The sequence below is a fragment of the Gossypium hirsutum genome, chromosome D05 (assembly GCF_007990345.1).
Source record: "Gossypium hirsutum isolate 1008001.06 chromosome D05, Gossypium_hirsutum_v2.1, whole genome shotgun sequence".
Classification (NCBI taxonomy): domain Eukaryota; kingdom Viridiplantae; phylum Streptophyta; class Magnoliopsida; order Malvales; family Malvaceae; genus Gossypium; species Gossypium hirsutum.
In genome coordinates this window covers 48,110,133-48,182,221 of record NC_053441.1, presented here as the reverse complement: position 1 = coordinate 48,182,221, position 72,089 = coordinate 48,110,133, and the positions used below count along the sequence as shown (strand labels likewise).

Sequence of the window (72,089 nt, the reverse complement as noted above, 5' to 3'; positions counted from 1 at the left end):
TGCCCAAAACAATCTAGGTACATGACATTTCAACTCAAACACATATATATACATACAAAATAGATAATATGGCATGTCCCAAGCTGAGTTATTAAATTGGATGTTTGACCACTCTACTTACATCTTGCGCACAAAAACAAACATAATCTTACGCTGAGTATTGAATACTCAGTGATGCTAATATAATTAAGATTCCAATATATTGCATTAAGAATAAACTAAGCATATATAACAAGTATCAATTACTTTGATAATTACTACTTTAACTTAGCATAACATTTTCCAACTTTTTTATTCATTTCACATTTTAATATCAATTTCAATGCTTATTCATTCTGATCATTATTATTCGACAATAGACATTAGGATGGATACTTGGATCTATTTTATTTTCTCATCTCGGGTTGCCTGACAATGATGATTTTTAGAATTTGTATATTCCACCATCCCAGGTTGCCCGACAATGATGGCTTTTACTATTTTTCTACACTGTTTATTTTGTCATCTTGAATTGCCCAACAACAATGGCTAGTAAATCACCATATCAATGACCCTATGGCATGCCAATGCCAACTATACCCAATCTATGTCTAACATCATTTAACAGGGCATTAAAATCATAATCACCTTTGTAACACATATCATTAAAATATCAATGTCTCAATATTTATATACATAGCAAACACAAGTTTGAATATTTATCACATATTCCAAATATCACTAATTGAATCCATTATTCAAAGTTTATAGGGAAAGATATCATTATCTCGATGCATAGTCATATTGATTATAATAATTAATTGGTTTATGAAAGCAAATTGAAATTGAATTATAGAAGCACAAACCAGATGTAACGCCCCAAAATTTCTAATATCGTTATTGTGATAATATAACACAAATATTTGTCAGCTTTAGTGGTTATGTGTTTTGGGAGTGTTTGGGAGGTCCCAAGTTCAAGCCTTCGCTTGGGAAAATTTTGGTATTTTGAATGAATCAGGCCTTACTCTTGTTCAGTAGGCTTTTATTTGATTGTTGGGTAAATAACATTAGAATGGGCCTGCGAGTTTGGTGGTTAAATGGTGTGATATTATGGTGGAGGTCCTGTGTTCAAATCCCTATGCAGGCAAGGGTATTTTTTTTGTTTAGATTTCAGGATAGAATTGAGTAATAGGGGGATTCTGAGTAGTGGATGCGTAGTGGCAATTAGGGGAGAAGATTAAGGGATTTTGGGGGTTATCAGAATTTTATTTTATTTTTTTCCCATAACTGAATTTTGACTCTCTTTTCTAAAAAAAATTTTGTCGTCTATTCTTCTCCCTCTCTTCTTGTCGAAATTCTCTGAGTTTTTCCATCTTTCTCTTCTTTTCCTTCTTTTTTATTTTTCCATAATCCATTTATTTTCCTTTGTTTTCGCACGCGGTTAGTGCTCGCTTAGTTTCGGTAAGTGTTTCTCTTCGTTTCTGTCATGAATCTCTTAATGACTGAAGTGGTAATGTTTTTTCTCTGTGATTTGGGCGTAGGGGGAGGCTCGGACTAGTGAATTCAGTGTTCTCATCTTAACAATAGTTAAACGGAGAGTTATCGTTAGTGGTAAGTTGGGTTTTTGTTCGTTCCTGCTTGCCAATTCACTTGTAAATCCATTAAATTGATGTTGAGTGTCTTAATTATAGCCTTTAGAGTGCTGAGGGACTGTTTTAGCATTAAACAAAACTAGGAGTATACCCGAAACGCAAAAAAAAAGAGATTCGGTAAAAAGCCAAAATTGCTTGATGTTTGGACAACAGCAATACGCTAAATTTGAAAAATCGCCATAAATTGTGGAAATCAAATTAGAGGATGAATAAAATATGGAATTAAATATTATTGAGTCTAGTTTCTCATAGAAGAAATGGTGTAAGTAATGGAATTTTAAATCGTGATATATAATAGGTTTTGTGATACAAGGTCAGAATGAATTCGAGTTCCCCTGTTCTGACTTTGGAAAATCATCAAAAATTGGAGAATAATAATTAGGGGATAAAATTTTCATGTTTAAATTATTAATGAGTATATTTTCAATAGAAGCAAATTGAAACATAATCCAAATTTTTTACTAAGAGATAATTAATTTTTAGCAAAGAAGGGATGAAGCTGTCAGACAGAAGAACAGGGGTAAGTTTGAAGATTTTATGATAGAAAGCTAAACCAAAAATTATGAAAATTTTATGGCAGAAAGCTGTTTGAGTTTAGTTTCAAAGACATTAAGCGAATCTTAATTCGGAATTCTGTAGCTCAAGATATAAATAATTTAGTAACAGAGACTCAAGTAGACAGCTTTGAAGGAACATATAAGTAAATAGTGAAAATATATATGAATAATTAACTAGCACGGGTTACATTAAAAATTGATCACGTGGCCAAGGCCAATTTGGGCTGAGTGCGCCACATAGGCGTGTAAGTCTATTTTTCTGAAAAGTTCTGCAAGGTTGCACAGGTCGCCCAAGTCGACTGTGGACCTACGGTAAGGTTTACTTAGACCCTTATATGTGTGATTTGTCTGTCTAATTTCTATACCGAGCATGACTTATGATATCTAATTGTATGTACTATTAATTGCATAATGGCATGACATATTTTGTATGTCAGATTGCATCGGGATGGGTTGATGATATTTGGAAGAAGTGTCTAAAAGGCTATTAAGCCTGTTATCTGGCAGCTCGGCTGCAACCTTCTAATTATGTGTCGTATTTCAATACAGCGTGGTGTGTAGGGATGGGTGGGTTGATTTAATCCCCACATAGTGTGTACGGTTGGACGGAGATGGTGTGTAGATGCTGGTGGGTAGGATTCTTATTTACTGTATCTGCATTCTGTATCTAATGTGGGTGTGACACCCCTAATTTGACCCTAGTCGAAAGTGGTTTTGGAACCCCAAAATCGAGTCACAAAAATAATCAAATGTTATATTCTGTGCTTATTGAATGTGGAATTTGTATGTGCGAATATTTCGTGCCTTGATTTTATCAAGGCGGTGTTAATTTATAAGAAAGGACCCATGTGATAAGACTTGAAAATGTGATAGGTGAAATTTAAAGTGGCCAAATAATGCATGAGTTATTGACATGAGGGACTTGCATGTCAAATGGACCACTTTTAATTAGTGGCCGGCCATAATGATAGTTGATAGATATTATATGCATTTTATTTTAGCATGATAATAGTTAATGGCTTTATATTATGGAAGAAGGAATAATTAAAAGAAGGAAAGAGTGATAGAAACAAGGTATGTCCATCTTTCTTTTCCCCATTGCCGTAACTAGTGAAAGAAAAAAAAAGGAGAAGAAGAAGCCAAGGCATTCGGCCATGGTTAGTTCATAAATCAAAGGTATGTTAATGTGATTGTTAGAATTGTGTGACCCAAATTCTAAGAGATTGCTTGCAAGTCAAGTTAAACAAAAATATATTTTCTTTTTAGAAGATTTAGTATTTATTAGTATAATATATTTAGCATTTATTAGTATAGTTTATTTGACTTACTAATTTAGCCTATAAATAGGCTCCTTTACAATCTTAGAATTAAGAGACACCCATTAGATTAGAACTCATAACACATTCAGAGAATTTTGTGTTTACGTTTGAGGGTTCTTTGTTTTTCGGGTTTTCGGGGTTTAGTTTTTATCTCCATCTTTTGTACTCTTCATTATTTTGCCATTATAGTAAAATTATCTTTGCCCGTGGTTTTTTATCCTCTTTTGAGGGGTTTTCCACGTTAAATTTGTGTGTTCATCTTCTCAATTTCTTCTACTATTTTTACTTGTTCGTTGCTTATTCGGGACGATCCTAACAAGTGGTATCAGAGCTAGTTTAACTTTCATAGATCAGCCCGGTCAGAGATGGTAGCAACAAGGTTTGAAATTGAGAAGTTCGATGGTGAGACAAATTTCAATCTGTGGCAAGTTCGGATGATGGCAATTCTAGTTCAAAATGGCTTGAAAAAGGTTGTTACAGGGAAAAAGCCTGAGAATCTAAATCAAACAGAATGGGAAGAGCTTGATGAAAAGGCCTTGTCTGCAATCCAGTTGTGCCTCGCGAATACAGTATTGTAGGAGGTATTGATGGAGAAGACCTCATTCGCCTTGTGGAAAAGGTTAGAAACTCTTTATGCGACTAAGTCTCTGGCTAACCGTTTAGTGTTGAAACAACGTCTATTTACGTTTCGCATGAACGAAGGTGAGCTTCTTAAAGATCACATCAGTCAATTCATTACTATTTTAAATGATTTAAAGAACGTTGAGGTTCATATTGACGATGAAGATCAAGCTATGCTATTATTGTACTCTTTACCCTCTTCATACAAGTCTTTCAGGGAGACCCTGATTTATGGCAGAGACAAACTCTCGTTCGAAGATGTGAAGGGTCATTTGTTGAGTAGAGACAAACTCGACAATGAGTTTGATTTGAATAGCAAAGCAGATAGACAAGCTTCCGTTTTGGTAGCATCAAAGAAACGAGACAAAAGGTGTCGCTATTGCAAAAAGTTAGGTCACATCAAAGCAGATTGTTATAAACTGCGAAATAAAAGAGCTGCTGAGAGTAATGAGGAAGATGTAGCTGGTGCTAATTTGGTCGATGAAGGCGGTGATGATTTCTTGTTAGTGTCAACGAGCGATAATTCCAAGCTTACGTCTGAGTGGATCCTAGATTCAGGATGTTCTTTCCACATGTGTCCTAATAGAGAATAGTTCTCCACATACAGTTCAGTTGAAGGTGGAGCTGTACACATGGGAAACGATTCATATAGTAAAATAATCGGTATTGGTACTGTTAAAATTAGGATACACGATGGGACGATTAGGACACTCTCAGATGTCAGGTATGTACCTGATTTACGAAAGAATCTCATCTCCTTGAGTATTTTAGACTTGAAAGGATGCAGAATCAACATCAAGTCGAGCGACATTAAAGTATCTCGTGGAGCTCTCGTTTTGTTAAAAGGTAAAAGAACCGACAGTCTTTATATTCTGGAAGGTTCTATAGTGACCGGTGAAATCGGACGTCCCTCATCCGTTACGGAGTCAAAGTCTACTCATTTGAAGCGGAGGCAACTTGGTCATGGGAGGGAAAAAGGTATGACCGTTTTGTTGAAGAGAGGTTCTCTTTTGGATGCAGGTTTTGAAAAGTTAGGGCACTGTATTCGTGAAAATCAGACCCGGGTTAGTTTTGATTTGAGAGTGCACAAGTCGAAGGCTAGAAGTCTTCCAGCTTCTAAGCATAGATTCGACTCAGTTAATTCCCTGCATAGTTCAAGATAGGCCCGTGGCGGGTTTTGGCAAAGATGGCATTGAAAGAATTCGTGTCAAGGTGGAGATTGTTAGAATTGTGTGACCCAAATTCTAAGAGATTGCTTGCAAGTCAAGTTAAACAAAAATATATTTTCTTTCTAGAAGATTTAGTATTTATTAGTATAATATATTTAGCATTTATTAGTATAGTTTATTTGACTTACTAATTTAGCCTATAAATAGGCTCCTTTACAATCTTAGAATTAAGAGACACCCATTAGATTAGAACTCATAACACATTCAGAGAATTTTGTGTTTACGTTTGAGGGTTCTTTGTTTTTTGGGTTTTCGGGGTTTAGTTTTTATCTCCATCTTTTGTACTCTTCATTCTTTTGCCATTATAGTAAAATTATCTTTGCCCGTGGTTTTTTATCCTCTTTTGAGGGGTTTTTCCACGTTAAATTTGTGTGTTCATCTTCTCAATTTCTTCTACTATTTTTACTTGTTCGTTGCTTATTCGGGACGATCCTAACAGTGATTTTTATGTAATTGTTCATGAATTTAAACCATAGTGCATGTGTGAAAATTTGATGTTTTAATTTAGACTTATGACGGTGAATTTCATGTGATTGACTTAGTTGAGAACCTAAGAAAATATGATAGGGGAATATGTAAGGATCAAATGATAACAAAGTGAGGAAACTTGGGTTTGCATGTCAAATCACCCAAACCTCAAGTAGTGGCCGGCCAAGCAAGGATGGTTCTTCCATTAAGTTGAATTTTTAATGATGCTTTTATTAGTAAATGATTAAAATAGATCAAAAAAAAAAGAAAGGGGGAATAAAATAAGAAAGCAAGAGAAAGTCTTCATCTTCTTTCTTTTCTTGAAGTGCCGTGAGCTAGGGAAGGAGTGGAGACTTCATTGTTTTTGGGTTCTAGCCGAAACTAAAGAAAGAAAAAGGGGAAAGTGTTTTGGGAATGTTCGGTCTTTTGGAGGCCAATTTCTAAGGTAATTTCATTGTAATTTTGTTAAATTTTGATGAATACGAGCTTCACTTCTTTATCTAGCCGAAACCCATTTGCTAATTTTGGTCTAAGTGGCGTATTAAGTTCGGTTCATGTGTTTTTGGGCTAGGGATTTGTTTTTAAAGTTAAAAGTTGCTGGATAAGTGTTGGATGGACTTGATAATGTTAAAATTATTGAGTGTGTAAAGTTATAAGTTTAGTTTATGATTGGGAGCTTAAATTTAGCTCAAATTTAACTCAATTTCTTATATTAAGCATTTCGGCTATGGTGTGGATTGCATAAAATTTGAAGTATTTGATGTTTGAGGGTTCTAAATAGTTAATTATTAAGTGAGGCTTAGTAATTTTGTGTTAAAGATGAATTTCATTACTAAAAGTGGTATTCGGCTATGTGGGATTGTGTTAAATTTTGGATGTTGTTTTTTTTAATTTTAAATTGACTATTAGGTAAGCTTTAAGGTTGTTAAATGGTAAAAAGAGACTTGAGAGTGATGTTTAGGTAGCTTTCGGCCTTATAGTGAATTATGATTGTTAAAGGATGGACTTAAGTTGTGTATATGGGATTTAACCTTGCCGATTATGTGTTAACAAGGTGAAAATGGTTATGTTGCGTTAATAGAGTGCCGAATGTGAATTTGGTGTTAAGCTATATTTGAATACTTGGTTGAATGATTTTTGATATACCCGAAATAAGGTGCATGAATTATGGATTAGTAATGATTTGAATTTGTTTAAATCTAGCTCAAGAACAAAGGACACCAACTTCGGATAGGGGAAAAGAGAAAGTAGTTGAATAGCCGATTTGTACTAAGTCGATCAAATTCAAGGTAAGTTCTTAAGTATTAAAGCCTATAATGTGATTGAGTATGATATGTTAAGCACATATTAAAAGAATCATAACTCTATTGTAAATTTTTATGCATATAGCCTAATGGCTATTATGAAGTATAGGTAAGTTATTGATATGATATGTTGCCAAATGGATATGATATTATGAAGTGCTAAAAGGATATGTCAGAAGAGTAAAATTGTGATAAACCTGCTCAGGACAGCAGCAGTAACATGAATTTAGAAAATCACCATAAATTTTTGGAGTTGAATGGGAGGCTGGATAAATTATGAAATTAAAGCTTAATGAGTCTAGTTTCAAATGAAATCAAATACAACACATTTTGAATTCTGTAAAATGAGATATTTGATTCGTAGTGAAGAGTGGTCAGATTAGTCAAACAGTGAAACAGGGGAAACTTTAAGAAAAATCTGGTATTGATTGGCCAAACCTAAAATTCTGGAAATTTTATGGATGGAAGATATACGAGTCTATATTCAGGAAAAATTAACGGAAAGTGATTTGGAGTTTTGTAGCTCCAGTTATAAATAATTTAGTGACTATTGCTCAGGAAAAACAGCTTGTGCTGAATTTGAGATTGTGTTGTAAACCTTGATAAACTTGTTTTAGTTGCTCATAAGCTATTGATTAAACCCATACGTGAATTCTAAATTGTGATATTGGAAAATGATAGATGTAGATTCAGTCAAGACAGTTTGTATACGTGAAAGTATATGTGGTATGTGAAGTATATTTGGATAATTGTGATGTGAATACATGAAAATCTATATTTTGATTTAGGATTCTATGTGATGGATGTGAACATGCATATATGTGATAAGGCCTAATGGCCGATGTGATGAATGTGAAAGTGTATATATGTGATATGGCCGATGTGATGAATGTGAAAGTGTATATATGTGATAAGGCCTAATGGCCGATGCGATGAATGTGAAAGTGTATATATGTGATAAGGCCTAATGGCCGATGTGATGAATGTGAAAGTGTATATATGTGATAAGGCCTAATGGCCGATGTGATGAATGTGAAAGTGTATATATGTGACAGGGCCGAGTGGCCAACGTGATGGGTGTGAAAGTGTATAAATGTGATAAGTCCCGAAGGGCATTTGTGTCAGTACTATATTCGGGTTAAAACCCCGCAGGCTTTATGCGAGAATATTATCACTGATTAATGTCCGTAAGCTTCGTGCTCGTACTATATCCGAGCTCTAAAGACCCGATGACTACGTGTGGGGATTTTGTCCAGGTAAGACCCGATAACTTCGTGTGGAGATTATGTCCGGGTAAGACTTCGTAATAAGAATTGCTTATAAATATACTCAATGCGAAAGGTTAAACAGGTATGTACTCCAAGTTTATATGTGAGCTTGATTTGCGCTAAATCATAAGGTAGTTATGTGATGCATACGAGAGCAATCTATGAGACTATTCCTATGATTATGTGACATCGGATCAGTGTGAGAGGTTATGTGAAATCATACGATATATCTATGTCACATGAGCTCACTTTTATGTGAAAGTTTATCTGCCTATTGTATATGATGAGACGTGCATATTCGGTAAAAGGGATGGTATGCCCGAAGGAAGAGTGAAATAAAAATACGAACAACTATGTTATAATTTGATTGTTATCTGTTGACACTGCTTAAAACTTACTAAGCATTGTAATGCTTACTCCGTTTACTCTGTTTCCTCTGTTTTATAGATCTCATTGCGAAGCTACAGGCTCAGGGATCGTCAGCAACTAGTCACACTATCACTATCCACTGTTTGGTACTGCTATGTTTTGGATTATCTTATGGCATGTATAAAATAGACTAGTGGCGGAAGAATATTTTGGTTAATGTATATAGCCATGCGAAAATGGCTTATATATGTTTGAGCATAATGTTATAATCATTTGTTATGAAATGGTTAATCACTATCATAATTTGTGCTATTTATGCTAAAAGGGCTAGTTGAATCATGGAAACTATGAAATAGGTAAAGTCTACCTTAAAGGCAGATGCTGGCAGCAGCAGTGATGTAGATTTGGAAAATCAATAAAAATAGTAGGATTGGAATTAAATAATGAATAAATTATGTAAACGAACCTTGATGAATCTATTTTCATAGGAAAGTAACAAAACGATCATATGGACATTATGTTAAGAGATATTCAGGTTCTCGTGAGACAGGGCCAGTACGGTATTCCCTGTTCCGAATTTGGAAATTCATTATAAATTAACCAGAGATAATTAGGAGTCATGCCATATATGTATAGATTCCTCTCTGAGTCTAGTTTCTATAGAAACAAACGGCATCAGTATTGAAGCTCTGTGCAGGGAGATATCCAAGTCGTAATGCACAAAGGTCAGTGTAGTCGATCCCTGTAACATGGGAGATTTTGACTAATAAACTGTACTAATTGGCCCGACCAAAAATTCTAGAAAAAAATATGTAGATGTGCATATGAGTCTAGTTTCAGAAAAAAATTACGGAACTGATTTTCGAGTTGTGAAACTCAAGATATGATTTTTAAGGTGACAGTGTCGCAGTTAGCCAACTGCCTGGAAAATTTTAAAATGGACTGCGATAGTAAGCGAATTTAGTCTGTGAACCCCTCGTGTCCGACTCCGGCAACGGTCTCGGGTCCGGGGTGTTACAATTTTATTGGTATCAGAGCACGGTTTAGTCGATTCTAGGACTAACGTAGCACGCGTGAGTCTATTTATACATGCCATAAAGTGATAAAATGATAGTGTGATGATTTTTGGCTATTAAAATGTGTTTGCTGTATTGTAATGAATCTTGATCCCGATCGAGCTGTAGCAAGCTTCTGACTATGAGAATTTGCGATATAACTTCATTTAGATATGCCTAAATTATTAAGTTGATCAGGTACGTATCATGTACTCGTATTATTTCGATTTGGATTGAATTATAAGGGTATAAGTGATGCAATTTTGAATGAGTGTTATGACTATAAATGTGATTTTTGTATGTGGCTATGGAACTGGAAGTTGAATGGTCGATAAGCATGTTGTGTTTGTATTCAAGTAATGTAAATGATATACTAATGTGTATTGCTATATGTGTATATATATGTAGAGACGAAATTGTCGAATGTAAAAAGGCAGTGAAGCGTATAGAGTGGTTGGTTTTCAGCACTAAGTGTGCGGGCAATAAGTGTTCACGGTTGTGAGATTGGCACTAAGTGTGCGGGCAATAAGTGTTCACGGTTGTGAGATTGGCACTAAGTGTGCGGGCTTGAAATGCATGGCACTAAGTGTGCGAGTTTAAAGTACATGGCACTAAGTGTGCATGGTTGATTATTAAGCACTATGTGTGCGAACCCACTATATATATATATTTTCTATCAATTATTTATATTAAGGGTGCGACCTTACCAAGTCGATTTCGGACAGCGGAAAGGGGTAAGTTCTTGAGTAATAGAGCTTAAATTATGATTTGATTAGATCATGTTTTAAGCAAATCAAAATCATGCTCTTTGTGTGTGGCTATTGAGCCGAAATTGCAAGAATGATAAGTGTCTTGTGTTTGAGTTTTGCTAATGAAAATGAAATACGAATGCGTCATGATTTATTGTTAAATGTGCATGGTTATTCGAATGATGTCTGGGCTAAGTCCCGAAGGCTTTGTGCTAAGTGACCATATCCGGACTAAGATCCGAAGGCATTGGTGCGAGTTACTAAATCCGGGCTAAGTTCCGAAGAGCATTCATGCTAGTGATGTATCCGGGCTAAGTTCCGAAGAGCATTCGTGCTAGTGATATATCCGTGCTAAATCCCGAAGAGCAATCATGCTGGTGACGTGTATTCGGGCCTTCGTGCCAAGTAGGCTTCGTGCCGGTAATTTGAGCAAAGTTTAAGTACTCATTACTATACAAATTCAAATTTAAATGAGATGATATGTTTAAAAGTGTACATACATGATGTTTATAGACTTGGTTAAGTCATATCAATGTGTATTAACGAATGAATAAGAGCGCTATGTATGTGAATAATTAGAGGCACTGTGTGTGTGCGAATTTCTTTAACCGAGCACTATGAGTGCGAGATCGGTCAGTGGGCACTAAGTGTGTGAAGTGGAATTCATGTAAGACCTCGTTTGGGACGAAGGCATTGATTTGAGATAGTGTGTAAGACCATGTCTGGGACATGGCATCGGCTCGATATGTGAGAATATGTAATACCATATCTAGGATATGGCATTGTAAGAGCTATATGTGCTATTGCTGAATGGACACTATTTTGTTAATCTTGTTCAAGAAATTATTTTGGTTAAGTTTCGACATTCGAAGGTTTGAAAGAATTTTTGATGAATTTTGATAATTTTGGATATACGAGTTATGCGCTAGAATAAATCTCATGCCAGTGTATTATATTAGGCTTTATGCCTATTCGACTGTATACGGGTAACGTTAACTATGATTGAATGTGCTAAATGAACTAAATGTTCAGGTACGTGGAAGTTGACTTTTCTTTTGGAAATGAGTTTAGTTGAATATTGAGACGTGATAAAGTTATAAAAGATATTTATTGGGATGTTTGAGTATATGTGTACTTTCGGCTAGGTTACAGCTTATTCATGAATGAATATGTGGGTTGACTATGTGAATTATACATGTTAATATGTGCCTAATATGTGTTTGAAATGCATTTGTGAATTAAATTAAGTGATTATTGCTTATGAAATCAAGAAAATGAGATATATGTGCATACTTGTAGAAATGTTTATGTATTTGTTTTAAGATAAGAAAATGATTTTACAGATCGATGCGAAATCAATAATGAATTACAATTGCCATCGATGAGCTAATGTTTATATGAATATAATTCAATAAGAGGACGTTATCCTAAACTATGCATCGGTAGAAATTTTCGGGGACGAAAATCCCTAAAGGGGGAAGAGTTGTGACACCCCTAATTTGACCCTAGTCGAAAGTGGTTTTGGAACCCCAAAATCGAGTCACAAAAATAATCAGATGTTATATTCTGTGCTTATTAAATGTGGAATTTGTATGTGCGAATATTTCGTGCCTTGATTTTATCAAGGCGGTGTTAATTTATAAGAAAGGACCCATGTGATAAGACTTGAAAATGTGATAGGTGAAACTTTAAGTGGCCAAATAATGCATTAGTTATTGACATGAGGGACTTGCATGTCAAATGGACTACTTTTAATTAGTGGCCGGCCATAATGATAGTTGATAGATATTATATGCATTTTATTTTAGCATGATAATAGTTAATGGCTTTATATTATGGAAGAAAGAATAATTAAAAGAAGGAAAGAGTGATAGAAACAAGGGATGTCCATCTTTCTTTTCCCCATTGCCGTAACTAGTGAAAGAAAAAAAAAAGGAGAAGAAGAAGCCAAGGCATTCGGCCATGGTTAGTTCATAAATCAAAGGTATGTTAATGTGATTTTTATGTAATTGTTCATGAATTTAAACCATAGTGCATGTGTGAAAATTTGATGTTTTAATTTAGACTTATGACGGTGAATTTCATGTGATTGACTTAGTTGAGAACCTAAGAAAATATGATAGGGGAATATGTAAGGATCAAATGATAACAAAGTGAGGAAACTTGGGTTTGCATGTCAAATCACCCAAACCTCAAGTAGTGGCCGGCCAAGCAAGGATGGTTCTTCCATTAAGTTGAATTTTTAATGATGCTTTTATTAGTAAATGATTAAAATAGATCAAAAAAAAAAGAAAGGGGGAATAAAATAAGAAAGCAAGAGAAAGTCTTCATCTTCTTTCTTTTCTTGAAGTGCCGTGAGCTAGGGAAGGAGTGGAGACTTCATTGTTTTTGGGTTCTAGCCGAAACTAAAGAAAGAAAAAGGGGAAAGTGTTTTGGGAATGTTCGGTCTTTTGGAGGCCAATTTCTAAGGTAATTTCATTGTAATTTTGTTAAATTTTGATGAATACGAGCTTCACTTCTTTATCTAGCCGAAACCCATTTGCTAATTTTGGTCTAAGTGGCGTATTAAGTTCGGTTCATGTGTTTTTGAGCTAGGGATTTGTTTTTAAAGTTAAAAGTTGCTGGATAAGTGTTGGATGGACTTGATAATGTTAAAATTATTGAGTGTGTAAAGTTATAAGTTTAGTTTATGATTGGGAGCTTAAATTTAGCTCAAATTTAACTCAATTTCTTATATTAAGCATTTCGGCTATGGTGTGGATTGCATAAAATTTGAAGTATTTGATGTTTGAGGGTTCTAAATAGTTAATTATTAAGTGAGGCCTAGTAATTTTGTGTTAAAGATGAATTTCATTACTAAAAGTGGTTTTCGGCTATGTGGGATTGTGTTAAATTTTGGATGTTGTTTTTTTTAATTTTAAATTGACTATTAGGTAAGCTTTAAGGTTGTTAAATGGTAAAAAGAGACTTGAGAGTGATGTTTAGGTAGCTTTCGGCCTTATAGTGAATTATGATTGTTAAAGGATGGACTTAAGTTGTGTATATGGGATTTAACCTTGCCGATTATGTGTTAACAAGGTGAAAATGGTTATGTTGCGTTAATAGAGTGCCGAATGTGAATTTGGTGTTAAGCTATATTTGAATACTTGGTTGAATGATTTTTGATATACCCGAAATAAGGTGCATGAATTATGGATTAGTAATGATTTGAATTTGTTTAAATCTAGCTCAAGAACAAAGGACACCAACTTCGGATAGGGGAAAAGAGAAAGTAGTTGAATAGCCGATTTGTACTAAGTCGATCAAATTCAAGGTAAGTTCTTAAGTATTAAAGCCTATAATGTGATTGAGTATGATATGTTAAGCACATATTAAAAGAATCATAACTCTATTGTAAATTTTTATGCATATAGCCTAATGGCTATTATGAAGTATAGGTAAGTTATTGATATGATATGTTGCCAAATGGATATGATATTATGAAGTGCTAAAAGGATATGTCAGAAGAGTAAAATTGTGATAAACCTGCTCAGGACAGCAGCAGTAACATGAATTTAGAAAATCACCATAAATTTTTGGAGTTGAATGGGAGGCTGGATAAATTATGAAATTAAAGCTTAATGAGTCTAGTTTCAAATGAAATCAAATACAACACATTTTGAATTCTGTAAAATGAGATATTTGATTCGTAGTGAAGAGTGGTCAGATTAGTCAAACAGTGAAACAGGGGAAACTTTAAGAAAAATCTGGTATTGATTGGCCAAACCTAAAATTCTGGAAATTTTATGGATGGAAGATATACGAGTCTATATTCAGGAAAAATTAACGGAAAGTGATTTGGAGTTTTGTAGCTCCAGTTATAAATAATTTAGTGACTATTGCTCAGGAAAAACAGCTTGTGCTGAATTTGAGATTGTGTTGTAAACCTTGATAAACTTGTTTTAGTTGCTCATAAGCTATTGATTAAACCCATACGTGAATTCTAAATTGTGATATTGGAAAATGATAGATGTAGATTCAGTCAAGACAGTTTGTATACGTGAAAGTATATGTGGTATGTGAAGTATATTTGGATAATTGTGATGTGAATACATGAAAATCTATATTTTGATTTAGGATTCTATGTGATGGATGTGAACATGCATATATGTGATAAGGCCTAATGGCCGATGTGATGAATGTGAAAGTGTATATATGTGATATGGCCGATGTGATGAATGTGAAAGTGTATATATGTGATAAGGCCTAATGGCCGATGCGATGAATGTGAAAGTGTATATATGTGATAAGGCCTAATGGCCGATGTGATGAATGTGAAAGTGTATATATGTGATAAGGCCTAATGGCCGATGTGATGAATGTGAAAGTGTATATATGTGACAGGGCCGAGTGGCCAACGTGATGGGTGTGAAAGTGTATAAATGTGATAAGTCCCGAAGGGCATTTGTGTCAGTACTATATTCGGGTTAAAACCCCGCAGGCTTTATGCGAGAATATTATCACTGATTAATGTCCGTAAGCTTCGTGCTCGTACTATATCCGAGCTCTAAAGACCCGATGACTACGTGTGGGGATTTTGTCCGGGTAAGACCCGATAACTTCGTGTGGAGATTATGTCCGGGTAAGACTTCGTAATAAGAATTGCTTATAAATATACTCAATGCGAAAGGTTAAACAGGTATGTACTCCAAGTTTATATGTGAGCTTGATTTGCGCTAAATCATAAGGTAGTTATGTGATGCATACGAGAGCAATCTATGAGACTATTCCTATGATTATGTGACATCGGATCAGTGTGAGAGGTTATGTGAAATCATACGATATATCTATGTCACATGAGCTCACTTTTATGTGAAAGTTTATCTGCCTATTGTATATGATGAGACGTGCATATTCGGTAAAAGGGATGGTATGCCCGAAGGAAGAGTGAAATAAAAATACGAACAACTATGTTATAATTTGATTGTTATATGTTGACACTGCTTAAAACTTACTAAGCATTGTAATGCTTACTCCGTTTACTCTGTTTCCTCTGTTTTATAGATCTCATTGCGAAGCTACAGGCTCGGGGATCGTCAGCAACTAGTCACACTATCACTATCCACTGTTTGGTACTGCTATGTTTTGGATTATCTTATGGCATGTATAAAATAGACTAGTGGCGGAAGAATATTTTGGTTAATGTATATAGCCATGCGAAAATGGCTTATATATGTTTGAGCATAATGTTATAATCATTTGGTATGGAATGGTTAATCACTATCATAATTTGTGCTATTTATGCTAAAAGGGCTAGTTGAATCATGGAAACTATGAAATAGGTAAAGTCTACCTTAAAGGCAGATGCTGGCAGCAGCAGTGATGTAGATTTGGAAAATCACTAAAAATAATAGGATTGGAATTAAATAATGAATAAATTATGTAAACGAACCTTGATGAATCTATTTTCATAGGAAAGTAACAAAACGGTCATATGGACAGTATGTTAAGAGATATTCAGGTTCTCGTGATACAGGGCCAGTACGGTTTCTGGATTCCCTGTTCCGACTTTGGAAATTCATTATAAATTAACCAGAGATAATTAGGAGTCATGCCATATATGTATAGATTCCTCTCTGAGTCTAGTTTCTATAGCAACAAACGAAATCAGTATTGAAGCTCTGTGCAGGGAGATATCCAAGTCGTAATGTGCAAAGGTCAGTGTAGTCGATCCCTATAACATGGGAGATTTTGACTAATAAACTGTACTAATTGGCCCGACCAAAAATTCTAGAAAAAAATATATAGATGGGAATATGAGTCTAGTTTCAGAAAAAAATTACGGAACTGATTTTGGAGTTGTGAAACTCAAGATATGATTTTTAAGGTGACAGTGTCGCAGTTAGCCAACTGCCTAGAAAATTTTAAAATGGACTGCGATAGTAAGCGAATTTAGTCTGTGAACCCCTCGTGTCCGACTCCGGCAACGGTCTTGGGTCCGGGGTGTTACAGTGGGCCAAGGCCCTAATGTATTTCTGAGATTGTATCTGAATGGGCTAAGGCCCAAACTGATTCTGTGATGGGCACGGGCCCCAGACTATATCGAACTGAATTCTGTTGATTATCTGTATGCATGTTTTCTGTGGAGATTACACATTGAGTTTGTGAAAGCTCACCCTTTCTTTGTTTAATCTGTATAAGTAATCCCCAGACTTGACAAGTCAGTGTAGCGAAGGACTCGACGGTGGCCACACGTAAATTTTAGACTGTTTTCTGTTAATGCCTAGAATTTATTACTTATTTGGGGTTTTTGATGTATCTTCTAGACTACGGACTGGTTGGCTTTAAATTTGGGACTTTATACTGCTCTTTTATGAATTTTTAAAAAAACTGCAACTGAACAAACCACAATTTTTTTCTAAAAACTAAGGTTTTTCGTAAATAGAAACGCTTTTCCCCAAATTAATTGGTTACAAAAGCTTCCGCTAAGAGACAAGTTTTAAAGAAAATCAACTATTTTTTTTCGAATTAAATAAAAGCTAACTTACTGTAACGGTTTTTAAACTCGACAATATTGTCTTCGAATCCCTTTCCACGTGACATCGCCAAATTTAGCCATAATGACTAGGTCGGGTTTGGGGTGTTACATTTAGTGTTATCAGAGTCAAGTTGCAAAACTCGACTATAGATTACGGGTTTTATTAAAATTGGGCTTTCAAAAAATTGGTTGATTTCCAAATGGTTTGAATTATTTTTTACTGAGTATGTGGTACACCGAGTCTCTGGCGCCGATTATGTAAGTGTTCTAAAAACTCTGATAAGTTTATGAAAATATGAGTAGCATATTCTGAAACTACAATAGGTAGTAAATTGTACTGATAACACTATAGATAGTGTATACTGAAAACAGGAGTGAAACTAAAAACTGTAGTAAGATTGTGATTCGTGATAACAAACTCTTAACTTCCGATACTTTTTTGCATAAAATATCTACTAATAGATATCAAAACTGTAACTAATTCATAAAACTGTTAACACAAATAAGCTATGAATTCTACGATGAGCGCACGAGGTATCCGCGAATGGGTACTAGAGGCTGAGGTAGAGGCCGTAGAAGGGCTCAAGCTGAGTCCTCGTCATTAGGCAGCATGCCAAATCTGGATATGAGCGAGACACCAGTTTCACCTGCTACAGAGACTGGGTCTCATGATCGCATGGTCTGGGATGACGCCTTGTCTCAGGCTATGCTGAGGATATTAGAGAGGGTCGCTGGGCCCAATACTGGATCTGAGGACCGAGAGTCAGTTACGGAACGACTCCTTCCCAATGGGGCTGAGCTATTCAGGGGTGTCACTAGGGTCGCCCTTAGCGTGGTAGAGTACTGGATGGAGGCCACAGAAAGAATCATGGACGATCTGGACTTTACCCTTGAACAAAAATTGAAAAGGGTTGTTTCCTTGCTTCACGATAAAGCATACCAAAGGTGGCTAACCATTAAGGAGGGCACTCAACCCGAACGACTGACTTGGGATTTATATAAGTCTACTTTTCAAGGTAAATATGTAGGCACTCTACTGTTAAGGACATCAGAATGTGAGGGATTTTCCGGACGTCTTTTCTGAGGAGCTACCGGGTTTAATTCTAAATTAAGAAGTGGAGTTTGGGATTGAGATTCTCTCTGGTATAGCTCTGATGTTTATTGCTCCCTATTGAATGGCACCGAAGGAGCTTACGGAGCTCAATGCTCAAATTCAGGAGTTATTAGATCGTGGGTTCATCAGCCCTAGTGTGTCCCCGAGGGGAGCATCGGTACTATTTGTTAAGAAAAAGGATGGATCCATGAGGATGTGTATCGACTACTGACAACTAAATAAGTTGACTATTAAGAACAAAGTATCCACTTTTCAGGATTGATGATTTGTTTGACCAGTTCCGAAGGGCGTCTGTGTTCTCTAAAATTGACTTGCGTTCTGGTATCATCAGTTGAGGGTTAAAGAGGCTGATGTGCATAAGATGGCCTTTAAGACTCGTTATGGTCACTACGAGTTCCTAGTGATGCCATTTAGACTGACTAATGCACCGACAGCTTTTATGGATCTGATGAACTGAGTGTTTCAGCCTACTTGGATCGGTTTGTAATGGTGTTCATCAATGACATATTGGTTTATTGGAGGACTGAAGATGAGCATGACGAGCACCTTAAGATTGTTCTTCAGATTTTGAGGGAAAAGTAGCTCTATGCTAAGTTCAGCAAGTGTGAGTTCTGGTTATGTGAAGTAACATTTTTGGGTCATGTGGTGTCTGCTGAGGGGATTCGAGTCGATCTTCGAAAAATTGAGGTTGTATTAAATTGGAAGTAACCTAAGAATGTGTCTAAGATCCGCAGCTTTTTAGGGCTGGTAGGTTATTACTAGACGGTTTGTGGAAGGATTTTCACTGATCGGAGCACCCTTGTCTAAGCTGTTACGTAAAGGTATACCGTTTGACTAGACTAATGTGCAGCAAGAGAGCTTTGAGAAGCTTAAGACTGTATTGATTGAGGCACCTGTTTTGGTACAGGCTGAACTTGGAAAGGAGCTCACGGTTTATAGTAATGTATCACATGTCGATTTAGGATGTGTGTTGATGCAGGATGGGAAAGTGGTTGCTTATGCGTCTCGTTAGCTTAAGACACACGAGGCAAACTATCCAATGCACAATTTGGAGTTGGTCATCGTAGTCTTTGCATTGAAAATCTGGAGGCATTATCTGTACGGTGAGAAGTGTATTATGTACACTGATCATAAGAGCCTCAAGTATCTCCTCACTTAGAAGGAGTTAAATCTTAGGCAGTGTAGATGTGTTGAGCTACTTAATAATTATGATTGTACCATTAAGTACTATCCCAGCAAGGCCAATATGGTGGCCGATGCGTTGAGCCGTAAGGCTATGACCGATTTAAGAGCGATGTTCACTCGACTTAGCCTATTCGACGATGGAAGTCTGTTGGCAGAACTTCAGGTCAAACCGACATGGATTGAACAGATTCGACGTAAACAGTTGGGGGATAAGTCTCTCAGGTTGTGTTTTCGTCAGGTTGAGAATGGTGACACTACTGATTTTGGGATAAACAATGATGGGGTACTTTGTTTTCGCGGTCAAATTTGTGTACCAAATGATGAGGATTTAAGGCAGTCGATTCTGAGAGAGGCGTATGGTAGTCCCTATACTATGCATCCCAACGAGAACAAGATGTATCGAGATCTTCGGGAATTGTACTGTGGCCATGGTTGAAACGTGAGGTTACCGATTTCGTTGCTCGCTGTTTGACTTGTCAGCAGGTTAAGGCTGAGCATCAGTTACCTTCGGGTTTGCTGTAGCTGGTTAAGATACAGTTATCAAAATGGAAGTGAGTAACGATGGACTTCGTTAGTGGGTTGCCTCAAACACCCACTAAGGAGGATTCTGTTTGGGTCATCATGGATCAATTGACCAAGTCTACTCATTTCATCCCGGTAATGACAGACTTTTCTCTTCAGAAAGTAGCTAAGCTTTACATATCAAACATAGTGAGACTGCATGGGGTACCTATCTCGATAATTTCCAGTCGGGATCCTCATTTCACGTCTCAGTTCTGAAAGAAGCTTCATGAGGCTCTAGGTTTAAGATTACACTTCAGTATTGCTTTCCATCCTCAGACAGATGGTCAATCGGAAAGGGTGATTCAGATACTGGAGGACATGTTGAGGAGCTGTGTTATTGATTTCCGAGGCAGTTGGGAGGAGTACTTGCCGTTAGTGGAGTTTGCCTATAATAATAGCTTCCAGTCTAGCATCCAGATGGCACCTTACAAGGTACTATACGGTCGTAAGTGTCGCACTCCTTTATGTTGGACTGAGTTGGGCGAGAGGCATGTTCAGGGTCCTGAGTTAGTCTCTGAGACAGAGGATAAGGTTAGATTGATTTGAGATCGTTTGAAAGATTCTGAAGTGTGATGTAAAGGTCCTTCGAAAAAATTCTATTCCCTTAGTGAAGGTTCTGTGGCATAATCATAGCACTGAGGAGGTCACGTAGGAGCCTGAGGATGCGATGTGTCAACAATATCCTCATCTATTCTGATCAGGAAAAATTTTGAGGACGAAATTTTCTTTTAGGGGGTAGAGTTGTAACACCCAAAAATTTTTAATTTCATTATTGTGAAAATATGACACAAATATCTGTCAGCCTTAATGGTTATGTGTTTTGGGAGTGATTGGGAGGTCCCAAGTTCAAGCCTTCGCTTGGGAAAATTTTAGTATTTTGAATTAAATTTAGGCCTTACTCTTGTTCAGTAGTTTTTTGTTTGATTGTTGGGTAAATTACATTAGAATGGGTCTGCTGGTCTGGTGGTTAAATGGTGTGTTTTTATGGTTGAGGTCTTGTGTTTTAATCCCTATGCAGGCAAGGGTATTATTTTTTTTGCTCAGATTTCGAGATAGAGTTGTGTAATAGGGGAATTCTAAGTAGTGGATGTATAGTGGGAATTAGGGGAGAAGATTAAGGGATTTGGAGGGCTATCGGGATTTTTTTTCCTATAACCAAATTTTGACTCTCTTTTCCAAAAAAAATTCTGCCGTCTATTCTTCTCCCTCTCCTTTTGCTGAAATTTTCTGAGTTTTTCATTTTTCTCTTCTTTTCATTCCTCTTGATTTTTCCCTAATCCATTTATTTTCCTTCATTTTCGCACGTGGTTAGTGCTCGCTTTGTTTCGGTAAGTGTTTCTCTTTGTTTCTGTCATGAATCTTTTAACAACTGAAGTGGTAATGTTTTTTATCTGTGATTTGGGCGTAAGGGGAGGCTCGGACAGGTGAATTTCGTGTTCTCATATTAACAATAGTTAAACGGAAGGTTATCATTGGTGGTAAGTTGGGTTTCTGTTCATTCTTGCTTGTCAATTCACTTGTAAATCTATTAAATTGATGTTGAGTGCCTTAATTATAGGCTTTAGAGTGCTTAGGAACTATTTTAACATCAAACAAAATCAGGTGTGTACCCGAAACGCAAAAAAAAAAGGGATTCGGTGAAAAGCCGAAATTTCTTACTGTTTGGATAGTAATAGCAGGCTAACTTTGAAAAATCTTCATAAATTGTGGAAATCGAATTAGAGGATGAATAAAATGTGAAATTAAATATTATTGAGCCTAATTTCTCATAAAAGAAACGGTGTAAGTAATGGAATTTTAAATCGTGTGATATACTAAGTTTTGTGTGACAAGGTCAAAATGAATTTGGGTTCCCATGTTCTGACTTTGGAAAATCATAAAAAATTGGAGAATAATAATTAGTGGTTAAAATTTACATGTTTAAATTATTAATGAGCCTTTTTTCAATAGAAACAAATGGAAACATCATCCAATTTGTTTACTAAGATATAATTAATTTTTAACAAAGAAGGGACGAAGATGTTAGACAGCAGAACAGGAGTAAGTTTGAAGATTTTTACTGTACTTATTGGCTGAACCAAAAATTCTAAAAATTTTAGGGTAGAAAGCTATTTGAGTGTAGTTTCAAAGACATCAAGTGGATCTTAATTCGAAATTCTATAGCTCAAGATATAAATAAATTAGTAACTGTGACTCAAGTAGATAGCTTTGAAGGAACATATAAGTAAATAATGAATATATATATATGAATAATTAACTATCACGGGTTACATTAAAAATGGATCACGTGGCCAAGGCCAATTTGGGCCGAGTGGGCCACATGGGTGTGTGAGCCCATTTTTTTTGAACAGTTCTGTAACGTTGCACGGGTCGCCCAAGTCGACTGTGGACCTACTATAGGGTCGGTAAGCTTTACTTCGACCCCTATATGTGTGATCTGTCTATCTAATTTCTATATCGAGCATGACTTATGATATTTGATTGTATGTACTATTAATTGCGTAATGGCATGACATATTTTGTATGTTGCATTGCATTGGGGTAGGTTGATGATATTTGGAGAAAGTGTCTGAAAGGCTATTAAGCCTGTTATCTGGCAGCTCAGCTGCAACCTTCTGATTATGTGTCGCATTTCAGTACAGCATGGCGTGTAGGGATGGGTGGGTTGATTTAATCCCCACATAGTGTGTAGGGTTGGACGGAGATAGTATGTAGAGGCTGGTGGGTAGGATTCTGATTTACTATATCAGCATTCTGTATCTGATGTGGGCCAAGGCCCTAATGTATTCCTGAGATTGTATCTGAATGGGCTAAGGCCCAAACTGATTCTGTAATGGGCACGGGCCCCAGACTGTATCTAACTGAATTCTATTGATTATCTATATGCATGTTTTCTGTGGGGATTACACACTGAGTTTGCAAAAACTCACCCTTTCTCTATTTAATCTGTACAGGTAATCCCCAAACTTGACGGGTCGGTGCAGCGGAGGACTCGACGGTGGCCACACATAAATTTTAGATTGTTTTTCATTAATGCCTAGAATTTATTACTTATTTGGGGTTTTTGATGTATCTTCTGGACTATGGACTGGTTGGCTTTAAATTTGGGACTTTATACTGTTTTTTTATGAATTTTTTTTAAAACTGCAACTCCACAAAACATGATTTTTTTCTAAAAACTAAGGTTTTTCATAAATAGAAACGATTTTCCCTAAATTAATTGGTTACAAAAGCTTCCGCTAAGAGACAAGTTTTAAAGCAAATCAACTAGTTTTTTTTTTTGAATTAAATAAAAGCTAACTTACTGTAACGGTTTTTAAACTCGACAATATTGTTTTCAAATCCCTTTCCATGTGACATCGTCAGATTTAGCCATAACGTCTAGGCCGGGTTTGGGGTGTTACACCAGAAGTGACTATTTGTTAGCAACTTTAGCTTTTCCTTTGTTCCGAGACAGTCGTACATCATCTTTAGCTAAAAAAGTTAAATCCAAATACAGAAACTCATTATTCAGACAATTCAAATAATTTACAATAATTTAAACATGAACGCATTTATTACAAATTAGTACTTTGAACTCCTAATGTCTAAAACATTTGAATCATACGATGTACTTGATCGAATCTAAATCTGACTTACTAATTATAGTACAGGGACTTCCTAATTTCATTATTTATTTATAAACTCCAAACTTTTCACCTTTTACAAATAGGTCCTTAGTAAAACATACTTTGTTAATATTTCAACTTGCTTTACTATCACTAACCACATATCTATCATGTTCACACTTAATTTAAACAAACCTAATTCAAATTCTCTAAGGTTTTTTAATAATGAAAAACTATATCTAAACTTGCTAATTCTCTCAATTAATTAAAGGGTCATATTTACCTATCATCAATTAACCAAAATTCAACTAAAAAATGAAGAAAGAACTCACCTATTCTCCTATGAAGGTACGTCAATGGTGGAAAATGAGAAGGCAATGTTTTCTTTCTTTTGTTTCTTGTTTGATCAGTGGAGAAGAGAATAGAAAGTGTATTCTTATCTAATTTTAGTTTAAAAAATTATTAACTTTAATTTACCTTTTTTTGCCTGAAACAATTATATATATTATAACTATTATAACATTAATAAGTGATCTTAATCATTCCATTCCAATAATCTATTATGCAATTAGTTAAATTATCTTATAGCCCCAAACTTAATTTCTAAGTTCTTTTATTTTTTAAATTAAAAAATTCAACAACGATTCTATTTTTACGATTTAGTCCTTGCACTATAACTATTAATCAATTCATGCTAATTTTTTATTTCCAAACTTAAACATCTAATTTTAACAATTCAACTCCAAAACCAGGTTTTTCTGACACCATGGAAATTGAGTCGTTACAACTCCTCCACTATATTACTAATGGTGGCTTTTGTTTATTGGCATAATAATAAATTTAGTCTTCTAATGTTTCTAGATTCTATCAATTTAGTCATAATTCTAAGAATTCACAAAATTTAGCCCTCAACTTTACACATTCTATCAATTTAGTTTTACTTCTTAAAAATTCAAAATTGTGAAACTTTATAAAATAAAAATATTTAAAAGTTCATTTTTCGATAAAAATATATAAGATTTTATAAAATTACAAAAAAATATAAATAAAGTAATTGCGATTTTTCTCTTTTTTTACATGAAATTTATTTATTAAAATAATATTTATATAAATAAAATATGATGGCTTAGAACCAATAATTCAAAGTGCTTTTCTTGCGTATTCTTGATAAACCAGTATTTATACAAAGAGGTAGGAGGATCTGTTTGGGAAGTAAGAAGCCCCTTTGATATCTCTTCATCTGCAAAGAATTCTCGGTGTAAAAACACAGAGACAAAGGGTTGATCTTTGAATAGGAAAAAGAGTGAATCCGCAGGATCCCAAATGAATTGGCTTATTCAAAAAAAGCCTTGTTCTTTGGAAGATCTATCTCATACCTGGTACTGTATGGTTCCACTCTGCAAGAACGTCGAATCATTCTCTTAAAGCGCATCCTTTTCATCATAAATGATCCGCTTGCCCGAAATGACACAGCCCAATAGGGAAATCCCAATTCATTGGGCCTTTCGATATAATCAAATAGAAAGCCCCAAGGGCGCCATATCCTAGGAACCCAAACTATGTGATTGAATAAATCCTCCTCTATCTGTTGCGGGTCAAGTACTCCTTCTCCTTCCCCTTCTTCAAAATCTGATTCGTATTTTTTATAGAGGTTTCTCTTATCAATGATAGAACAAGATCCATTTAAAAAAACCCACAAATGAGACTTAAATCAGATTCAAACTTTTCCTTTTTTTTATAGTTTATTTTATACATAATGGATTTTAATATACGTCTAGCCTTGCTCTTTAATTCTCGTTAAATTTGTCGAGTGTTAGACACCGCCTTCACATCAATCATCAGAACTAATAATCCTTACTCCAAACTTCTTGATTTCCACATACTCCATCATCGCGCCATAGAACTAAGAATTGGTTGTAGAGCTAACAACATGGCCTTTCACCTACTAGATCTCCAAGACCTCATCCGCACCTATATATCCCTAATCATGTCCGCCCTCAAGCACAACCTCAAACGCAACAAATCTATTCTAGGCAACAACCTAAAGACACCAATTCTTACCCTTTTCAACCTTGGTTGTAATTTTTTATCCAACCTAAACATGGTGGTCATTAATGTTGAAAAAAGAGAAAAAAAAATTGAATTGCATAAGTCCTCTTTATGGTTTTTTTCGCTTAAAGTTTTATTTATAAGATTATTATTTTATTTATTGAATTATTATTTTAATAAATAAATTTCATATTAGAAAATGAGAAAATTAGATATTCATTTATTTACGAATATTTTTATAATTTTATATGCATGTTTATAAAATCTTATGTATTTTATCGAAAATGAACCTCTAAATATTTTTTTAAAAAATGTTTTTTAAATTTTTAAGTCTTAAGAATGAAGAGTAAATTGACAAAATGAGTAAAGTTGAGGGCTAAATTTATTAAATTTTTTAGATTTAGGACTGAATTGATAGAATCTATAAAAATTGAACGGTTAAATTTTTTTATTATACCAATAAAAAGGACACCATTAGTAATTTAACAAAAGAGTGGCCAAAATATTAAATCTCGATAATATTAATGACTAAAACATAAACATATGAATAATTTAGTGACTACTTTTATAGTTTATCAGTTTTTAAGAAAAGAAATGTTATTTATGTATAGTATATATAATAGATATATAGTAAATTTATAGAGTATATAAAATTAAGAGTAAATTGAAATACTATATGTCTTTTATAATATTACAGCTTAAAATAATTAGTCAAAAAAAGAGTTTAAAATAATTAGTAAAATTAGGATGCAGTGGTGTGAAGTAGAATTGTCCGGGCTGCACTTTAGAGCCTCCTAAGTTGTTTTAGCTCTGTTTGTGTTTGTATTTGCGGTTCTGAAAATAACAATCCAACTTGGCTCGATTCATAGACCTCTCTAATTTAAATTTGACTAAATTTAAAATATGAATTTAAGTTTATTCATCTTTATATAATATTAATTCAAATTTAGTTTAAATTGTTTATATTTGTAGTAATTTTTTATTTTATATTTAATAATGTTTTCATTTATTAAATTTTATATATAAACATCATTTACATTGTTATATTATATTTAATTTTGTCTTATAATTTACATAATATATAAAATAACATGGTATAATTATTACAAGCTTAGAAAATGAACTAGGTCGAGCTCAAGTCTTGAATGTTCAAGCTCGAGCTTGATCGATATTTTAAATGAGTTTAAGTTTTTTTTGTTTTTGCCCAAACACTGTCAATTTTTCGACAGCTTTCGGGCTTGGACGAATAATTCTATCCATAAACAAGTTTACCCATAAAATAAATATTAGATTATGTGACACTAAGGATATGAGTAAAAAAATTATATAGTAATATATTTATAAAGCAATAGCGTAAAAAAACAAACAAGGTTCTAGTAAAATGGAAAAATTGAAACCTTTGAAGAATTTGAAGTCTTAAATTTAATTCTCACTATTTGAGAATTTATTTTAGATTTAAATTGTTTTTAATAGAATGACTTAAATATTAAAAAAATATTATTATTATTATTTCATTAAATCAACAACATTTTAAATTAATAATAAAATATTTAACCAAACAAAATATCTTGCAATGAGCCCAAGTACCAAACCCTCACCAAAGAAGCCCAGGACGGTTGTTACTCCAACAAATATTGATCCAATGTTCATCCAAATATTTAATAAAAATGATGTTATGTATTTAAATTTTAGATTTTTTTTTAGTTTTTATTTTTAAGAATTTAATTTCTCTATTCTTAAATTTAAAATTTTAAGTTTAATTGTTAATATGGTTAAAATTTTTCTGTTAAGAATTTAATTTTTACTTTTACATGTTAAACGTTTATAATGTCGAAACTTAAAACAAAAGAATAACATGATTTTTTTTATAAATTTTGAAAAAAAAATGTGTTCATACCTTAAGTTTGTTAAAAAATTAGATATTTGAAATTCTTAAAAATAGTATAAAAAAAAGTAGTACATTTTGTGCATTAATACGGAAATAAAATCATATATACACTTGTAAAAGAGCAAAAGGAGAAAATAAAAATGATAAAAAAAATTTATTATTATTAAAATTAAGAATAAAATTACTTGGAAAACTACATTTAGCTCATTTTAAAAATAAAAATTAAAAAAATTATTATAATAAAAATATCTTTTAATATTATCGGACAGTAAAATCATAAAGATAAAAGACTAGTATAGTATAGAAAAGGAGGAGATGAGCAAATATAAATAATATCTCCATAATCATGTAAAGTAACAAAAAGATTACTTATTATTTAAACTTTATTTTACATTTTAAACTGTCTATCAGCGGAAAAATAAAGCCTTTAACCAATGACTTGGGTTAGGATTTAGTTTTAAAATCACATTTTACTCTCTTTCTTCCCTATCAAGTGTTTTGCTTCTAGGGTTTCTACAATCACTTTGTCCGTTTCTATTCTTACGATCAGTTTTCTATTCTATTTTTTATTGGTGTTTGTCGAGGAAGAAGCATGAAAGTTTCATGACGGATCAGAGACATAAGCAAAAGTATTTGATCTATGTCTAGTGGGATGTTTCTTACTGTCAGTGTAATTCACTTTTCAGCAATGAGAAATACTTTGGCTAATCTGTGGCATCCCCTGGGTGGTTTTTGAAGATCTCGGATCTGGGGGAGAAGCAGTATCTGTTTAGATTTTACAATAAGGTGGTAAAAGGTGTGCCATGGGCTTTCAATAATCATTTGTTGGTTTTTCATCGGCTGTAAAATAATGAAGATCCTATGCAAGTACCGTTGATTTATTCTTTGTTTTGGTTCCAAGTGCATGATCTTCCCTCGAGGGTTTTTCGGAAATAGTGGCAAAATAGATTGGTAACTTTATCGGAGTATTTGAGGAGTATGATTTAAGGCAGATCTCAAATGGTGTAAATCAATACTTACATATAAGGGTGAGGATAGATGTGAGATTTTCGTTCAAGCGTAGAAAGAAAATTCAAATCTCCCTATCAAATTTTATTTATGCGAGATTTCAATATGAACAACTCACGTTATTTTGCTTCATATGTGGTCGTCTTGGACATGGTGATAGTTTTTGTCCAATCCGGTTGAACAGGGATTTCAAGGAGACTGAGATAGGATGGGATATCTCACTAAGGGCGCCGATGAGGAAAGCTAGCACAACGACTAGCGTATGACTTTGGGAGGATAATGAAGTGGGAATTTCGAGAGGAATTCTAGGGATGAGATCAAGGGAGCAGACACAAAAGGATAAAATTTCATTAGATAAAAGGGAAACAGATTAATCCAATCTTAGGGATTAATGGAAGGAAATTTTCTGGTGGAACTGATGGAAGGGATTGAATACTTATCTGTATTGGATCAAGATTTGTTGGTTCGAGACTTAAAAAGGATAATCCAATTGAGGGCCTAGATGGTAAGAAGAGGCTGAGGACGCTTAAAAGTACCACCAATGTTTCTGGATTTTTAGATGCATTGGGGGTAACTGATGAATCGATTCATGCTTATTGCACGGGATCATTGGCGGCCGCCAATGAGCAGGCTGACCGGTAGCAATGAAACTCATGAGTTGGAATATTCACGGATTGGGGAGTCCGTGAGCTAGTAGGAGACTTTAGCATATTCTGAAATCATACCATCCCCAAGTAGTCTTCTTTATGGAGACAAAATTGGATTAGCGGAGAATGGAGGGAGTTCATGGAAAGTGTGGTTTTCAACATGGTATTGCCGTACCGATTGGAAGTACGAGGGGGGCCTTAGGCTTGGATGGAGAACGAATGTTTCAATTAGTTTAAGGAGTTATTCAAGGTATTATATTGATGTGGAGGTTCATGATGAAAATTTTAATGGAAATTGGAGAATGACAGGCTTTTATGGCTCTTCTGATATGAGGTATCGCATTGAGGTTTGGGACGATCTTAAAGGGTTGGGGTAGGCGCCGTTGAAGTGGGAGCCTCTACATTGAGATATTCTTTTGTCCTAAACCAGCTGTAATACCTAAATTTTACCCAGCCTACATGAAGAAAATAAAGCAGTCCAAATTACAAGTGGGCCTATATGGCCCAAACTGAAATAAACCAAAATACGGTGGCCAAACTACATGTGGCCCAAAACAGATTCAAAAACCCCTAGGGTTTCAGGGATGAACTCGCGCCGCAACCAAGCCCCGACCTTCACTTGCACAGCAAGAAACAAACAGAAAAAAAAGGAAAAAAATCAAAGATATGCAGATCAAATAAGATCAAACAGATTCACTTCTTGATTTTTTATTCTTATTTCGTCTGTAAAAAGCCATTGAATATACTGTAAAGAAAGAAAAAGGGGGGAACACAAAGAAAATACAGAAAAAAATATTTATAAGAAAGAGATATAAAAAAATTTGAATACAAAAGGTGATTTTCGATTTTATTTACTCACTGTTCATCATTCTTAGTTTCGTTTTGTTATTTTTCTCTTTTTTTCCCTTTTATTTTTTTATTTATTTTTCGTTTGAAGTATAAAGAAAGGAGGAAGATACTTACCTGGTCGCCGGAGTCGTCGAGCTGATGTCTTCTCCGTCGAAATCGGGGCATGAGCACTAGGCTTGATCGGCGGCGCAAAGAGTGGGTTTAAAAAAAACCCTAGCAGAGCCACTGCTCTCCTTTTAGAAAAAAAACAGAATGGTTTTCTAATGTTTTTCTTTCTTTTTTGTTTATTTTTAAAGAAAGACAAAACGACGCCGTTTAAGGGGGCCAGATCCGCGCGTCGACCCGACCCGCAAGCAGGGTCCGCGCGTTCTGGCCTAAAAGGGAAATTTGCGCAATTAGACCCTCTCTTTTGCGACGTGCTTCAATCAAACCCATTTTGTTTTTTTTAATTTAGCCGCATATTTCATTTTTGTTTCAATTGGGTCCATCGCTGCGCAGCGTTTTGGAGGGCGGAATTAATTTCCCTTTTAGTCCTCCTTTGTTGTTCGCGCATTCAAGTTCGTCCCTTTTTTATTTATTTTCGAATCTACCCCACTTTTTTCGTTTTTAAGTTCAATTTAGTCCTTTTTTTCAGCTATTTTATTTATTTAATTATTTTTATTATTATAATTATGTTATACCATTATCTTATTTTATTATTATTATTATTATTTTTATATTCATACGCATGCATCGTTTTTTTATGTAATATATATATTGTTTTATATATAGTATATGTATACTTGTATATATTTTATACATAGGTTTTTTATTTTTATCTTATTTCCTAACTTTTATATACATATATATCTACTTTTATATTTTAGTTTCAAAATTTTTTTTTACTTTGATAAATATATATATACGTATGTTTTCTTATATTATTCTTCATAATTTTTTTTATATTGATTTTAATTAATTAATTTCAATATATGTAGTCATTATTATTATTTTTATAAATGTAATTATCTTTTCTATAATCTATATATATGTATATATCTATTTATTATATATGTACATGTATGTATATTTACTTATTTATTTATTTTCTCTTCTCTAACGAATATTTTTCTATATTTATATATATACGTATATATTTATGTTTTTTTAATGATTAAATACTTACTTATTTTTTTAAAACACATATTATTTTATTTTATATATACGTATATTTATGTATTTTTCTTTATTTTCATAAATACATTATATATTTTGTTATATAAATTTTATAATTCTAGATTTTATATTAAAATTCATGTGCATGTCTTTTTATTCTTCATAAGTTCATTATATTATGTACCTTTTATTCTTTATATTTTTTATTTCTTTCATTTGTTTATTAATTTGTTTTTTCGTTTATATTATTTTTTATCTTGCTCGTTTATTTGATACTTTGCATGTCATTGATTTTTTTTATGAATATTAGTTTCGTTTATTTATTTGTTTATATTATTTCTATGTCATTGTTGTATTTATTATTGTTGTATTTGTTATCGCGACATTTATACATACAATATAACATTACATCATTTTTTACTTGAATTTAAAAATAGAAAATTTTCAAAATAGAGATAATACTCGTATTTAGGATTTTCAAGAAAATTGATCCCTAACGTATTGGGTTCCAATTTTCTTCGTAAAATCTAACAATCGAGAATTGCTCTTTAATCAAACAAAATAAAGTTTGTCATCGGGAATTCAACATGCGGTGTCCTAACGTATTATATGTGACGCGTTGATTTCTCGAGATAAAGATTTTTCTAAAAAACAATAAAGGAAATATTCAATGCTGAGAATTTTGGAGAAATTGTGCCCTAACGTATTGGGCCGCGATTTCCTTATAAATTTTAAACAAATGAATATTCTCTTAAATTTTATTACACGAGTATTTTGGACAAACTCATTTTTGGAGAAGTAAAATATCGTGCCCTAACGCATTGGGTGTGACATTTTTTTTCCGAAATGAGAAAAGCTAAATAAGTAACGCATTTCTAAAGTTTCTACTAAAGATCATATTTTTAACTCTCGACGTTAAGACATTAATTAAACAATTTGGTACAAATTTTTGGGCGTTAGGAGGGTGCTAATCCTTCCTAACGTAACTGACTCCCGAATCCGATTTTCTGAAACTCGTAGACCAAAGTCGTTATTTTAGGTGACCCAATCACACCTTAATAAAAGATTGGTGGCGACTCCAAATTTTCATCGACAACTATTTTTTGTTTTTTACCAAAAATAAAAATGGTTTCGACAGCTTGGCGACTCCACTAGGGAATTTTTAAAAGAACAAGAGAGTTGAGCCACAAAGTTGATTAATTTTTGTCTTTTGGTCGAGAAAATGTTTTTTTTTTAAATTCATGAGATCCTTTTGCATTCATTATTTTCTTGCTTAATTGATCTTTGCATTATACATTACATGAGTTGAATGATTTTACCCTTTTAAGTGGGAGTGAGAAACTATTCATTTGTGAGGTTTTCACCTCCGTATAGGATAGTGGATCGCTTTCGGAGTACATTGGTACCTATGCCTTCGTGATATTTTCATCTCTGTATAGTCATAGGAAAAATGTATTCCCCTGAACCGAACTTGATCTATATGAGCCTATAATGGGTGAAGATCGAGGAATCTGCTAGTTCGGGTACCTTTGCCCTAGAAACCGAACCTCATATAATGAACCTTAGGAATCCACCCTAGGTAGAGCTACATTGAACCCTAGTAGACATCCTAATAGGTGTTTTACTATTTCTTGATTATATTCTATGTTTATATATGATACTGACTTTTTCTGTTTTATTTTGATTGCATGACATGGCATTTCATTTCATTATAAAAGGCGTCGGTTCATATTCAGTTACTAGATAGAAAGCTTATCATGGAAAAAGAGTTTCTTGATAAAGTGGAGGATAATGCGGCTGTCCGAACTTGGTCTGAAACGACACAGGAAGAGAAAGGTGATAGTTTGGCTGACGGACATGTATCGAAATTATGAGATTTTACTCGTATCAGTGTAACTCAAAATAATTTGCAAGAGTTGAAGGAAATCTGGGATCAGTGGAATGACGAGGTTAGATAGTTATTTTATAATAATTATGGGGATTTGCCTTATTTGCTTGATGTGAAGGTAGACAAGCATTTGTTTCGAGCCCTTGCCCAGTTTTGGAATCCTACTTACAGCTGCTTCACATTTGGAAAGGTCGATTTGGTGCCTATGATAGAAGAATATGTGGCTTTACTCCGATGTTCAAAGTTTCAAATGGACAAGGTCTACTCGAGAGCGATAAATGTGCCAACCTTTTCGAAGAAGCTGATGAGTATAACAGGGATGAGTGAGTAGTGGGTTGCTGCACGGATTAACCAAAAGGGGGATAGTAAGTGCGTTCCTTGGAGGGGTTTGAAAGATGCAATTCTAACGCACCCAGACGTGAGGAAGAGGTTAGATGTCTTTGCTTTAAGTATATATGGCTTGGTTGTCTTCCCCAAAGCCTTGGGGCATGTTGATGAAGCAGTCACCGATTTATTCGACCAGCTTGATAAGAAGGTTACACCAATTCCGGCAATTTTGGCAGAAACTTTCAGGTCATTGAGTGTATGCCGGAAAGCGGGAGAGGGTAGATTCATTGAATGTGCACAGCTCCTACTCGTATGGTTTCACAGTCACTTTTGGAAGGTTGATAGGGTTCATATCGAGTTTTCTCCGAAAATTATTTGCCACTAAAGGAGATTGTAGCCACACCAAGGAGAGACGACATTTCGGAGGATAAGTGGATGACAATTCTTCAGAATTTGCAAGAAGAGGACATCGAGCGGAGAGCTCATTGGTTGCTTCCAGATGAGATCCTATATAGATGTGGTAATTTTGATTAGGTTCCACTGCTTGGAATTTGGGGAGCTGTTGGATATGCCCCATTATTGGTGCTAAGGCAGTATAGGTCAAGGCAATTCATACCTGCGACCCAAGGAATAGCTGATTGTGAATTTTCATACAGGGATGATGGTTATAGAAAGAAGATTCAAGAGATGTCTAGCGCATGGAAACAAACTCACCGAATGAATAGGTTAGTTGTGGGTCCGATGACAACTCCTGAGTATAATGAATGGTGGGTTAGGAGAATCAAGGACAATATACCCAAGATAAGTCAAGAAAACAGCCAATAAATAGAGGAATATTTTTGGGTCGTCCCTTCTGAGTTGGAAATCATAAGACAAGATTTTGAAAGAAGAAATGCAGAGTTAGAAAAGAAGATAGAACAAATGGAGGAAAAGAAGATAAACTTAAGATTAGACATAGATGTTCAAAAGCTCGAAAATGAGAAACTAAGAAAAGGGAAAAACAAGGTCAAAGAGGAGTTGAATAGTTTGAAGACAGATTATAAAAAGTTGCTACTGTCAATGAAAACTACCGAGTTGGGAAAAACTTCAGAACAGTGGCGAGCAAAAATTCGAGGAGAAAAGGACAAAGCCGATAGATGGGAACGAAAATTCCAAGAGATGCAGATGCGAAATGAGAATTTAGAAAAGAGTTTATCGGATAGCCAAAGAGAAAAAGGTGAATTAAAGGATAGGGTGACTGAGTTGGAAATATCTCTTCGTCAGTATCAAAATCGAAATTCTGCAATAGAGTTGAGAGCAAGCTTATGCAAGATTGAGGAAATGAAGGAAAGAATAGAAGAGCTAGAAACGGCATTACAAAATTGTGAGATCCGGATCAAGTATTTGGAAGCAAGTGAAAGTCGTAATAATGAGTAGCTCCACTACTTTCAGAATCAAGTTAGGAGCAGAGATCATATTATGAAGGAAGCTGTGGTCCAGATTCGAGAAGTAGCTGATCACATACAAACTTTGGCAGTACAGGCTAACATGCTGAGTGTGAAGTATGAATTAGAATCAGATCGGGGGCAAGAGTTAGCTTTGTTACTTAGGAAGATTAGAATTCTGAGTAATAGGGCAAAACTTTATTTGTAATTCACTTTATGTAAAGAAATTTTATTTCTAGTAAAGTTTTCTTAAATGGAATTGAATCAAAATTGACGCCTTTTTGCATTCATTTCATGCATTGCATTCGTTTCATATGCATTAAAAAATATTAAAAGATTCTAATTAATTTAAATCACTCCTCAGTTAATCTGGAAACCAACCAACCTACCATACACCGCTACGGTACTCGATCAAAAACTAAAGACATGGATCGAAGGATGGAAATGCTAGAACAGTTCCAAAAGGATATGCAGGATCAACTTCAACAACAAATGAATGAACAGCTTGAGAAAATTCAGCAAAAAATGATGGACAAAATGATGGAATCTCAAGGGAGTATGATGGCTCAATTAACTCAGTTGTTGACCAGAGGAACTGATAAAGGAAAGGGCTTTGTGCTCAATATGGAAGAAGGAGACAGTGAGGGACTTCTTTATCCCCCAGGCTTTACCCCTTAACATGGGCAGACCCAAGTGAAAGTACATCCGCGCAAATCCTCTGTCACCATTCAGCCTTAGCAGTTCCAGACCGGTGCTGCAACACCAATAAATTTTCAAGTTGGATCAGGCGCTAACCCCGGAGACAACCTTGTTAATCCTACTATCCCTGATTTCGATGAAGCAGCTAGAAAGGAGAAAATGAATGATGAATTGCCAAAACAACTAGAAGAAAAGTACAAATGGCTAGAGGAGAAATTTAGAGCAATGGAATTTGCTGATAGCTACTATGGGATTGATGCTAAAGAATTGAGCTTGGTTCCAGATTTGGTACTCCCATACAAGTTTAAAATGCCAGAGTTTGAGAAGTACAACTGAACTAGTAGCCCCGAAGCTCATATTACTATGTTTTGTAGGCGTATGACTGGGTATGTTAATAACGACCAGCTGCTGATACATTTTTTTCAGGATAGCCTCACGGGGGCAGCATCCAAGTGGTACAATCAATTGAGTCGTACCAAGATTAATTCATGGAGAGATTTAGCACAGACATTCATAAAGCAGTACAGTCATGTAACTGACATGGTACCTGATAGAATCACTCTTCAAAACATGGAAAAGAAGCCCAGTGAAGGTTTTAGGCAATATGCATAGAGGTGGAGGGAGGTCATCGTCCAAGTTCAGCCACCGCTCTTGGAGAGGAAAATGACAATGCTCTTTATAAATACATTGAAAGCCCCGTTCATCACACATATGTTAGGAAGTGCCACAAAAATCTTCTCTGACATAGTCATGAATGGTGAAATGATTGAAAGCGCCATAAGGAGTGGAAAGATTGATGCTAGAGGAAATAATAGAAGGCAAGCCTCAAAAGAAAAAAAATGAGGTGAACAGCGTGAATGCGTATAGTAAATCAATTACGGTGAATCAACCAAGAAAAGTGATTGCTAATCAGCAGGATTCATCAACATAAGAATCAGGAGTAAAGCAAGGTACTGAGAAGCTCCAGTTCACGCCAATTCCAATGTCGTATAAGGAGCTGTATCAAAGCTTATTCAAGGCTCATGTTGTTTCCCCTTTTCATGTGAAGCCTCCACAGCCTCCGTACCCCAAATGGTATAACGCAAGTGCACAATACGATTATCATGCAGAAATTACAGGCCACTCAATAGAGAATTGCAATACGTTTAAAAAGCTAGTTGAAAGACTAATCAACATGGGTATTGTCAAGTTTGATGACTCATCTAGTGCAGAAAATCCACTGCACAATCATGATTGATAATGGGTTGGATACAATGTATGAAGAAGTGGTGGGAAACGATCACATCAATGTCATATATGAAGACACACTTGAAAAGGGACCTTGTTAGATATCCACCCTTATAAACTTGAGAGTGTTTTAAATAATCGGATTGTAGAAGAAATCTTTGTAGCATCTAGAGCTTACTTAGAGTAATGTTCAGAACACACTTGTTGCCTTTAGCCTAGAGGCAAATGTCTGAACGTCATTATTCTAATAAAATATATATTTGCATTCATTTTTGAGCCAATATTCTTTCATTCTTTCGAATATTTATTGTAACACCCCGAACCCGAGACCGACACCGGAGTCGGACACGAGATGTTAACAAACTTTGAAAAAATTTTTCCAGACACTGCCCAGTCTGAGTACTAGTCGCTTCAAAAATCATATCTTGAGTTTCACAACTCAAAAATCAGTTTTGTGATTTTTCCCTGAAACTAGACTCATGTCCCCACCTATGTATTTTTTTCTAGAATTTTTGGTCGGGCCAATTAGTACAGTTTATTAGTCAAAATCTCCCATGTTACAGGAGTCGACTACACTGACCTTTTCCCATTACGACTTGGATATCTCTCTGCACAGAGCTTCAATACTGATGCCGTTTGTTTCTATGGAAACTAGACTCAGAGAGGAATCCATACATATATGGTATGACCCCTAATTATCTCTGGTCAATTTATAGTGAATTTCCAAAGTCGGAACAGGGAATCCAGAAACTGTTCTGGCCCTGTTCCACAAGAACCCGAATATCTCTTACTGTACTGTTCCTATGATTGTTTCGTTACTTCCATATGAAAGTAGATTCATCAAGGTTCGATTTCATAATTTATTCACTATTTAATTCCACTCCTACGAATTCTTGTGATTTTTCCAATCCACACCACTGCTGCTATCAGCTTCTGTTTTCAAAGTAAACCTTACCTAATTTGGGGTTTCATGGACCAACTAGGGCCTTGTCATACATAAGCCCACATATGATCATACTTAGCCATTCCAGTGGCTGATCATTTGCTCAACACTTCCATTCCAACTATAGTTACATCATGAAACCATCTATACATTCATAAACACGAATGGTCTAATGCCATACTCCACTTCTACAAGCCATTTTCGCATGGCTGTACACTTATACATTTCATAAAGTACTCGAAAAACAACAATGGGTAGTCCTATACATGCCATATCAAGATTCAACCAAAATAGTACCCAAAAGAGCCTTTGATAGTGTGGGCGACTTCGACTTCAAGATCCCGAGTCCGATAGCTGGAGAACCAAAAATCTATAAAACAGAGGAGCAATGTAACGAGTAAGCAATTTATGCTTAGTAAGTTTGAGCAAGGAATTCCAGCATAAACAAAGAATATCACACATTTAGCTAAACGGAATATTTCATAATACGCAATTTATCGATATTAAACTTGCTTCACAACATTAACAACCCTTATGCACATACACAATAGACTAACTTAGCCGAAGGCCGATAGCTCGTTTATCAACTGAGCGAACATTTATTTGTAAGGGCTCGATTAAATTCAACACATACGTAACATATCCCCATATTGGGATGTTTTTCGAGTATTCGCTGGAATTTACAGCAAGCTCATTCATTACCAAATCACGTACCTTCGGGATTTAACCGGATATAGCTCCTCGTTCAAATGCCTTCGGGACATAGCCCGGATTTAGTAACTCACACAATGCCTTCGGGACATAACCCGGATTTAACAATTCGCACGAATGCCTTCGGGACTTAACCCGGATTTAACAACTCGCACGAATGCCTTCGGGACTTAACCCGGATTTAGTATCTCGCACAAAGGCCTTCGGATCTTAATCCGGATATATTCACTTAGCACAAAGCCTTCGGGACTTAGCCCGGACAGCATTCAATTAATCATGCACATCTAACAATAATTCATGGCACATTCATATTTCATTTTCGTTTACGAAACTCAAACACAAGGCACATATTGTCCTTGCACATTCGGCTCAATAGCCACACATAGAGCATGATTTAATCACATCGAAATTTAAGCTCTCTTACTCAAGAACTTACCTCGGGTGTTGTCGAACGATTCCGCTAGCTATTCAACCACTTTTTCCTTCCCTTTATCGGTTTTATTTCCCCTTTGCTCTTGAGCTTAATCAAACAAATAAATTGATTTCATCATTTAGGCATCAAAAGATGAACACAAGGCACTTAGCCCATATTTATACATTAGACATTAAAGTCTCATACATGCAAAAATCATGCATCAACACAACATATTAGCTAATTTCTTTCCCCTTGGCCGAATATGCATGTCCATTTTTGGGGTCGATTTCAACACTTAATACACACATATACACACTAGTAAAGCATCCTCCCCCTTTTCATCAATTTAACACATCCATTGCTCATTAACATGCAAAGTTACATTCGGCCTTAGCACACATCTTGCTAGCCGATTCTTCTCCATTTAGCAACCAATGCACATATGTGCTCACACAAAAATGCTAAAAAGGAGGTTCAAGAATCATCAAGCCATCATCACATGCATCATTAACAAGCTTCATATTTTGCATGCAATGGCATTAACACAACCTCCACCTAGGCCGAATCTTAACTCATCCTCATGCCTCATCACCACAACATCAAACATCAACCAAGAATGATGCATCCATGGTCAAGTGCCATTTCCATCACATAGCAAGATTTAGACCATGGGTTAGGTAGAACTCAAGCTAACAACTAAAACATGCATGCCTCTCATGGAACATCATCAAACATACCTTAGCCTAGCTACATGCATGGCCGAATCTCTTCACCTTTCTTCTTCTTTCCTCCTTAAAATTTTTGGCCAAGGATGAACCAAAGGATGAGAAAAATTTTCTTTGTTTTTCTTTCTAGTTTTGGCAAGCATGAAGATGAGAAAAGGATGAACAAAATTCCCCCTTTCTCTTCTTTAGCTCACGGCAATGGGGGGGACAAACACTACACACACCTTTTTTTTTTCTTTTGTTTTCCATTTCTTTATTACCCATACTCCTTATTTTATTCTTCCATTAACAAAACATGTTTCATGACATGTTTTGCCCATCATTCGTTGTCATGGCCGGCCACTACTCATTAGGGGGGGAAATTTGACATGCAAGTCCCCCCTTTGTCCACATGCACTAATAGGTCCTCACACATTGACCTATCACATTTTTGAATTTTCTCACATAAGTCCTATTGACTAAATTCACATGCAATCAACCAAATCGAAGCTTGAAATTTTCACACATTCATAATTACATATTCTACACAATAAGTATCACATTCAAACATTTTGGTGACTCGGTTTAGCAGTCCCGAAACCACTTCCCGACTAGGGTCAACTTTGGGCTGTCACAACTCTCCCCCACTTAAGAAATTTTCGTCCCCGAAAATCTTACCGGTAAATAGGTTTGGGTATCGTTCTTTCATCGAGCTCTCGGTCTCCCAAGTAGCTTCCTCGATCCCGTGTTTGAGCCATAACACCTTTACTAGCGGAACTCTTTTGTTTCGCAACTCCTTCACTTCACGAGCTAGGATACGCATCGGTTCTTCTTCATAGCTCATGTCGACTTGAATTTCAACCTCCGATGGGCTAATTATGTGCGATGGATCAGATCGATAGCGTCGAAGCATCGAAACATGAAAGACGTCATGAATCTTTTCAAGCTCCGGGGGCAAAATCAATCTATACGCAACCGGACCAACTCATTCGGAGATTTTGTACGGCCCAATGAATCTTGGGCTCAACTTGCCCTTACGGCCGAACCTGAGTATCTTTTTCCAAGGTGAAACCTTAAGGAACACTTTGTCTCCCACCTGATACTCGATGTCTTTTCGTTTCAAATCTGCGTACGATTTCTGACGATCCGTGGCTACCTTCAGACTTTCACGGATTACCTTTACTTTCTGTTCAGCATCTCTAATCAAATCAACTCCGAAAATTTTGCTTTCACTGAGCTCGGTCCAAAACAATGGTGTACGGCATTTACGACCGTACAAAGCCTCGTAAGGTGCCATCTTAATACTTGATTGAAAACTATTGTTGTAAGCGAATTCAATCAAAGGTAAATACCATTCCCATGAACTACTGAACTCGAGGATGCAACATCTCAACATATCCTCAAGTATCTGAATTATCCTCTCGGATTGACCATCGGTTTGGGGGTGAAAAGCAGTGCTAAAATGCAGCTTGGTACCCAGAGCTTCTTGCAATTTCTTCCAAAATCGTGAGGTGAATCTCGGATCTCTATCCGACACGATGGAAACAGGTACCCCGTGTAATCTCACAATTTGATAAACGTACAATTCAGCTAGTTTCTCCAATGAAAAATCCGTACGTACGGGGATGAAATGAGCCGACTTAGTCAGTCTATCAACAATAACCCATATCGCATCCTTCTTACTTGCTGATAAGGGCAGTCCGGACACAAAGTCCATTGTGACTCGATCCCATTTCCACTCGGGTATCATGATCGGCTGGAGTAATCCTGAAGGCACTTAATGTTCCGCTTTCACTTGTTGACATATCAAACATCTCGAAACAAAGTCGGAGATGTCCCGTTTCATACCATGCCACCAAAATTGACGTTTCAAATCGTTGTACATTTTCGTACTCCCCGGGTGAATTGACATTCGGCTACAATGGGCTTCGTTCAGAATCATCGAAATGAGTTCCGAATTCCTTGGAACACACAAACGATTTCTGAACCTCAAACAATCATCATCATCAATTTGAAACTCCGATTCCTCGTTCGGAAAACACTTAGCCCGTTTTGCAACCAATTCATCATCGACTTTCTGAGCTTCATGAATTTGGTGAGTCAATAATGGTTTAGCTTTTAATTCAGCTACTAACACACTGTCTGGTAGAACAGACAAATGCACGTTCATCGCTCGTAAAGCAAACAATGACTTCCGGCTTAAGGCGTCCGCAACCACGTTAGCCTTTCCCGGGTGGTAATCAATGACAGGCTCGTAATCTTTCAACAACTCAAGCCAACGTCTTTGTCGCAGATTCAAGTCTCGTTGAGTCATCAAATATTTGAGACTTTTGTGATCCGAAAATACATGGCACTTCTCACCAAACAGATAATGTCGCCATATTTTTAAAGCAAACACGATGGCAGCTAGTTCGAGATCATGGGTCGGATAATTCCTCTCGTGTGGCTTCGATTGTCTCGACGCATAGGCCACGACTCGACCTTCTTGCATCAATACGCAACCCAACCCAAGTAGGGATGCGTCACTATAGATGACAAACTCTTTACCTGATTCGGGTTGCACCAAAATTGGAGCTTCAGTCAAACGAGTTTTCAGTTGGTCGAAACTTTTCTGACATTTCTCCGTCCACTCGAACTTAACATCCTTTTGAAGTAGCTTCGTCATTGGTGTGGCTATCATCGAGAAACCTTTCACAAATCGTCGGTAATAACCGGCGAGCCCCAAAAAGCTCCGAACTTCAGTAATATTTCTCGGAGGTTTCCAGTCAAGTATGGCTGAAATTTTGTTCGGGTCAACTCGAATACCCGACGCGGATACCACATGACCCAAGAAGCTAACCTCTCTTAACCAGAACTCACACTTACTGAACTTAGCATATAACTGCTTATCCCGCAAAATTTGCAGCACTAGCCTCAGATGCTCAGCATGTTCGGTCTCATCTCTTGAATAGACCAAAATGTCATCAATGAACACAACTACGAACTGATCCAAATACGGTCTGAAGATCCGATTCATCAAATCCATAAATACCGCAGGGGCATTAGTGAGCCCAAACGGCATCACTAAGAATTCGTAGTGACCATATCTCGTTCTGAAGGCAGTTTTGGGAATATCTGGATCTCGAATTCGCAACTGATAATAGCCCGATCTCAAATCTATTTTTGAGAACACTGAGGCTCCCTTCAGTTGGTCGAACAAATCATCGATGCGCGGCAACGGATATTTGTTCTTTATCGTCACTTTATTCAGCTGACGATAGTCAATGCACAACCTCATGGTTCCGTCCTTCTTTTTCACGAACAATACTGGTGCACCCCAAGGTGAGAAACTTGGTCGAGCGAAACCTCTATCCGTCAGTTCTTGCAACTGAGCTTTCAACTCCTTTAACTCAGTTGGTGCCATACGATACGGAGCTATCGAAATCGGCGTAGTCCCAGGTACAAGCTCAATACCAAACTCTACCTCCCGAACAGGTGGTAAACCCGGTAATTCTTCCGGAAAAACATCCGGGTATTCACAAACCACCGGCACAGATTCGAGTTTCTTTTCTAATTCTTTGTCATCAAGCACATACGCAAGGTATGCTTCGCACCCTTTTCTTACATATTTCTGTGCCAACATTGCTGATATTACAGCTGGCATCCCCTCCAAGTCCGCAGACTCAATTCGGACTACTTCGTTATTTGCGCACCTCAATCAATAGTCTTGTTCTTGCAATTCACAATCGCATCATGCGCGGTCAACCAATCCAACCCAAGGATAACATCAAATTCATCAAACGGCAAAAGCATCAAGTCCGCTGGAAAACAGGAACCTCGAATTTCCAGGGGACATTTCTTACACACTTTGTCAACAAGCACGTAACGACCCAAGGGATTTGACACCCGAATTACGAACTCAGTAGACTCAATAGGTAAAGTCTTACTAGATGCTAAGGTTTCACATATGTAAGAATGAGTAGAACCGGGGTCAATCAAAGCAATTACATTAGTATCAAAGAGGGTGAATGTACCGGTAATAACATCAGGCGAAGAAGCATCCTCGCGGGCACGTATAGCATAAGCTCTAGCAGGCGCACGGGCTTCGGATCTGGTTATATCATCTCTAGATCCTCTCTGACCACCACTAGCATTGCCCATATTTCCAGATGGTCTACCTCGAGCAGTGGTAGCACCCGGTCTCCCACTCTGATTTGCATTCTGTCCCGACAACCTCGGGCAATCTTTAATGAAGTGGTCAACTGATCCGCATTTGTAACAGGAGCGGTCAGGAAATCTACAACTCCCCGAATGCCATTTACCGCAATATCGGCATTTCGTCCTGTCTCGACGTTCATTCCCAACACTGGCGACCGAAGTGCCTCGTGTACCCACAGGGGGTCGATCACGATCTCGTCCAAAAAGGCCCGAAGTGCCTCTAAACTGGCCCGCATCATCTCGAAATCTCTTCGATGTCTGTTGAAGAGACCTCCCTGAGGATCTTTTACGAAACTCTCCAGTTCCCTCATCAACTCTTTGCTTTTCTTTTCTAAGCTCTTCGGCTTTACAAGCTCGTTCAACAAGTACCACGAACTCTCGTATTTCAAGAACGCCAACGAACATTTTTATATCTTCATTCAGCCCATCCTCGAAGCGTTTACACATAATAGCTTCGGACGAAACACATTCCCGAGCGTACTTGCTAAGTCTAACAAATTTTCGCTCGTAATCAGTAACCGACATGGAGCCTTGCTTAAGCTCAAGAAATTCCTTCCGTTTTTGATCAACAAATCTCTGACTGATATACTTTTTCCGAAACTCAGTTTGGAAAAACTCCCAAGTTACTTGCTCTCGGGGCACAATAGAAGTCAGAGTACTCCACCAATAGTAGGCAGAATCACGTAGCAAGGAGATAGCACACTTTAGGCATTCATCGGGTGTACAAGATAGCTCATCGAGTACCCGGATAGTGTTGTCCAGCCAAAATTCAGCTTGCTCGGCATCATCGCTATCCATAGCCTTAAATTCAGTAGCCCCATGTTTTCGGATTCTGTCAACTGGGGGCTTATTTGACCTTATTTGGTTCGTTACCGGTGGTATTGTAGGTGCGGGGGTAGTATTTGTCGGGAATGGAGGTTCTGGAACAGCCATATTAGTTCGAATGTATTGGTTAAACCAATCATTCATCACGCTATAGAATGCTTGTCTAGCTTCATCATTCGGATTACTAGCATTAGGTTGAGAGTCTGCCGGCACTGTCCCTTGTGCGGGAGCAGGCGCTACACTCTCAAGATCATCAGCTACCTCTCGGTCACGATCGGGATCCATTACTATAAATAAACACATTTACAATTGTCAGAAATCACCACACTATCAAGTAATCACATAAAATGGCATGTATAGCTAGACCCAAAATATTACGGTAGTCCTAGAATCGACTAAACCGTAACTCTGATACCAATAAAAATGTAACACCCCGAACCCGAGACCGACACCGGAGTCGGACACGAGATGTTAACAAACTTTGAAAAACTTTTTCCAGACACTACCCAGTCTGAGTACTAGTCGCTTCAAAAATCATATCTTGAGTTTCACAACTCAAAAATCAGTTTTGTGATTTTTCCCTGAAACTAGACTCATGTCCCCACCTATGTATTTTTTTCTAGAATTTTTGGTCGGGCCAATTAGTACAGTTTATTAGTCAAAATCTCCCATGTTACAGGAGTCGACTACACTGACCTTTTCCCATTACGACTTGGATATCTCTCTGCACAGAGCTTCAATACTGATGCCGTTTGTTTCTATGGAAACTAGACTCAGAGAGGAATCCATACATATATGGTATGACCCCTAATTATCTCTGGTCAATTTATAGTGAATTTCCAAAGTCGGAACAGGGAATCCAGAAACTGTTCTGGCCCTGTTCCACAAGAACCCGAATATCTCTTACTGTACTGTTCCTATGATTGTTTCGTTACTTCCATATGAAAGTAGATTCATCAAGGTTCGATTGCATAATTTATTCACTATTTAATTCCACTCCTACGAATTCTTGTGATTTTTCCAATCCACACCACTGCTGCTATCAGCTTCTGTTTTCAAAGTAAACCTTACCTAATTTGGGGTTTCATGGACCAACTAGGGCCTTGTCATACATAAGCCCACATATGATCATACTTAGCCATTCCAGTGGCTGATCATTTGCTCAACACTTCCATTCCAACTATAGTTACATCATGAAACCATCTATACATTCATAAACACGAATGGTCTAATGCCATACTCCACTTCTACAAGCCATTTTCGCATGGCTGTACACTTATACATTTCATAAAGTACTCGAAAAACAACAATGGGTAGTCCTATACATGCCATATCAAGATTCAACCAAAATAGTACCCAAAAGAGCCTTTGATAGTGTGGGCGACTTCGACTTCAAGATCCCGAGTCCGATAGCTGGAGAACCAAAAATCTATAAAACAGAGGAGCAATGTAACGAGTAAGCAATTTATGCTTAGTAAGTTTGAGCAAGGAATTCCAGCATAAACAAAGAATATCACACATTTAGCTAAACGGAATATTTCATAATACGCAATTTATCGATATTAAACTTGCTTCACAACATTAACAACCCTTATGCACATACACAATAGACTAACTTAGCCGAAGGCCGATAGCTCGTTTATCAACTGAGCGAACATTTATTTGTAAGGGCTCGATTAAATTCAACACATACGTAACATATCCCCATATTGGGATGTTTTTCGAGTATTCGCTGGAATTTTACAGCAAGCTCATTCATTACCAAATCACGTACCTTCGGGATTTAACCGGATATAGCTCCTCGTTCAAATGCCTTCGGGACATAGCCCGGATTTAGTAACTCACACAATGCCTTCGGGACATAACCCGGATTTAACAATTCGCACGAATGCCTTCGGGACTTAACCCGGATTTAACAACTCGCACGAATGCCTTCGGGACTTAACCCGGATTTAGTATCTCGCACAAAGGCCTTCGGATCTTAATCCGGATATATTCACTTAGCACAAAGCCTTCGGGACTTAGCCCGGACAGCATTCAATTAATCATGCACATCTAACAATAATTCATGGCACATTCATATTTCATTTTCGTTTACGAAACTCAAACACAAGGCACATATTGTCCTTGCACATTCGGCTCAATAGCCACACATAGAGCATGATTTAATCACATCGAAATTTAAGCTCTCTTACTCAAGAACTTACCTCGGGTGTTGTCGAACGATTCCGCTAGCTATTCAACCACTTTTTCCTTCCCTTTATCGGTTTTATTTCCCCTTTGCTCTTGAGCTTAATCAAACAAATAAATTGATTTCATCATTTAGGCATCAAAAGATGAACACAAGGCACTTAGCCCATATTTATACATTAGACATTAAAGTCTCATACATGCAAAAATCATGCATCAACACAACATATTAGCTAATTTCTTTCCCCTTGGCCGAATATGCATGTCCATTTTTGGGGTCGATTTCAACACTTAATACACACATATACACACTAGTAAAGCATCCTCCCCCTTTTCATCAATTTAACACATCCATTGCTCATTAACATGCAAAGTTACATTCGGCCTTAGCACACATCTTGCTAGCCGATTCTTCTCCATTTAGCAACCAATGCACATATGTGCTCACACAAAAATGCTAAAAAGGAGGTTCAAGAATCATCAAGCCATCATCACATGCATCATTAACAAGCTTCATATTTTGCATGCAATGGCATTAACACAACCTCCACCTAGGCCGAATCTTAACTCATCCTCATGCCTCATCACCACAACATCAAACATCAACCAAGAATGATGCATCCATGGTCAAGTGCCATTTCCATCACATAGCAAGATTTAGACCATGGGTTAGGTAGAACTCAAGCTAACAACTAAAACATGCATGCCTCTCATGGAACATCATCAAACATACCTTAGCCTAGCTACATGCATGGCCGAATCTCTTCACCTTTCTTCTTCTTTCCTCCTTAAAATTTTTGGCCAAGGATGAACCAAAGGATGAGAAAAATTTTCTTTGTTTTTCTTTCTAGTTTTGGCAAGCATGAAGATGAGAAAAGGATGAACAAAATTCCCCCTTTCTCTTCTTTAGCTCACGGCAATGGGGGGGACAAACACTACACACACCTTTTTTTTTTCTTTTGTTTTCCATTTCTTTATTACCCATACTCCTTATTTTATTCTTCCATTAACAAAACATGTTTCATGACATGTTTTGCCCATCATTCCTTGTCATGGCCGGCCACTACTCGTTAGGGGGGGAAATTTGACATGCAAGTCCCCCTTTGTCCACATGCACTAATAGGTCCTCACACATTGACCTATCACATTTTTGAATTTTCTCACATAAGTCCTATTGACTAAATTCACATGCAATCAACCAAATCGAAGCTTGAAATTTTCACACATTCATAATTACATATTCTACACAATAAGTATCACATTCAAACATTTCGGTGACTCGGTTTAGCGGTCCCGAAACCACTTCCCGACTAGGGTCAACTTTGGGCTGTCACATTTATTCTTTCATTCTTTTGGATTTTCTTCCACATTATTCATTTATTCATTCATAATCATACTGTATAGATAATTATTCTTAAATTTGTACATTCTTTGTATATTCTTTGGTACCTACAATAAGTCCCTAGTTATCAACGACATGAGTGATGCTGCTACAGACTCAGAATCTCCTTTTGAGCGAGACATGTGTTTAGAGGGATCTCATGACTTTAAAGATGACATAGATTGTAGCTTATTTTCGGACCTGTTAAGGATGGTAGAACAAGTCGAGAAACGGATCTTACCCTACATAGAATCATTGGGATACATGACTTCTCCTTATGTGGGGCATAAAGGTCATTTGGTCGATCTCGCCAAAAGAGTCTGACGGTCACTTATTCATCTTTGTGGTCGTCAATTACTTTACTAAATGGGTGAAAGCTGCTTCATATGCCAATGTCACAAAGTCGACAATTAGTAAATTCTTGAAAAATCATATGTCAGTATGGAACATCAAAAGGATCATATCTGGCAATGTACTAAATTTGAACAACAGCACGATATCAAAAGTTTGCAGTCTGTTCATGATTAATGCCATATCGCCAAAAAAAAAGGATGGGGCAAAAAAAAACTCTATCAGGGCAATGTCATTCTTTTGGGCCTATCGTGGTTTTGCCTATTGAAGACAAGATTCATTCTCTCTGAGTTTTTGGATCCAATTCCAATTGAAGAGGAATGTTCAAAGTTATCCATCATGGTCAAATGCGCCAAAAGCAAATGATGCGAGCTCACAAAAAAAGTCTACCCTATAGAATTCCATAAGAGGGACCTAGCGTTGAAGAAGATCCTTCCTATACAAAAAGAACTTCATCCCAAGCTGGGAAGGACCTTATGTGGAAGGCCTTATCTGGAAAAGCATCGATTTTGATCAAAAGGGATAACCAGGACATGCCTAATCCCATGAGTTAAGATTCAATCAAAAAAATACTTCCAAAAAAAGAGAAAAAAAAGGAGAGGCCAACGTGAAAATCCGCAAAAGACGCCTTGAGACGAAAGGGGATTTGAGTTGAAAACCCGAAAAGGGCGGCTCAAATTTTGACCAAAATGGGATATGAGGTGATCAGAGCAGCTCAAATTGAGGCATATGGTGATCTCGCTATACCTGAATCAACAGGAAAGGGTAGGCGACATCTTAGGGCATCGACGAAGTACTGCAAATCTCCTAAACACATGTCCAACTCAGAATGATCTTCAGAAATTTTGTACAGAGAAGTTCAAGCTGCGATATCTGGGGCATCTAGTCTTTATATTATTTATATTTGAATTTGTTGTTCTTGTAATACTTTATTCTTTCCCAATATATGTGTTCCCAATCAATTTCTTTGTTATCTTTCTTTTTGGTAATTTATTCCTTTCAAGCTATGCTCAGATTCAACTTTATTCTTATCCATTGTTATGACCTTTTTGCAAGTATGTTGCATTGGAATAATGATTAATGGACTAATAAAACTTTCACAAGGGAAGTTTTGCATATTACTCCAGAAGTTTCTAAATAATACAGGAACCTGAGACAAGACTATTGTTTAGAACACACCAAGTTTAAAAGGTTGGAAATCAAAGAGGGAAAAGTCTAAATTGAGACTATCCCTTCAAATTTTTTTGTCAAAGTATTGATTAAACAAAATGACAAGATGTCGTGTCGATGATAAGGCTTCAATGAACAAGCAAGCAATGATCACCAAACAATAGGAAGAGGTTTCCTCGGAGAAGAAAATTCTTCATTTATGCATGAGCATTTGATATGACACCCTAGGAATGGTGTAAAAGACCAAAGAACTTCGTATTCTGTATCCTTGAATCGTGATAAGAGAGGATTGAGAAAAAGTTAGATTCTTTTACCCTTGGGTCACAGCGGGAGAAAGATGATACAAATTTTGCGTCCCAGTGGATTCAACTTTGAAGTTCACAGTGGGGGGCAATTTGATCAAGTATTTCTTTGGAGATGCCAGTCGAGCAAAAAGGCGTTGTAGCGCGTCAATATTAAAGCCTTAGTAAACTTCGAGTAATGACAACCTAAGCAGGATCATTCTCGAAAAAAATCTGCATTCATGCAAACACCATTCACTCATACCTAATTAGAAGCATTTGATTCATTTTGATCATACCATCCTAATCATTAGGCATAATTAGGTTCATTATACAGGTCATGTTCCCCAGAGAACAGACCAGTAAAGATAGCAGATCTTGCCTTCCTGTACTGACAGCGAAGCAGATCAAAGATACCAGCCTTGTCTCCCTGAGCAGCAGTGGAGTAGGTTGAAAATAGCAAATCTTGCCTTCCTATACTGGCAGTGAAGCAGATCGAAGACATTAGTCTTATCGCCTTGACGTAGCAATGGAAAAGATTGAAGCCACAATGGCGAATCCTTTTTCCCTGGCGTTATAGCGGAGCAGATTGAAGCCACGACGGCGAATCTTATCTCCCTGGCGTTAAGACTTGGCTTAGCTGAAGTGGAGCGGATTGAAGCTGTGGGCAGCGAATCCTATCTCTTTGGCATTACAGTGGAGCAGATTTAAACTACGACGACGAATCTTACTCCCCTGGCAGTGTAGTGGAACAGATTGAAGCTACGACGGCGAATCTCGTTTCCCCAACATTGCAATTAAAAAGATTGAAGCCGCAATGGCAAATCTTACTTCATTGGCGATGTAATGGAACAGATTGAAGCTACGATGACGAATCTTGTTTCCCCAAAATTGCAATTAAAAATATTGAAGCCGCAACGGCGAATATTACTTCCTTGGCGGTGTAGTGGAACAGATTGAAGCTACGACGGTGAATCTTGTTTTCCCAACATTGCAATTAAAAAGATCGAAGCCACAATGGCGAATCTCATTTCCCTGGCATTGTAGCAGAGCAGATTGAAGCCACGACGGCGAATCTTATCTCCCTAGCGTTAAGGCTTGGATTAGCTGAAGTGGAGTGGATTGAAGCTGTGGGCAACGAATCCTATCTCTTTGGCATTACAGTGGAGCAGATTGAAACCACGACGGTGAATCTTACTCCCCTGGCGGTGTAGTGGAACAGATTGAAGCTACGACGACGAATTTTGTTTCCCCGACATTCCAGTTAGACAGATTGAAGATATCAGGTCTTATCTCCCTGAGGTTGCAGTGGAGCGACTAAGTAAGCAAGTCTTATCCTTTTGAAGTTGCAGTGAGGCAGACTGAAGGTGGCGAATCTTATCTCCCTGAAGTTGCAGTGGAGCAGATTAAATCCAATAATCCTATCTCCCTGAAGTTACAGTGGAGTGGATTAAATCCACAGATCTTAGCTCTCTGGAGTTGCTGTAGAGTAGATCGTATCTAATCTTATCCCCTTGAGATTGCAGTGGGGCAAACTCAAGAAAACAAGTCTTATCCCCCTGAAATTGCAGCGGGGCAGACTAGATAAACAAATCCTGGCTCCCTAAAGTTGTAGTGGAGTGGATTAGAGTGATGGATCTTATCTCTCTGAAATTACAGTAGAGTAGATCGCATCCAATTCATTTTTAAGTTGCAGTAGATCAAGTTGAAGCTATAAGTCTCCCTGAAGTTGCAGTGGAGCAGATTAAAGATAGCAAATTTTGTTCTCTTGAGAAACTACAACGTACGAATCCTATATCCATGGCATTGCAGTGGAGTAGATTGAAGCACTAGCTCCTATACCTCTGAAGATGCAGTAAGAAGGAATGAGAATACTTGAAGAAGAAGAGTACCAAAGTCCAGCACCACCGGACAAAATTGGGCATTTTTAAAGTCTTTGCTCTATTCCCGTTACACGATAACGAGCAAAGAGGGGCAGCTGTAATACCTAAATTTTACCCGGCCTACATGAAGAAAATAAAAGCAGTCCAAATTACAAGTGGGCCTATATGGCCCAAACTGAAATAAACCAAAATACGGTGGCCAAACTACATGCGGCCCAAAACAGATTCAAAAACCCCTAGGGTTTCAAGGATGAACTCGCGCCGCAACCAAGCCCCGACCTTCACGTGCACAGCAAGAAACAAACAGCAAAAAAAGGGGAAAAAATCAAAGATATGCAGATCAAATAAGATCAAACCGATTCACTTCTTGATTTTTTATTCTTATTTCGGCTATAAAAAGCCATTGAATATACTGTAAAGAAAGAAAAAGGAGGGGAATACAAAGAAAATATAGAAAAAATATTGATAGGAAAGAGATATAAAAAAATTTTTGAATACAAAAGGTGATTTTCCATTTTATTTACTCAATGTTCATCATTCTTAGTTTCGTTTTGTTATTTTCTCTCTTTTTTTCCTTTTATTTTTTATTTATTTTTTGTTTGAAGTATAAAGAAAGTTGGAAGAGACTTACCTGGTCGCTAGAGTCGTCGAGCCGGTATCTTCTCCGTCAAAATCGGGGCATGAGCACTAGGCTTGATCGGCAGCGCAAAGAGTGGGTTTAAAAAAAAACCCTAGCAGAGCCACTGCTCCCCTTTTAGAAAAAAAAAACAGAATGGTTTTCTAATGTTTTTCTTTCTGTTTTGTTTATTTTTAAAGAAAGACAAAACGACGCCGTTTAAGGGGGCCAGATCAGCGCGTCGACCCGACCCGCAAGCAGGGTCCGCGCGTTCTGGCCTAAAAGGGAAATTTACGCAATTAGACCCTCTCTTTTGCGACGTGTTCAATCAAACCCATTTTGTTTTTTTTAAAATTTAGCTGCATATTTCATTTTTGTTTCAATTGGGTCCGTCGTTGCGCAGCGTTTTGGAGGGCAGGATTAATTTCCCTTTTAGTCCTCCTTTGTTGTTCGCGCATTCAAGTTCGTCCCTTTTTTATTTATTTTCAAATCTACCCCTTTTTTTCGTTTTTAAGTTCAATTTAGTCCTTTTTTTCAGCTATTTTATTTATTTAATTATTTTTATTATTATAATTATGTTATACCATTATTTTATTTTATTTTTATTTTTATTATTATCTTTATATTCATACGCATGCATCGTTTTTTATGTAATATATATATTGTTTTATATATAGTATATGTATACTTGTATATATTTTATACATAGGTTTTTTATTTTTATCTTATTTCCTAACTTTTATATACATATATATCTACTTTTATATTTTAGTTTCAATTTTTTTTTTACTTTGATAAATATGTATATACGTATGTTTTCTTATATTATTCTTCATAATTTTTTTATAAAATAATGATATTATCCCTTTCCAATAGTTTTATGCCACATCCTGAATTTCAGAATTTTAATTTTAATTTGATTTTTTTTCAAGATGAAAATACTAAAATTCAAGATGAAAATACTGATGTGACATAAAACTATTAAAAAAGGATACAGATGACGTGGCATCATTGTTTCATACAATCCTTTCCCCTTTCTAAGAGAGTCAAGACGAGGAAGTTTTATATAGGGTACGGATGATGTTTTATAAAAATAAGAAGGATTAATGATATTTGGGTAAATTATACCCATGGTCACTTTTGTTTACATCAGGTTACATTTTAGTCACTTATGTTTGACATGTTACGTTTTAGTCACTTACGTTATCATGTTGTAACATTTTAGTCATTGAGCCATTAATTGCCGTTAGCAGTGTAACGGTAAGTTGACGTGGCACGTTAAATTATCATTTCAAACAAAAATTTTAGGTTAAATTATACAATTGGTCCCCATATTTTTTTTCATTTTGAGCAATTTAATTTTTTATTTTATGTTGTTTTAACTTTCTTTTATTTTTTTTCCATTTTCTTCTGCTTCCCCCTCTGTTTTCCTACCTTCTCCATTTCTTTTAACATATCAGGAAGTCGAATTAGTAGTGAAGAAAGAATCATGGTACGGTTTTATGGGTTTTTATTATAGGCAATGATGGCTTTCGACTTCTTACTTCTTTCTTCATTGCCAATTCGACTTCCTGATATGTTAAAAGATATGGAGAAGGTAGGAAAATAGAAGAAGAAACATAAGAGAATGAAAAATAAAGAGAAAAAAAGAGAGTAAAGTTTAAAGGACATAAAAAATAAATTAAATTGCCCAAATCAAAAAAATATGGGGATCGATTGTATAATTTAACCTAAAATTTTTGTTTAAAATGATGATTTAACATGCCACGCCAGCTTACTGTTACACCATTAACGACAATTAACGGCTCAGCGATTAAAATGTTATAACAAGATAACGTAAGTAACTAAAACGTAATATTTCAAACATAAGTGACTAAAATGTAACCTAAAATAAACAAAAGTGACCATAAGTGTAATTTACCCATGATATTTTTTACTCAAGAACATTTTTGAAAAAAATTAATTAAGTTCTTTTGAAATTTTTGTATTCAATTCAACCTTTAAACAACAAAATTAGCTAAGTAAACCTTTTGAGTAATGTTGATCATTACAACCCTGATATTTCATGTCAACAACAATTGATGACATAGTAGTACATTGCCACGTCAGCAAAAATTATTTTTTTTTAAAATAGAAAAAATTAAAATGAACATTTTTTTAATTTTTTTTGCTAGAATGAACTTTAGATATACTTCTCCAAGTTCATTCTTTCAAATCTTAATTTTTTTTAAAATCTAAAAGTAATTTTTTAAAATTTTATAAATTGGTAAAATATTATTAAAATTCATAAAAATATTAAATAAATTGAAATTTAATAAAAAAACCATTTAAAAGTAAAGTTTAAAATGAATTTAGACATAAAATTGTCCAAATTTATTGAAAACGATTTTTTTTAAAATTATATAAAGTTTAAAACAATATTAAAAATTAATTTTCTTTAAAAAATTGATATGTTTATCAATGTTTTAATTATATTGGTATCTTTTAAGATGTATAAAAATATTTAATAAATAAATAAATAAAATTATTTTATTTTAATTTCATATTTAATTCATTATTTTTGACACATCATCTTCATCCTCGCACGTCATATAAGCTACTTCGTTGACTGGCGCTTGATTGACGGTCAACTCACGTTTTCCGTTAAACTTGAGCTACTTTCTGAAAAATTCGTAACATTTAAAGCATCAATCCAAAAAAATGGCTGAAACCCAAAAAATCTATTAACATTGAAGGTATTTTCGACAATTATGCCAAAACATTTCATCTTTCTCAACATTTACGAATATTTAATTTTCTCAACATTTAAAATTAGAGAAGAGAAGTAAGGGAAGGACAACAACAAATAGTAAAGAACCAAACCCAAAGCTTTTAATTATTTTTTTCTTTTCTTATAAAAGATTAACAGTTTGCAAGTGGATTTGGAGTTTTGACTCTACTCTTCTCTCCCTTTTTTAGGGCTATTTTTTCAACTTCAGTTTTTTTTATTTATTTCTAGTCAAATATTTTTCTTATTCTTGTTGGTGCCGCCTGACAAACCGATGACACCATTAAAAAAATAATTTTTTTGTTACCCGGTATACTTGTATTTTTTCGAGTATTTTGAAAAAAAAATACTAATGTTGCCTAATAAAATGACGGCACAAAAAAAATCGTTTTTAAAACCAATGATTGGCTGATGAATGGGGAAAAGAAGGGTGGTGCCGCCGGTGTGTCAGGTGGCAACGGTGAAAACTGTTCAAAACAGCCCATTTTCGCAAATAATTTTTTTCTTGACCCATTTTTGTAATTAATTATTATTTTTATATTATTTCTGTAAAAAAACCCTAATTGTTCCAAAAAGTATTAAGTTTTTTTTAATCACTTTAATGATTGAATTGATATCACTTGAATTTTGATACCAAACTCAATCATCTATTTAATTAATAGTACAAATACAACAAATTCTTACAATGTTAAACAAAAATAAAGGTTATTTGCAAAGGAACTTACTTCATCCAGTGAGCTCGCTTATGGGTGGACGATCCATGACATTGGATGCAGTTGTGGCATTTTTCCGCAGCAAAGTATCGATATCAGGCAATTTAGGTATCTGAGCCAAAAGGTCAATCGTTCTTCGTAATAGTCGAGCTAAATCACCCTCATCCATTGCACAATCCATCATCAATTCCCTCCATGATAACCCAGACGCCCAGGCTTCCACCATTCCTGAAAACTGGCCATCTAAACAACAAGCTATCTCTACCTCATGTTTCTCTTGAAGTTGGACAAACGAGTTCCTTTGTTCTTCTAGTAAACTAATCACATTTAGGACAGTAGACGAAGATTCGTATATGTAATTATTGTTTTTCCATGCGCGTACCTTGATCCCCTCGGACACTAAACTCGCACACACAGCAGCGAGTTGCGCAGGCTTTAACTCTAGCAAGATTTTGTTTCGAAGTACCATTGCCAACCACAGTTCATTTTCTCCTCGAATTGCAGCTGCTGTTTCACCCAGGGGAAATATTACATGTGTATTGATGTCTAATGCCCTTGTTTCATGAATGACTTTGCTGATTTGTAGAAACTCCTTCCAACCAGAAGGTTCAATTTGCTCCATTCTATTGATCAAATGATTTGATCTAGCCTTCAACCGTTTTATCTTTTCCTCTGTAAGCTTAGCCCTGTCCAAGATCTTTTTATATTCTCGGAAGCCCTCAGTACGGGCTATCTTTTTCTTCAAACGTGCAACTTTGTTCCTTTGTTCTCTGTAACGTTCCACTGATTCAATGTATGCTTGTGACATATGTAACACCTCATCATTTTCGGAAAGACTACTTAAAACTGGCACATTTAGACTCCAAGACCATGTCTCCAGAGATCCTTCAATGCACCATAGACCACCAAGCTCAGAATCAGCAAGTTTTTCCCATTGTGTTTCCTCTTTATCGAGAAGTGTCCTCATTATTTCCCGGGGCAAAGCTTCCCCCCGAGTTAAAGCAACATTGGGAAAGCCACTTCTATAAACAGTTTTAATCCACTTTTCTGTAAATAGATACCAGGAGTTATCTGAACCAAGGGCCACATAATAAGTTGGTTCAACATCTTGATGAGTGTCAGATGTTCCAACACTGCTCAGTGCAAAAGAATCATCAACCGAAACCATGTTCTTAAGTTTTGACCCATCAAGCGATTCAACCTCTGCTAGATAAACAGCAGGAACGAAGTTTTCAACTCCTTCAGAATCCTTATACTGCAAGCAAATGAAGGGTAGGTGTCCATTTTCAAAATCCTTTAGGAGAGGTTTCAGAGCAGAAAATCTCTTCAACTCCATCCTTCTTCGAAGTTCAGTCCTGACACGTTTTTCTGCCCTTAATTCCTCTTGTAAATCTGCAATCTCCTTATATGCCACCTCCGTTAGAAGTTTCTGGCTCTTTCTATCTATAGCCTCATCACTAATTTCGTAAGTCAATGCTTCTATCTCTTTCTGTATTTTAGCAAGCTCCTCTTTTGCAGCAAGCATCACATTGCTGCCTAAGTAATTTCCAAAACTTTGTTCAACTAATTTCCTTGCCTCTTCCAAAGTTCTCCTTGCTTGTAATGTGTTTGTTTCATCCGATTCATTGGAGTGACGAGTAACTTTTGCACCTCCTAGAAGATTCAACACCATTCCATATGAAGCAGTGAACTGTGATATGAGGGGTTCAACTCCAGAAAATAGAAGCTTGCAGCTCTCTTCAGCACCTTCATAAGGAGTCTGCACTATCACAACATGGCCCCTTTCATCTATGCCTCTACGTCCAGCACGCCCTGCCATTTGAAGCAGTTCATTAGGGCTTAATTGGATACGTCCAGTGCTTGTCCTTTTGCTAAGAGATGAAATAACAGCAGTCCTAGCAGGCATATTAATTCCAGCCGCCAGGGTTTCTGTAGCAAAAACAACCTTAACAAGTCCTCGCTGAAAGAGCTCCTCAACAAATGATTTCCATAGTGGAAGACAACCAGCATGATGTGCAGCCACCCCTCTAATTAGTCCTTTCACTGCAGTCTCCCTCACAGCATCAGGATACAGAAGCCGAAACTTCTTCAATGCAAGTTCTACCTCACTCATCTCACACTCATCCAAAAGGCTACAATCTTCAACATACTGCACAGCTGCGTCACAGCCTCTCCTATTAAAAATAAACCAAATTGCTGGAAGCATGTCCTTTGCTTTGAGTTGCCATAGTGTATCAACAACTTGAGGAACCTGAAAATTATTGTGTAAGCTGTAAACATATACTTTTTTTCATTTAGGATTGTTATTAATCAGGTAAAAGGATATTACTGAAAAGTATCCTTTATTTGCAAACAAATTACGCAAACTGCAAGTATAAAATCACTAAACCATACCTGTGAACGGCGAATCATGTTTTTGTCATTCTTTGAAAGAGGCTGCTCAGACATGCCAACTATACTATCAAAGCTACCGTTTCTTCCATGTCTTCGTGAATTCCTTCTTCTAGATCCATCATCCCTGTAATTCCTTCTTCTAGATCCATCATCCCTGTACGAGTTAACTCCTGAAGCAGAAAGTTGTAAATAATTGAGTGACAACTTCCTGCTCAAATTCCAAAAGAAATTGAAAACTTGTCAGAAGTAGTAACAGATAAATGTGATACTATGCAAAATATAATCAAACAAAAAAGCATTCAATGAAGTTATAATTTACAAGCGTGACAAATTTTAACTACATGCACATTGCTTTAAATTGATACTTGGAAAACAGAAAGCTATAACTTGCAAGAAAATATGTTGACTTGAAAAATTACAGAAAATAACCATTGAAAAGATGCAATAATGAAATTTTTATCATTTTAGTTCAACAGAAAAAATGCAAACAATTTCATTTTTATCAATTTTTATTTCCTAACTTACAGTTATGAAATTTTATCAATTTTCATTTTGCAGAGAGAGAGAGATGGAATTTCTAAAAGTACAGACAGAAAAAATTAATCCGAGAAAAAACTGGATATGACTGCACGTCTGGGTATGGTAAAAAATAGCAACAATTAAACTAAGAATAAGTATCGATGATGTTGAGGGTTACCCATTTTACCGATCTCAAATCATTATTATAGAAACCATAGGCAATTTTAAGTAGAGTATTTTGGTAAAAATGAAATAAGGAGGCTCATCTTACACAATAAAACACTAAACATCTACATGTCAAATGTCCATAATTTCACACTAAAAACCTAGAATCCCAATGTATTTTCCATCAGGCCACGTATAAGTACTTCAGATTACTCCTTTTAAATGTGAACAATAGAGTAATCAGTATCGTGGTAAACGTGAAATGACCAGTCTCATACCTATTTAAATTATATAATAACAGACACACATGTCAAGTGCCTACAGCCAAATATTCCTCCAGCATATGAATAAGAAGTTGCATAAGGTCAGCAGTTCCGATTGAAATACCTATTCATGTGTGTTCCCTTGTCATTAAGAAGCGGAAATAAAGAGGTCTTTGTTGAGAAGTGCCAAGTCAATGGAACGGGACGCCATGATGATTTTACCAGCTCTGTTTTACCATGAATCTAGAAACAAAAGGAGATTAAGGGGAAATTTTCAATAATCTCATAGGCTCATAGACTATGATTCCAAGATATAGAGGTAAAGCCACAAAGCACAGCAATTATGTGCAAGTGAATGAAGATCACATAGCTAGGAGGGAACTTTCAAATCTTTGTGCACATTCAACGCGCATACCAATCTGACTTGGAATATGAACCAAGAAACCCACTGTAGAATAAATACAGTTTCCCATAGATGAGTCAAACCAAGACAACAAAGATGCAAATTTAAGAATTTACTATATAGGAACTGGCCCCAATACCATTTAGGCATTTACTAAATGAGAAATCCCAAAAGCAGAAGATTACCTGAAACCCAAGACCAAGGACATTCAAAAATATGGATGAGTTGAAAACAGCATTCTTGCTCATGGAGATAACACTTATAAAGAAATAAAGGCTGAATTTTCCTCAAGAAAAACAAATTTACCCAAAACATTTGGCACAGCACTAGGTTCAAATCCGCCTTCACCCAAAATATAAATAAATAAAACAAGTTTAACTCAATGGAGTCCACAACCAATATTACATGCTTGGTGAAACATCAAAATTACAAAACTAAGACTAGAGCATATGCACTTCTGACAAAGCTCATCTTGGCACAGGATGCCAAGCCCAGCAAATTAATACACTGAGACATCAACTCAAGCCCCATGAGATCATGCTTGACCAGACAATATATTGCACATGATCTTTTTTTAGTAATCAAGCCATGTGAAAAAAGGTACATCAAGAAGTGTAACAAGCAGTAGAAAAAAGCAATAAATTTCATCATGGAGGAAAAGCCAAAATGCAGAAAAGTAGTAACACTTCAACTCCAATATCGAGATTAAGGCATAAACACTTCACCAGAACATCCATTTTGAGTTTGTGAACCCAAGAGGTAGAGCAGACAAACAAAAGCAAGGAAAGATACAGACAGTAGATGACAACTCTCAAACATTTGAACTAATATCAGTGCTGGAACATATGATATAATAAGACAAGGAACGCTACCTGACCAATCCAACCAGCTAGCTCATCTGGATTTGCAACTGTCGCTGACAGGCTTATAAGTTGAACTTCTTTAGGGCAATAAATCACCTGAAAATATTTCAGAACTTGGTGAAAATGTATTGCATTTGACATTCTAGATATAAATGAGATTCAAAAATCAGATAAACTCACAATCTCCTCCCACACAGTACCCCGAGATATGTCACTTAAATAATGAACCTCATCAAGAACAATCACATCAACATGAAAAAGACCACTCCCAGAAGAAGCCATTCCAACACTGCATCAACAAATCCAAAACCAACATGCTTAATATTACCAATTAACAAGAACATTAAGAAGGAAACTTATGGAGGTTGCAACTTGAAATTGAAACATGAAATACCTAGATGAACGTAGAAACTGCTACCACAAGTTGCAAAGTGATATACCATACTTAATACATAAAAGTATATAATACAGTGACTAATTAATATGCACTAGATACTTGGTGCCATTCACATCAAAGCTGCACAAATGTCATGCTTATGCTTTGGAAATACCAAGTACATTTCTTCCACCATTCATACCATGAAATTCCTGAAACTGTTATCCGATGTACCTATTATACAGCATGTTCCGCAGAATCTCTGTAGTCAAGACTAAAATCTGAGCATCCTTGTTGACAGCAGAATCTCCTGTGAGAAGGCCAACATTATTATCCCCAAATGTCTCCCTAAAACAACAAAGATCACTATATCAGCTCGAAGGGTTCATATCACCTATAATTATTTGCACTACAATGTAAGCATGACCCAATGCCACTATTCATAGTGGCAGGGCGCCTTGAAAGTTATTTGGAGCCTGGAGGCCATATGAACTCCACAATTATGGTGAGGTTTAAATTTTAAAATTTAATGCATTAATAGCATGTTTCAACCCAAAACCACTGACAAACTAACGAAACTTAAAATTATTTGAAAAAGGTAATAGAAAACGAAAATTATAATTCATTATGCATGTTGAGAGGGGAAGAAAATAGCTCTAATTACCTAAACTGTCGAAACTTCTGATTGGATAATGCCTTAAGCGGAGTTGTATAGAATAACCTCCTTCTCCTGGCTACCGTCGCCACGGCAGCAGCTTCCGCAATTAAAGTCTTTCCGCTGCTGGTGGGCGCTGAAACCACCACAGACGAACCCCTTAAAAATGCTTCTATCGCCATTCTCTTCAAAATACAAGGGCAAGATCATTAGAACTTCAAATTCTTCTTCTTTTTTATCTTTAAAGAACATATTAAAAATAAGGAACCTGAAATTTATCAATGCGAAAATCGTAAATATCAGCGAGTGCATCGACGTCAATCATTTCCTCCCCCAATTCCTTAACTAGATTACAAAGCTTTTCAACTCGTTGCCAAGTGGATTCTATCTGCCAGTTGGATGAATCCACTGAGATTTCTTTTTCGTTTTCGTTTTCGTTTTCGGTATAGTCTTCATCTTCGTCTTCGCTCGGTCGGACATCATTGGAAACTTCACCGGAAACGTCTTCGTATTCGTCGTATTCATCAGCAGCTTCAAAATCATCGTCGTCTTCGTCATCTTCGAGTTCCTCGTCAGAGAGTTGGGGCTCAGCGGAGAAGGGAGAGCGAGGGGATTTGAAAGAGAGACGAAAAGAAAGCGGAGAGAGGATGGAAGTGGGGCGAGGGAAAGGTAGGGATTGAGAAATGGAGCGGAAGTGAGGGAATTGGGAGTGTTTGGCTTGTCGGAAAAGAGAAGGAAGGGTGAGGATTGAGAGAGTGTTCATGGCGGGAGTTGCTCAGCGGTATTGTAGACCGAGTTACTTACACCACTGGACAATCCATTTGGATACCAACCAATACAAAATTGAACCGGCGGCGGTTTGAATATTTATTTTGTTATATAAATTACAGAATATCTTTGCTTCGTTTCGTTGTCTACTTCAGCCAGCGTTACACTAGATTTTTTTTGTATGAGGATTTTTTCGCTTCCCAACTTCACCAAAAAAAAAAAGCGCTCCATTTAATATTTTATCTTTTTTTAATTTTTAAAATTATATTTTTCTATCAGATCATTTCAAAATAAATGAATGAGTAAATTGCAATGATGATTATGAGCAAAGTGAAGTGTCCATAAAGTTGATAGGTGAACCAGTGAAATGCACAAAGTAATACTTGATAAACGAATAATCATAAATGGCTTTTAAAACAAACAATATTAGAAATGTGTATGTAATTATGTGTACATGAGTTATTGTGTGGTAACGATGTACAATATAGATTTTGAAAATGTGATAAGTAAGTGCAATGCTCTAGTAAACTTAGTGAAATAGTGAGGGTACAATTAGCATACTAATAAGGATGTGCACGCTTTGTGTTGAAGATAGTGTTTAGTGTGAAGACAGATATTTATGCCATATAGCATAACACTTAAGTTCATAGTGAGGACCTTAAGTGATTTGGTGTAAGGTTGGTTACACCTTTAGTGCAAATTAGTGTATAGTGTTTGGTTGAAATCCCGAGTATCCAAATGAATTTTTCTAGAATTTACTAAGGGCTAAATGTTACAATTATTGATAATTGGAAGTAAAATTTCAATGTAAGCTAAAAAAGATAGGAATAAAATGGCATTGATGATAAGTGCAAGTAGTGATAGATTAATAGAAGAAGATTCAATAAGAGACTATTGATGCCAATAGTAATAAGTGAATTAGTGAAACAATAATTCATTAAAAGGGCTAGGTGATCAGCAAGTGAGTAAATGAACTAATAAAAAAAGTAATTGTTGGATCTAGTGCCCCAAGTGTAATATATTCGTTTTGTATACTTGTATTTTTCAAACAATTTGGTTTAATAAAAATATTTATAAATTACATTGGTACCCTTGTATATTGTCCTCAATGTTTTTGCACGCAAAGCAAAATAAAAGCAAATATTGACTCACTAGTTATCTGTAACACCCCTCGCTTGACCCAGTTGTCGGGTCCAAGCTACAAGGTGCTATAGTCGCTGTTGGAGCAACTACAGTCAATTTATAGAAAAATATTTACATGCACGTGTAATTAAATGCTAAACATATTCATTTATGGATAAACAATCAAAACAAGTCTTAACCGAGCTTATGATAGTTTTTTGTTGACTCGAGAACGCAATAGGACCAATTGCAAAGTTTCAAAATTTCAGGGCCAACGTCATGATGTCATCACTTCCACGTCGCGACATCGCCAAACAATTTGTCACATCACAACGCCAAGCCACTCGACGTCACTTATTGTCGGTCAACATTGCGATGAGAAGAGTTGCTCGTCAAGGCGTGAACTCTGTTTTTGATAAAAAAAATTGAGTCATTTGGTACCTATTTCAAACTTTCCACCAAGCATACCAATTTATGCATAAAACATTTACTTTACCTGATTCAAAACATGCCAAAATCATACCAAATGAGCTTAATACTCATACTCAACTTTTCAACAAGTTATTCATTACTTAAACAATCAATTGAACTTAAACATTTTAATGTCTTTAAAGCATACCAAATCAGTCATCCAATACCAAACTTTACTTATCTTTTACCATATTGAAACACACTATTTCATTTCATTTATACACACTTTGGCATATTATGCACATCAATGTCTTATAAGCTTCAAAATATAACAATCAACTATCCAAATTAGACTACATTATTCATCAACCATCATTCAAACATGTTTGATCCCAAGTGATCCATTCAACTATGTTAATCATGTTTAACTTAACTCACATATGCATACATGTACAGTTCAACATGACAACTTTCATGATTTTAAACATGAAGTAGATAACCATCTATTTAACACATAATTCAAGCATGAAAATCAAACATACCATGTCCAACGTTTGAAATCATCATTATGTACCATATTCATCACAAGATACTAATTTATCAAGATTTTTATACATTTAAGTATATACCATGGCACCTATATACATGACACAACCCTGACTCAAAATGATAAAAAAACTATCGATTCAGTAATAGGATAGTGTGAGCTTCCAGTTGATCCGACTTGATACGTTCCATAGGGTGCTGATCTACAAGGAAAAAGGGAAAGCAACGAGGTAAGCATATACGATACTTAGTAAGTTCATAGGCATTAAAAAAAAACTTACCTTATTTCAATTAAATATGTTAAACTACCACATTGTTGGTTAGTTTGGCTAAACATAACATATCACAAAATCAACAAGGTGAGTATTATACCCAAAATCAAACTAAATAATGCCGTAGGTGATCAATATGCTAGTTCATGACATAATGGGTCACAAAATCAATTTCATTCTCATTCAAACACATGGTTCATGCTTATTTCAATATCTTTATATTTGAATATCAAGTTCTTTTTATCACAATTCAATTTTTCCTTTCATATAAGTTGTATCGCCTGATGAACCCTAGAAAACAAACTCGGATGCATAGGTAACTATACCACACTAGTTGCTCGCCCAAGCTAAATGTATCCGTGTCAGGTTACTAGTTTAGGCTAAACATTTATAACAAAACATCTGATAGCTTTTTCAAGCTAGAAATATGTAAAGTTACTCGTTTAGGCTAAACCTTTAAAATGACATTAGTCCACACTAAACTTGTGTCACATGTATCTTTGAGTCCTCAACAAATGCAGGATCTTGATAATATCTGTCATCAATCCATACAAGTGTGCACAAGGCCTTATTGGAATTCCTATTTTACTAAGTTCACATGGGCATCTTTAACACATATAAACATTTCTTTACAATTTAGTCGAAATCTCACATTTCATGCCAATTTGCCACAATTGAACCCACAATCAAACATATATACACAACAAATACATAAAAATTTAAACACATTCATACCATATGAATTTACCTGATTAAAACAATAAAAAAGTTGAATTTGCAAGGACTAATCAATATTTTTAGCTTTTCCCCGATTATCTCCAGTTTGATCCAATTCTCGATCTAAACAATTATTTTAAACAATTTATCAATACCAAAAATTTTTATATCATTCCATGATATGCATGAACCTATTTAATTCTATTTTTTGAATGCCCTTATGTTTTTTATTTTATTCTATTTAGTCCTTAAAACCGAAATAACAATACCTTTCAATTTTGAGCTTTGGTTTCAAAATCGATCTCAATCACATCATTTAGGGACCCTCTACTATCTATTATTATAGAAATTTCACATCAGTTTCGCAATTTATTCATTTTTCCTAATATAGAAAACTAACAATTAAGCATTACAATCTAATCCTTTTTCACATCTAAGCTTAAAATATATCCATTTAACACCAATTTCTTCAAGAAATAATCAATGGCAGCTTTTAAAAATTTCAATAGTTTTGCAAATTGGTACATGAGCTAGCTAAATCAAACTCCCATGACCTCAAATACATAAAAATTGTAAGAAAATGACTTAAATACTTACCAATTTTGTTGATCAAAAGTTTTTGAAGCTCAAAACCTTTTTTTTCTATGTTTCTATGGTTTGGACGATAGAGAATAGGTAAAAGATGACAAAAATCCACTAATGTGTCCTTATATAGTTTGTTTTAACTTTAATTAACATTGATTAACTTAATATTTAATTAACTCACTTTAACTACAATTAACCATATTAGTGGATTATAACATCACCATCCACTATCCTATAATATAAAATGGTTTATTTACTAATTAAAAACTTATAAGGATATGACTTTTACAATTTAATCCCTATACCTTAATTAAGCAATTAATAGTAAAATATGAAGGACTAAACTTTGATATTATTTTATACAAACTATAAATATTTTAATTTAATATTTATGGACCAGATTTATGGAAATGAGGTTTTGAAACCACCTTTTTCTAGCACTACTGAAAATTGAGTTGTTACATTATCTAACATTTAACTAATACTAGGTGGTATTATGTGGCCGAATCATAATACAGAAAGCCACATTGTATTAGTAGATAAACCTAAACATGTCCTTAACCTAATCGAGAATGAACAAACCGATTGAAAGACTAATATGATGTCTATCAAGTCCAATTGGGGAGATGCTTTGTTTTGAGCATCGGAGTGGATGACTCCTAGAAGATAGAGACATAGGTGTAACTAACTGGACTGACAATACATCGGACAAGGCCTAAGTAGAATAGATCCTAAATATGTTTATGGATTTATTCACTTGTGACATTCATAGTGTGACATTCCTTAATCCTGAGTGGATGATGGACTATGTATGTGTGACGTGTATACTTTGATGTAAGTAAAAGTTTGAGTTAAAATAGATAATGAACCAAAAGTTTGGTGCATTGGGTATATGACTTTTGTAGTATGTAGAATAATTCAAAATAGTAGAATTCATGACCGAAGAAATGATAAAATTATATCCTCTCAATGGGATTACATGATAAATGAAATGTAAACGTGGCCATGGGTCATTTGGCTTTGTGATAAATGACTTAGTTACTATTTGATAGTAATTGACTTTTCATGAAGGAAGATGTAATGATTACCATGAGATAAAATAGAATTATATTGGGAGAACAAATTTATCCCAAAAAAGATAAAGGAATCCTATGAGGGTAATACACTTGTGGCAAGGTTATTGGACAAGCCCTGATTGAGTAACTTTCGTAAGGGTATGTTAGGGAGAGCTCAATCACGATACTATAGTGGAATGACTTCATGATTAAATGAGTTTATAATTAATAGGCGAAAAGCTGGAACTTAATTATAAATCATTTGAGCCCTAATTATATGTACCCAATCTATCCCTCCACTAGCTCGTTGAAACCGGAAATGGATTGCATAAAGAATAAAATGAAAAAAAATGGACGGAAATGATAAGGTTAGAGAAATGTGTCACATTCGGAAATGAATGTGTTTTTTAAATAATTATAGAAATGTGTTTTTTAAATCATTTATGGTTCTATGTTTTGTTCATGATTGTTCGAGCCCACACTTAAAGCAATTCGTGATACAATAATAGTAGAGAAGGTCATTTGGTTGAAAGTTGAGAATATCTAGGATTCGTATCGCTCAAAGCACATCTACTTTTCGAGAAAAAAAAGTTTATTACTATAAATATCACAAACCGACTCTTTTTTTCAAAATTTAATTTTCTGCTATGACAAAAAATCGTTTTTAAACCATATTTTTCACCTTGACTGTGTAAAGTGATTGATTGAATGAAGTCACACTTAAGTCTCTCTTAATGAATAAAATCATTAAGTTAAGATAATTAAATCCTCATCAATAAGTGACATGTTCTAAGTGAAAATCTCCTAAGTGATTAAGATTAAATACAAAGTGAAAGAATTGGTAGAGTAGGAAATCTTAGTGTGCTTACTATTCTCGAGAGCTTAATGCGTTAGTGGTTTAAATGCGTAGGTAATAGATTTGGTGAGAAGTTTAAGGTCCGAGCTTGGAAGTTTCACTTCACACTCTTTTTAAGGTTGCAATATATTTATATTAGTTGTTATTGTATTTGGACTTTGGCATGCACTTAAAGGCTCAATTTGAGCATGGTATTTGTAAGATTTGAGTTGAAATTCAAATAATTTTGATGTTTTTAATCAAGCTCTATTCCATGTTTTATTTTAAATGTGTTTATGGCTTGTATTTTGAGTTTAAATTGGTTTATAGTACTTTAGAACATATGTAAATGGTTTGATAATGTTTAAAGATGTTATAGAGTGTTTTTGAAGGGTTTTTGGGATGTTTAGTAAGTGATGTTGCAACTTTGGAGTTACAACGATGTGACTTCGACTTTTGACATTGTGATCTTGTATTTCTCACATCGTGACATTGCTAACCAACAAGTGATGTTACGACCTCATATCTCTTGACGTTGTGACTTCACGCCCTGTGTAACTCCCTCGACCCGATCCAATTCGCTAGACCTGGATCTCGGGTGCTACGCTCTCTTACCTTCTTTAATTAACTTGTTCATATAATTTTTTCAAACTTGTACATCTTATTAAGTAATGCTGCCCAGACAACAAATCATCTAAGGGTACGATGTATACTTGCAACCATTTAACAAAAATTTTCACCCAACGAGAACTTACAAGTAAAATATATATATGACACTATTATTGCCCTTAAACAATATCACTAACATCACTTATTTGGCCAACACATTTTATCTACATTGCTAGGCTTACGAAAAGTTTGCCTAGCCTAATCACAATATTCTTTTCATACTCAAACATTCGCTTCACTCACTCTGTATGCATAATAGCCCAACACGCCTCTCCTTGGGTGTAGCCCTGGTGTCGTCCCTTCTGGCTTAGCCTCGATCGACTTACTTGTGACATAAGAACACAGAGGTATGTTCAATAGAACTTAATGAGTAAGCTCTCACTTACCTGAGTCTTATCTGAGAACTCTTTTATCTAACTCCTTATCTCTTATTCTTCAACTTAACTCTAGTGGATGCATCCCTTAGTTTCTACTCATTATACCATGGGTGTCACGCTTTGCACTGAGGTCCTATCATGCCTTTCATATCTCTTGTACCACTCTTGCATTCCTCGTCTTCTTTTTTCGTGATTCCTTAACCATTCTCATTGCAAAGGGCCTTTTAGACATAATGTTCTAGGTTCGCCACATACTCTGGCGCACTATAGTTTCGTTGTTCTTACCATGTTACTATACTGGGTTAGCCATAACTGTAACACCCTTAACCCATATCCATCTTCGAAACAGGGTTATGAAGCATTATTGGAGTTTACAGATCAAATAAATAGATATTTCATATCATGTAACATTCATGTTAGAAACCAAATGAAATAAAACATATTATCCCTTATACTAGACCTCGGGGCCCAAAATATGCGTTAAAAACAAGTCGGGACTAGATCGGGTACTTAAAGAATTTTTCAGAAAACATTGAAAATTTTCAAAGTTGCAGAGGACACACGGCCTTATGACTCACACGGTCAGGAGACACGCTCGTGCCTCAGGCCGTGTGGGCATTCGAAATAGGGACACACGGTTGTGTCCTAGCCCGTGTCCGTGCCCGTGTAACTCCCTTGACTTGGGCCACACGACCAAGTCACATGCTCGTGTGCTAGGCCGTGTTGAGCATACTAACTTGCACAATTTTAAAGATATAGGGGACACACGGTCGTGTCACTTGGCCATGTGTCACACACGGCTGAGACACACTCCCATGTCTCTGCCCGTATGGACGAAAATAAGCCATTTTCCAAGCCATATTTCTCACCCAATTTGGTATCAACCTAAACACAATAATTTGCACATCAACAAGCCATAACAAGAGATTCAAAACAAGCCAAAATCAAGTCTTGAACATGAAATATCACCACATACAATCAATATACCATTAGGCACCTCAAATGACAACTTAAAGACATGTCAACCATATCAAGCACACATCAAATATGATAAGGCTACATATATAGACATAAAAATATACCAAACACAAGCCAAATAAGTGATTAATCTCAACAAAACAATTATATGCCAACATTGGCCAAATTAACCTATACATGCCATTATAACCAGAATTGATTTACTAAAAGTACCCAAAAGAGCCGATGGATAGTGTGAAATAGCTCCGACCAGCTTCCAACCTGAATGAGCTTCTGAATAACTATAAGACACGAAAAATAACATAGAGTAAGAATTTAAGCTTAGTAAGTTTGTATAATACAAAATTTAACTTACCATATATCCATAAAATAGGTAAGTAAACATAGCATATCTCAACCAATTTGGCCAAATGTAACACCCCTTACCCTAGACCATTGCCGGAGTCGAGCATGAGGCGTTATCTAACTTAACTTACCAATTCGGAGCATAAAAAAATTGCTTTTAAAATTAATTTCACTGTTCACAACAAAACTGTCCACCTGCGCGACTGTCACTAATTTAATTATAACTCGAGTTACAAAACTTGGAATTTAAATCCGTAAATTTTACCTGAAACTAGACTCATATTAATACTTACCATAAAATTTTAAGAATTTTTTACTTGGCAAATTAGTACAGTTTATTCATTAAAATTTCCCCTATTTCACAGCTCGACAGTTCTGACCTCTTGGCACTAAAAATCAATTATCTCATTATACAGAATTCATATAATGTTATAGTTTGTATATTTTGAAAATAGACTCACTAAGGAATCTAGAAATATAAACTATGACCCATAATTATTTTTGTACAATTTATAATGATTTTCTAAAGTCAGAACAGGGGACTTCAAAAACCATTCTGACCCTGTCTCACTAAAATTCAAATATCTCAAAATATAAAATTCCTTTTCCTACACCGTTTCTTTTATGTAAAAATAGACTTGATAAGATTTAATTCTATATCTCATTAACTCTCTAATTCCATTTCTACTATTTTTGGTATTTTTTCAAATTCACGTCACTACTGCTGTCCAAAAACTGCTTCTTTGTATTAGTTACCATTTAAACATACATAACACCAAAACATATTCTTTACTAACCATTTCAGTAGCTAATCTTAGCCATATCATTTGAACATACTCAAAATGATTAAGACTCTATACATGCCATAACTTTAAACATTTTGAAAACACATAATATCGAGATGGCTGTGATAGTCTAATACGAGCTCCGACGATCCCCAATTCGAGCAAGCTCAAAACACTATTAAACAAAGGAAAGGAAGAAAGGTGTAAGCTACTAATAGCTTAGTAAGTTACATGTAAACTATAAATACTCATTTAACAATTAACATTTCTCTCATATAACTAATCAAACATTTCTTAGCAATTTCAATCACTTACACATACATAATCTTACCAATTCACTTGCACATGCATTTATACACTTAACCTTAATCACATATGCTCATTCTTTCAATTGTACCTGCACATACACTTCATTTTATATTCACTTTAACCCATTATTAATCCCGTTGAACACTCGGAATATACACGGATACGTAGAGAATTAGCACATAAGTGCCACACTGATATGTAGCCGAAGCTACCACTGATATGTAACCGCAGCTACCACTGAAATGTAGCCAAAGCTACCACTGATATGTAGCCGTAGCTACCACTGAATTGTAGCCGAAGCTACCACTGATCAATAACACTGGAAATGTCCACGGGCCTGTTCATAGAAGCTGTCAAGTGCCTGCAACACATGCTAGATCACCCAGCACCCGAGACTCACTGTAACACTGTAACATTGGTCTCTAGTGACATGTCACTTGTATCCACTTCTATTCCTAAGTTCAACCGGGAATTTAAACTTAACACTTTATTTTAAACACTTTATCACTTGAATAATTTATGAACAATTTTCCTTCCACATTCAATATTAATTCACATATAATTCACAATTTATAAAAATATATTGCTATTATTTACACGTAACTTACCTCGGATGCAAAACGACTATTTTCGTAAATTAGTCGATAACCTTCTCTTTTCCCCGATCACTTTCACTATTTCTTCTTTCTTGATCTATATTAACACAATTTAATATATTTTATCAACATTCCATTCAAATACAATTCATACACAATATTTTGGTAAATTTACATTTTTTCCCATAACTTTTCAAAAATGACACTTTTGTCTC

General features: G+C 35.7%; 1 protein-coding gene across 2 annotated transcripts; it reads right to left on the bottom strand.

The window, feature by feature from the left end:
* Positions 1-54,876: 54,876 nt before the first annotated feature.
* On the bottom strand, positions 54,877-62,483 carry LOC107903689 (DExH-box ATP-dependent RNA helicase DExH15 chloroplastic). 2 transcript variants are annotated; one of them, XM_016829832.2, is made up of 9 exons: positions 61,773-62,415; positions 61,514-61,689; positions 61,084-61,197; positions 60,654-60,762; positions 60,483-60,569; positions 59,332-59,450; positions 58,261-58,468; positions 55,879-58,117; positions 54,877-55,047 (listed from the first exon to the last, which is right to left on the bottom strand). In XM_016829832.2, the coding sequence occupies exons 1-8, from the start codon at positions 62,265-62,267 to the stop codon at positions 55,880-55,882; spliced, it is 3,546 nt and encodes a 1,181-aa protein (XP_016685321.2). In that variant the 5' UTR covers positions 62,268-62,415; the 3' UTR covers positions 54,877-55,047; position 55,879. The 2 variants fall into 2 exon arrangements, with proteins under 2 accessions (XP_016685321.2, XP_016685320.2); XM_016829831.2 differs by lacking the exon at positions 54,877-55,047 and having other exon boundaries at positions 55,726-58,117; positions 61,773-62,483.
* Between the last annotated feature and the right edge of the window lie 9,606 nt (positions 62,484-72,089).

Excerpts from the sequence above, each read along its gene's own strand:
- LOC107903689 (XM_016829831.2), bottom strand. The coding sequence starts at position 62,267 with ATGAACACTCTCTCAATCCTCACCCTTCCTTCTCTTTTCCGACAAGCC. Across the intron at positions 60,763-61,083 it reads CGGAACATGCTGTATAATAG|TGTTGGAATGGCTTCTTCTG; the intron begins GTACATCGGATA and ends TTGTTGATGCAG. Across the intron at positions 58,469-59,331 it reads AAGGGAACACACATGAATAG|GAAGTTGTCACTCAATTATT; the intron begins GTATTTCAATCG and ends GAATTTGAGCAG.